Below are 67,151 nucleotides of genomic sequence, written 5' to 3'. Positions count from 1 at the left end.
TTTCCTCGTAATGAGTCCTTTGCATCAAGTGAGGAAGGGGAACTACAGGGGATTAGGACAGACATGAAAATTAAAGAGTCAGAAGTAATTAAAAGAGCCTGAATCGCTGCTTAGCCCCAGAGGAACCCCTGATAACCGTGTGGGTGCTCATTAAAGAGATATAATTAGGACTCTGAAGCCACTGATGAGCCTCTCTGCATCCCAGCCCCGCAGTCTCCGTGCAGGCGGCTCCAGCTCCCCCCTCTCCTCTCTCAGGACCCTTCGCTCCGCGGAGCTGGGGCACATGGAAAATCCATCCTCACCTCGAATCCTGCAAGAGCTGGTAGGAAACGAGGAGCAAACCCGCAGCACCAGCACGGCAAGCCATGCCCCTGCCCGCCCTGCCTGCACGGCTGCAGGCAGCCAGCACTGAGGGCTCGCTGCCTCCGGCTGCATTTTGCTTTTTGCAACGAGATGCCAACGCCCGTGCGATGGGTTTTTTGCCTGGGGCAGGCCCCGTGAGCAGGAGCAGGGGTTGGCGAGCTGTTCCTCGGGGTGTTTGCTGCCCAACTGCACTCAGCAGCAGCAGAGCAGGGCCCAGCTCATCTCCCTGGGCAGGATGTGACCCCAGCTTGCATGGGGTAGGGGTCCACTGGAGCCAGCCTCGATGACGCCAACAGGGCACTGTGTGGGTCATAAATGCCAAAAAGATGAAATATGGAGAAGTTGCGCCCGTGGGGGTATTTTGGTACCTGCCAAGAGGTTCGGGTGAGGCTGCGCGGCCTCTGGGAGCTGCTGTGCTGTGGGTTCAGCCCATGTGCCTTTGAGATGCCCTTTGCTAAGGCTCTAAGGATGGAGCGTTAAGCCCGAGGGCAGCCCGAGCCCTGGCAGGAGCAGGCGACACGTGGCAGAAATAATTGAACGGGCCCCACTCACACCCCAGCTGGACGTGACCCTTGGGCTGCCGAAAACTGGCGATGCAAAGACGGGGCGAATTGTTTGAACACATGATGAAAACCCTTGAGTGAGCTTGAACTCAACAGGGCGTTGTGAGGCTTAATTAATTCCTGTCCAAAAGCACTTTGAGGGCATCAGATGAAAGAGGTTATTATAGGAGAGCAAAGAGATCCTTTATCCCGCAAGATGGAAGCAGGAACAGCCCCAGCCATGCTCCCTCTTTAAAGAGCACGGGCTATTAGCACAAAGGCCGGTGATGAATAGGAGCTATTTTATTTTTTTATCTTATGGAAATAATCCTGCAGCTTCTCGTGATGACACATCATCCTGGCACAAGAGGGCATGGAGGGGGAGAAGCGGCTGGTGAAAAACACAGAGCTAATTATTTCTTCCTGAAAGCCTGCGATGAGCAAATGTTGGAGTCTGGACCAAAATCCCCCTTCTCTGCAGTGCCCCGGGGAGCACTCGCCTCTGCTCCCGCACCCCGCCAAGCTGAGTTAGGGTGTCCTGCGGGTCCCCCACCGCCACCAGCTCTTTGAGGCGGGGAGAAAAGGATCATTGGAAAGGTGAGGGGGAGATTGGTGGGGCTCTGCCTCACCAGCACCGGGCAGCCCAAGGGAGCCAGGCTCACATCTCGCCCCGCGGCATCCCAGGGTCCTCCAAGCTCCCGCAGCCCCTCGCTGCCACATGCTCCACTGACACCCCCATCCCCATCTCCTCCTTTGTGGTTTTGAGGCAGAGAGCTGTTTTGGGTACCCTGGGCTGGGGACAGTGGGTGCCACCACTTGGGAGGTGCTGGCAGATGTTTGCTGGGAGGCAGCAAATGGTCAGAAATTGGGGTTTTCCTGCTGGGATGGGCAAAATGGATTAGAAATCAGCCCTGGTCCCACGAGAAGTGTTGTATTTCCTCTGTCTCCTTCCCCAAGCCGGGGGCTCTCTGGCTGTCAGGGCAGGATCAGGCCCTTTAACATCCTACTTTTGTGGCTGTAGACCTAGGGAATTGCAGCCTGCAGGACAGGTTCCTTCCCAATCACCCTCAGAAAACCCCCTGGGGAATTAAACCCCTCCCCCCACGCAGCAGCCCAAAGCATGCACAGCCCCCCCCATGCAAGCCCTTGCCCAGCTCGGAGGGGTCAGCGGCACCCATCCTGCCCCGGGCAAGGAGGACTGGGGAGCCTGGGGCACGGGAACAAGGACGGGGACAGGAGGCACCGTGGGGTGGGAGCTGCACGGGTTTCTCATTATGGGAGGCATGTTTAACTGCAGCTCCATGGCAGAGATAATTTGTAGGTATGAATGTCGTCCTCGTGGGCGTTAATTTTCATCTGCTGTTTATGTCAACGGGGCGAGTTTCCGCTCTCAGGTGGATGATTCCCGGCTGCCCAGACGCCACTGCAAAGGCACCCGTCCAGCTGGGAACACGTCGCCTTCGCCGCAGAGCCCACCGAGGCACAGCACAGGGCATCTCGGGGTGAATCCTCCTGCTTCTGCTGCATCGGTGGGAAAAGTCCCCCCAAGGGCACGTCTGTCTGATGCCCCGACAGCCGCGTTTGTAGGGCAGGGGCTTTGGCAGGGAGTGGGTGCTGCTGGGAGCCGAGCTGGGCACAGCGTGGCCCGCCAGCACCCCTGCGCAGCGTGGGTCTGTGGGTGGGGAGGTCTCAAGGATGCAGTTGCCATGGAAAAATAAAACCCCTCGTCAAGATTCACAGGAAGCTAATGAAATAATTAACAAGTAACACAAATGAAAGAGGGAGGGTCGTTGTGGTGCTTCTGCTCCGTTGCCCAGGGGAGGGGAGGGGAATTGACCCTGAAAGCAAAGGATGGAAAAGCGGGGAAACAAATCCCACCTAAATCTGCCCTGGACCATCTTCTCGCTGGGGCCAGGATTTTCTGAATTTTGTTTTGCTTTCTGCCCCCAAAGCAGAAATGATAACTCCAGGAGAAACTGTGTCCACACAGTAGAGAAAGCAACAGCACAGCCCTTTTCTGAGCCAGGCTTGCAGTGCAGGTGGCGAGGGACGCTGGCCTGGGACTGGCAGCCCTTGCTCCGCCAGGATGGGCCCATGGGATGGAGGATCCACGTGGGTCTGTGAGACCTTCAGCCGTGGCTGGGACAGGGCATCTGCGAGGGTCCGTGCAGCTGAAAGCTGGGGGGACACTGGGAGGACCCTCCAGTTGCCTTTGTCTGAGGCAGCTGGGCACCGTCACAGGAGGACCAGTTTTTAGAAATTATGAACATCCTGATGGCAAAAGGCATCAACGGGAACACAAATGCTCTGCCTCTCCGAGGGCTCGGTGCCAGCCTCGAGCAGGGCACTGGCTGGACACACCACCTCCACCCTTAGCCGAAGGCTTCTTTCCTCCCTGCTATGAAATACAGCATCAGCTCCATCTCTGCACCAATTTATGCAGCATTGCAATGTGCTCCCTCCATCTCCTCTAGACACCATTTGGCAGATCTGTGCTGTGAATGTCACGGCAGTCTTTCATAATAACTTCTCCCACCAGCCCGTCAAGCGCGATGAGGCGGGGGTACCATCTGCCGGGAGCCGTGCCGCCATGCGCAGAGCCGCGTCCCTCCCGCGCCACAGAAACCCTCAAACCCTTTCCTGGGCCCGCTCAGCCTCTCGCGGGGTGTAACAGCTCTGCACTTGAGTAGTCCTTGCACTTCTCCTGGGGTGGGGAAGTGGTTCCTTTCTGTCCTCCGCTGTAGATGCCCCTCACGTCTGCAGCGATGGCCCCATGGGTGGGAAGGTGACCACGTCCGTGGCTTAAAGCACCTTCTCACGTGTGGCTTTAGCACTCAGCCCTAGCACCATCTTCCAGGGTAAAACGGCAATAGGAACATCTCCGTCTACAAGACTCCTTCCCTGAAACAAGTAAGCGGCAGCACTTCAAGCCATCATGGATAAAAGACACCGTGATGTGGTTTTCTCGGGCAGGAGTGTGTCATTCGCTGGAGGAGAAGGATTTGATCAACTTTGCCGAGACAGGCGCTCTGCACAGAGCGAGCAACCTCCTCAAAAGGGGAGAGCTACAGACCTGGCAGTGCCGGGGAGAGGGCAGCCCGCCTGGAGACGAGCTCAGCCCCCAGCTCATCACCACTCCGGGCTGCTCCTGCGGCCACCCACTGCGACCCCTGCCACCCGTGTCACCACGAAGGCTGGCATCGCCCAGGGACCAGCGGCGGGGAGGGGAAGGGCTTGAACCAGCAGTGGCTGAGGGTTTATCCCAGCTTTGAAAGGCAGACGGGGCAGCGAGAGGAAGCGGACATCCACATCCGCATCTCCTGGTACAAGGAAACCGGGTTTCCAAATGCTTTTCAAAAGCTGATTAAAAAGCGTTGCTCGAAGAAAGCACCTGAACAAGAGAGCGGCTCCTTGCAGGAGCTCTGGGCATCGCCAGGGCGGCCTCCTTTAGCTTGGGCTGTACAAAGCAACAGCAGCAAGGTGATTGATACCTGTGTTTGCACCGGGGGTGGGAAGAGGCCGGGCCAGAAAGGCAATTAGTGCAGGAGAGAAAAATCTCAGGGCAGTTTAATACAATTTTGTTGTTGATGTTGTTGTGCTCAGTGTGAGCTGGGAAAGGCCAGCGCAGTCCTTGCCCCTGAGGATCGCATGGTTTCAGCAGCTTGGATAATGAGAAAAAGTGTTTTCTGTGGCAAAAGAAGTTAAACGCTTTTTTTCTTGTGAAGCGCTCGCTTTCTTTCAGCTGCTTGCAACATTTTTCCTAATTAAAATACATCTATAACATCACCCAGTGCTTTTTGATACTTGCTCTCTCTAAAAGTATGATTTGGATCAATGAAAATGTCCTAGGAGCTTATGGCAACAACCTTGCTCAGCATTTTTTCACTTGAAAGAAACCCAAGGGGAAGAAAGGTTCGTGGTTGTGCAAGAAGGAGGATTTTCCAGAAGGGCTATTCTCCACGCTGGAAAAAGGAGTGATAATAACCTCACTCCGGAGTTTCCCATCAAGGCTGATTTGCATAATTAACACTAAAATTAGTCTTTGTTCTGTCCTAACGATTAGGACATCTTGCAAAGGGAGCCTAGCGAGAGCAGAGCTTCACCCAAGGCAAACCAGGTGCCCACGGGGGACGTCCCCAGGTCCCCAACACGCACCCACCAGTCCCTGGCAGAGCCGGGACTGACTTCATGCCTTGTGATCGCCAGCCCCGAGCGCCGCCAAAGCCTGGCATGCCCAGGCACTGCACAGCGCCGAGAGCCACGATAATAGCGGTTAGATTGGATTTTGCCTTGAAAATACACTTTAATCAAACCTTATTGGATTAGCATTGAAATCTGAGCATTGCTGGAACGAAGAGCTGCTGCCTCTCCACCACAAAGTCCTCCTGGCTTTTCAGCTGGGTTCTGTTTTAAACATGCCTCCCACCCACCACAAGTGTGCTCGGAGCTGAAGAATTATGAAAAGGGGCTTTGGTGCCAAAGAAAAACCAAACCCAGCCCCCAAACCTGCGAAGACTGAGCCCCACTCGCGCTCCAGCGCGCTCGGCATCACGAGGATTTTATTTTTTTTTCCCCCCCTCTCAACCAAATGTCAAAAATGTACTTAATGAGAAGTTCTCCTCTTACGAATGAAGCGGTAATCTGTCAGAAGGGAAAATCTGCTGTAAACTCGGAGCTCATCCCCTGACGCCTTGCCAGCACGCGTTACAGCTCGGCGGGCGGGCGGCGGGCCCCGAGTGCCATCTACAGCGGTCGGGGGGAACTAAGGGATCCGAAACGCTGCTGCGGCTCCCGGCCCTTCCTTCCCCCTGCTCACCCTTCCCGCTGGCAGCACGCTCCCTGGCCTCGCTGCAGGCAGAAGAGCCCTGGATGGATTTTGAGCTGTTTTGCAAAAAAAACACCAGGGCGACGTTGCGGTTGGCAGAGCCACAGGGATCATGGCAGGGATGCGGGGCAGGTCCCCGGCAATTTAACCAGCTCTCCAATAAAAACACCCTGCCCTTTAATAAGAATTTATTTTGCAACCCATGCTCATAGCAGAGGCTTCAAGAAACACACTGGTGCCCCCGGCGTGGGGCACGGGGAGTCCCGCACGTGGCTTCCCCACCGGTGTGAGGAGGAGCCGGGGCGCGGGGCTCTGCTCCGTGGGTGGCACGGCAAAACACATCCCGGCAAGCTGATGGCACGGGGAGGAGGAGATCCAGTCGGGAGCCACGCTATAGCAGCTACCAGAAAGATCCGCAGGAGAACATATGGTATGTTTTTAAATGCACCCATAACATTTATTTAAAATACAGGCTCTAAAGCTTGATAGGAGGAAACCTTTCTTTAGGCTGGAATCTCTCCTATAATCTCTCCACGGTCCTAAGACCTCCTTCCATGGTCTAGTTGACATGGTGGTGTCAGGGCAATGGTTGGACTTGATGATCCCAGAGGGCTCTTCCAACCTGATTGATTCTGTGATTTTGTGATTCTGTTTCACCCAAATCATTAAGCTTGTATTTATTTGGTTTTAGCCCAAACAAATGGGCAGTATCGCAGGGAGAACTGTGCCTAGGATTCCCCTCGTGTCCGCAGGGTCCCAGATGGCATCGCGGCTCCTCCGGCCGGCCCGCTCCGCACCCAGCGTGAACGGAAACTGCCGCCAGGCACGGGGTCACCCCCACGATCTGTCCCCTCTCCTCCGCCTTCCGCTGCGCTCTGCCAGCATCTCCCCCGGGCACTGCCGGGACGTGCTCTGCCAAGGACAGAGATGCCAGGAATAGCAGGAGACGGATTTCTCATCCCCTCGGTTCCACGTAGCCCCGTGTGTGCGGCTGGCGAAGTGATGATGCTCCACAGGTATCTGGTACAGACCCTCGGGTGGGTGACATGTGCCCCCCAACACCCGTCCTGCCAGCAGGAGAGACCTGGAAAGGGTCGTGGGGAGTTGGGGGCAGACCCCAGGGCTGGCTGTACCCCACACTCTGCTGCATCTCGGTGCTTTTTCGGTGTGCAATGGCAGTTGCACCATCTAGAGGAAAAGTGTCTGCGGGTCCCTGGGCTGAGGCCAAACCCAGGCAGGCAGAGCGGGTGTAGAAAAGGATGAGGAGAACAGCCCGGGCATGAGTGAGAGATGCAAATCCTTCAGAGAGGCACAGCGTGAGCGATCTGAGGGTCTCATGAATGAGCCCAGGTGGCCCATCTTTCCCAGAGAATGGGAACACGGGGAAGAGGATTCAAAGGTTCTGGCACTGCCTGCTTTACCTGTGACTGATCTCTGCTGGCTGCAAGGAGCAGGGCAAGGGAGAGGGGAAACAATAAATTAAAAATCCTCAGCCTGCAGCCAAGCTGACCGCACACCCCCGAGCCGGGAATCAACAGCCCTGAAAGCAATTTCACCACTCAGCTGGACCTGTATTACTTCTCTCTCTCTGAACAGATGCGCTGGTGACACTCCTATGAATTACCACGGTGGAGATGTGAGGGGGTGATGGTAAGAGCCACCCGCCTGCCCTTGCACCAGCGCTGCTCCTCTCTGCGCTCCCGCTGCCCAGAGCTCCAACCCAGCAGCAGGTTTCTGCTGATGGCAGCTCTTCCCTCCTGCTGGAGAAGTCCCCGGAGAGAGATTTGGGGACCAAACCATCCGGGCCATCCCCGCAGGTGTCCAGAGGAAAAGGAGGCTGCACACCACGGGTTGGCTGTGGCAGCAGCACCCACCAGCCGTGCACACACCAGCTCCCAGGCCTGGGGGGCTGCCCACTGCCACCCAACAGCTCGTCCACCTCCTGCCCCACTGCAGCCAGATGAGCCCATGCTCTGACTTGCATTGCCTTGCTCAGGGTGTGAGGGCTTCACCCTCCTTTGCAGCCTCCTATAGCATAAGGGGATGGAGGAGCTCTATTTCCACTGATTTTTATTTTTTTTTGTACCACTCAGGGCCCTGCAGATTGTGCAAGTCACAAGGAAACGTTGATCATATCCCAAATACAACCACTAACACATCTCAGCTCTCAATCTGCCTCGCTTGCTGACACCCAGATTTCTCCTCCTCCTCCCACGAGCTCCTCGCAGCCGGTTCCTTCCTCCTGGTCTGCAGCACGTACGGCTGCAAGCTGCTCTGGCTTCCCCATCCCACGCCTGGCTGCGTGCACAGCTCGCCCAAGGTGGTGCCGGGAGCCCAGGGTGCTGCCCCCGCTCCTTCCCTTCCATGCTCGAGGGTTTGCTGAGCCTCGGCCAAGCTGGGTGGTGGGCAGGGAAGCCTGGATGAGGGTCAAATCCAGCCCTCACCCTGCACTGTGTAGGGTTCAGTAAGGAGCAAGAAAAACATAATGCACATCAGGTAATTGCATTTTTTTCTTCTCTGATTCTCCCAGGCCAGTCAGGGCAGCGCCAGGTACTGGTGCATCGTTGGACCTTCTCCGTGAGCCACGCTTTGGGTGAAGGTTTGTAGCCCCACATTGTCATCTCAACTCAGCAGCTCCCAGCCTCCTGGTGCCATGGAGCCAGCTGCCCTGGGGGTGCTGGATGGATCGGAGAGGGTTCAGGTTGTTTTCCAAGGGGCTCAGACCAGTGCCAGAGGGTTCAACGCCAAGATGAGAAAACACTTCAAAAGGGCTGTCCATTAACGCCAGCAGCACATGACACATCCAGGAGAAAGTGCCTCTCTAAATGCCATGTTTTTCTTACTGCTTACCAGAAGGATGGGATTTGATTCCAAAGCTGTTATGGATCTGTTGCACTGAAGGCATTTGCGGTGCCCGGTCAATACTCCTCCATCCCCGACAGCTCTGCAGAATGGGAGAGTGAATCTGACACTGCACTTAGTCCCCAATTACCATCACTGGACATGTGCCATGGCCCTAAAAGCCCCGTGTAAAAGCAGGAGGAGTGCACATGGGTGTGAATGCGGAGTGTGTGCAGCCAGCACAAAGCAAGGGTGGTCAGGGCTCCTGCCCTTGCCTCTCTTGGCTGGAGCACCAGGAGGTGACTTTGGCCCACAGGGAGAGCAGAATGAGGACTGGGGGAAATAAATACTTAAAATAACTATTAGCATGTTTGCCAAATGCTGCTTCAACCAGCCTGAAACTGCTCCTGGGAGGTTGCTTCACCCTGCAGAGCTGCTCTGCTGGGGGCGATTTGCTCTGTGCTGGTTTGCTGGAGAAGAACCCAAGCCAAAGGATTGCACGGACTCTGGCCCAGCACGTTTTTTCACTTTGATGAAAATTCAGAACAGTGGTGATCTTTGGGTTGATCCAAAACTCATTTAAGGAAGCATTTTGACCCCTGAACCAAACAGCAGTTGTTTGCAAATCCTTAATCAAAGCCCGCTTGCACAAAGTGCATTTTGCAATTGCAAAGGCGTTGGTGAATGAGACTCGCTGGGCACCGCAGCCCTGGCCCTGCCTTCCCTGCTGCCCACCCCAGCGTGACCAGGCAGGCAGCATCCCGTGGTGACAGCGTGGACACAACCCATTCCACGGGGACCTCGGGGACAAGTCGCTTCCTTTGTGCCGTGCTTCAGTCGGAGACTTTGAACACGTGCCAGCTGCCCTGTTGTGAATTCACCGCAGAGGTTTCGCTTGTTTGCAGCCAAGAGAGTCCACGGATGCTTAAAAATAAAGTACTCCTTCAAGATGATGTGAAAAGCTTTCCTACATGTGAAGATGCCTTTTAAAAACACCAGCTTAGAGCTACTGGGGGCTGGGATGGTGCTCGGGACGGCTCTGCCGGGCATCAGGAGTTGCTCCACAGAAGTTGTCTAGCGGTCCTCTGCCTCACGAGTGGCTGCAGGAATGCTCCTGATCAAGCAGCCAGTCAGGAAAAGTGCTCTGTAAATGCAAGAGATGATAACTGCAGACGGACAAGTCCACGGCTGCGCTGGGACTGCTCAGTGGAAGAGTCAGAGGAGCAGTAATGAGGGGAGTGGAGTGCAATGCGTTTTCTTTTCCTCCCCCAGCCCCCTTAAAGCTCTCAGCAATTGCAGCCAGAACAGTTTCTTTTTGAAATATATAGCGAGCGCAGCATCTCAGCTTCATTATGGCTTTTCTTTGTGTAGCGGGGAAGGTATTTATCCCACTGTGCATCTTTGATCTTGCCCTTTAAATAGGCCATTTTGAAGCTCACAGACCCCTTTTCATCACCTTCCACCTCGGCTCATGGCACCTAATGCCTGTGTTTATATCCCGGCTTGTGGCTGAAATCAAAGTGTTGCTGTGGGAAACTCTGCACGTGGTTCATTAAAAAGAAAAAAAAAGACTGACTTTCTGTCTCTGAATGAATCCCCGTGTGTTCGTCAGTGCTCCCCAGCCCCGAGAGGCAGGAAACGTCTGGGCTGTCCCGGCACCTTGCGCTCATGCTGCTGGCGAGGCTTGGCACCAACCTTCAACACCCAACTCGAACTGCTCATCCCCAAGAGGATGATGGACGAGGTGGAAAGAGGTCCAGCACTGCTCTGGCAGTGCCTCAGTGACCCTGCAGATCTGAGAGCAGAAGGAAGGAGCTATTGCAACTTGAAGAGCTGACCTGAGGAATGCAATTACTCATGACCTAAAATATAAATGCACTGCAAAACCCTGCAGGATTGGGGCAGGAGTGGCTGCCTGTGAATGCTCAGCCTTTGGCCCCGGGATGAGCTGGCAGCAGCTCTGGAGGAATTGCAGCTGGTAAAGCCTGGGCCAAGGCCAGCAGAAAGTCCCTGTTTGGTGGCCCAGTGAGCACCACACCACCCAGTCTGCCCTTTCTGGGTAGGACCTGTAGGCGAGCGTGCAGCCAGCACCCTAGACAAGGCACACCAGCTCCCGGCTTCTCAAACTCCCTCTCTTCTCTGTGAAGTCCTAGAAGCTGGAGGAGATGGTGCCGATAACACTCTGACACCTAATGGGCACAAGCAGAATTGTGAGAAGAACAAGATCAGGCTGGAAGAGTCCTCATGGGAATGCAGACAGCATCGCCAGAGAGCAAAGCCCACGGAGCTGGACGGAAAGGGAAGGCTTGTGTAAAGAAAACTCTGAAGAGCCCATACAGCACATTTCCGTGTTTGTAAACATGAAAAATTTATAATTTAACCTAGATAGGAATGAGTTGTAGGAAAAGTATTAAAAGGTTCTAGGTACAGAATATGAGAGGTGCCATCGTTTCCTTTGAAATTTTAGAGGTCTCTGCCATATGATAACAAGGAAAGGTCAGAGTTGCAGTCAAACCTCTTGGCAATAAACTGTATTTCTCAGGTTGTGTTCTTATGCCAGATACACTGGGAGTTACTGCTGAAAAAGGACATCTTCCAAACCAATCAGTTGTGCCCCACAGAGACCTCCAGCTACGTTTTGTACCATGGTCAGTAATGAAGGGGAAGTTCACCAGATTTGACTCAACACATTAAAAGTATCCTGTAACCGTGCCTCTGTGCTGTACTTGCCACTGGATGTGTTTCATGGGGGCAGTGGGTCTCTTTTCTTTAAAAAATCTGACATCCAAAGGTGATTTACAGCAATGGTGTTTTCTAAGGCAAGACACAGCAGAGCTTTCCAGGACCCAACTCCACCGAGAACTGCCCTTGGACCTCCTCCTGCCCCAGATGCTGCTTCCCCAGGCAGCATCCAGCCCTGCTGCGAGGAAGCTCACACCATCTCTGCTCCATTCAGAGGGTAAATAGAAATGTTCAATATCCAGCACCGTTTGCTGGCAGCTTTCACAGGCATCTCTGTTCCTTTTTTTCTAAATTAGATCTTTCTATTATAACTTCAAGGCCCCATGAGTCTCCCTGGCATTTATTAAATAACAACTAAACTCTTCAATTTACCATGTTACTACATGATCCAGTTGTACTCCATCTAATACACCGCCTGCGATCAGACTGAGGGAGCTGAACGGGGCAGGAGGACGTAGGAGCAGGGTCACCACTGTGACCTTCTGCTCCAAGAGACCCGCTGCCGCCTGGGACGTGCCTGTGCTCACTGCAGCTTGTAGCATGAGCACATTTGTGCAAGAGGGAAACAAGTGCTCAGGCCACAGAGCCCTGTCTTGGACCAGAGGCAAGCAGCCCGCTTGATTTCTTTTAAAGCCAACGCTTGTACTGCTTTTTCCAGAAAGGTTTTGAGCCTCCTGAAACTCGGTGGAGCCACATGATATATGGACCTCAAATACTGACTGAGCTCCAGGTTCAGACTGGACTCCATCCGCCTCCTTTCCCCACCGCTGCTGCTACCAAAAACTCGATGGTCACAGCAGGATTTCACTTTTGTGGATTGGCTTTGCCCCAAAACCCAAAGACGTGCTTGGGGAAGGCAAAACTGCCACCAGCAGAGGAAAAGGTTTGCAGAACCTGAGGCTATCGACTTCCCTCGTGTCCTAGACATGGCTGTGCCCTAGGCTGGCATCGGGTATGATTCACATTCCCAACCAAACAGCAGCGCGGCAGGAATGCCTGGTGTTTTAACACGGCTCCGTGTGAGAACTGTAATTGGCCACGAAGCCACAGGACAACAGGAAGATCTGTGAGGTGAGTCCTTTTATTCTTACTACTTTGGTTTTAATCTTGTCCTTTTTCTTGCTGGAAAAAAAAAAATAGCCATCACCTGAGCTCTGGTTTCAGCCTCTGATAACCCTCAGCAGCTTTTGCCTCTAATGTACCCAGAGCCACCTATAATGAGCGCCTGTTCCTACCCCCTGCAATAAGCTGCAAATGGGATGAGCAGATCCTGAGGTCGGGGAAGATGTTTCATTTCTGAAAACATGAATGTTCCCCTGCCATTCCGGCCATCCTAACAAGGGGTCCAATTAGCGCTCGTGACTTTGTCATCCATCCAGCGGGGACACGGGGACGGGGACCACTGCTCTCATTTCCGTAAAGATCATGGATCAGCAAGACAAATCATCCCTAATGGGACCTCAGGGAGAGACTCTGCTCTCCTTTCAAGTCAAAAGGCTGCACATGGAGGCAACTTGCTCTTCAGAGCCCTTAAATGCCACCTCCGCTGGTAACCTCCGCTGGTAACCTCTGCTCTCCAGCAGCAGCAAGCCTCCTCCCTTCCAAGCAACTGCATGTGCACAAAAACATTTATCAGGCCATAGCTTTGACTTTAATTTTATTTTTAAAGTGCATTCACATGTAAATTGACTTGGCCCGAGAGGATACATGAATACAAGAGCCCTTTCTTTCCTCTGGCATGGCATTAGGAGGAATATGGCGAAAGGAGCAAAGTTTCCTCACCTCCAGGCTGCAATTCTGCAGCTGAGGAAAAGCAAGTTCGTTGTTTCCTTCTGCACACAGATGCTGGCTGTGCTGTTTTGTTCAAGTGAGCCATTTCAGAATATAAAGACATATTACATATCCCAGGGACAAGAACACACAGGCGAATGTCTTATCGGCTCTGTTTTATCTATTGTAAGAGCAGGAGATAAATTAATATGAGTCTATAACTGTGTCTGACGGTTTGAAACGTGGTCCTGTCCCACTTCCCCAGGGTCAGACCTGGTTTGGCAGGTAGTGGACTCCTGGGGAAAAAAAATTAGAACATGAGGTTGGAGCCCAGGAAAGCGCACAACTCCTCAGAGAAGGAAACTACGTGTGGTCCCCAAAACAAGCATTCCTGGGGTGAAAGCAGGTGGGAATCTGTACCACAGCACTCGGCATACGCCAGCCCCGCTGTCAAAGCTGCAGCAGAAATGGCATCATCAGTCAAGCAAAGTGTCTGGAACTTTGAATGAAAAGTGACACAGAAAATTAATAACTGTATGTGATAACACCTATTAAGGATAATGGGCCTGATTCTGACATCCACGGCGTTCTTGTGCAATGGGAATAATTCTCCTAACAGCAGAGAAGCCCAGTGGGGTGTGAGCATGGTGCCTCATCTGCACTGCCATGAGTTGTCACCCCATTTTCAGCCTGGGACCCTTTGTGCCTGCTCGTCTCCGCTGCTGTTCACTCGATGTTTCCTGGCCTGAGCATTTTCCCTGTGATTGTGGCAACACCTAGCCAAAATATGCCGGGTTCCTCTGTAGCATCACAAGTGTTCAAGCACCATGGGGAAAAAAAAAATGCACTGGTAAAGTGAAAATAGGCAGCATTTTAGCGTAAGGCACCAGGTTTTCGTTTGCCAGAAATGAAGAATGGAAATGCTTGTGAAGATTTACAAACCGAGAGTTATGACTCACTCTGTGCTTTCTAGTGAATGAGCATGTTGAAATGGGTGTCCTAAAAGGAAGGATTCTGCAGCTTGGCTCTGCTCTGGAAGCACAGGCACAACAGGACCCCGCTAGCAGTGCATCCCTGGGGAAAGCCTGCCTACCAGCGAAGCAGAGAAGAAAGAGAGCACTAAAACTTTGCTGTTTCTCTACGTGAAAGCTCCGCCACCCTGGTAACTGCAGGAGGCAACGCACCAACCGCTTCAGCTTCTGAAAAAAATGGGCTTCAGCTCTCTTTACCCCAGTTCTAGTTTTGCACCCCCAGACTTTGGGTTTAGGGCAGCCAGTGGTGCGTTTTGCCAATGTTTTGAGCTTTCCCCACCTTTGGCAGCCCCCATCGCACCCCGAAGGGAGCGTGACAAATTATTCTCCTTCTGTGCGCTGTACTTGACTGTAGTCTCAAAAGTAAACGCTGTGAACACCCAGTACGTGTGTTTTCAAAGTCCCCGCCGGGACAGGGCTCCTCAGCGTCTGCAGGATCAGCGTTTGGGGCCCAAATCTTGCCCTGGGTCGGCACAAGGCCCCAAGGCCACGGCGTGCCCCTTCACCCCGCTGGACCTGCCGCCATCCATCGTTAAACAGGCTGCCGCCTCCCTCCCCTCCGCCCCGGCTCCCGGGCTCCGGCGGAGCGGCCGCGCCTGCCTTTGTGCCCCGGTGGAGGGGCCGCCCGGCCCGGCTCGGCCCGGCCCCTCCCCGCCCCGCCGCTCCCGCGGGCAGAGCCGGCGGCCGCGGAGGGCCGGGCGGTCGCTCCCGCCTCCCCGGCGGAGCCCTGCGGCGCATGCCTCCCGCTCCCCGGGGGCAGGGAAGGAAGCGCCGCCCGCCCCTGCACCAGCGCGGCGGGCAGCGGCGGAGCGGAGCCCGGCGGAGCGGCGCGGAGCGGAGCGGCGAACCGCGGCCGGGCGCCGCCGCCACCACCACCCCCATCTCGGCCTCCCCCCGCGGCGGCGGCAGGTGAGCGGCGGGCGGAGCGGCGCGGCGGGGCCCCGCCGGGGCTGAGGCCGAGGCCCAGGTCCGGGCCCGGCGCGGCCGGCCGAGGGCGGCGGAAGGCGGGAAGGGGGAGCCATGGCGGCGCGGGCAGGGCCCGGCTGGCCGCGGGCAGCGGGTGGGGCGCCCCGCGGCGGTGGCGCCGCGTACGCCGCCTCCAGGCGTCCCCCCCGATGGGTGTCCCCTCACGGCCCCTCTGTGGGTGCCCCCCGAGGTGGCTGTCCCCTCGTGTCCCCTCACAGACCCTCTGTGGGTGCCCCCCGAGGTGGCTGTCCCCTCACAGCCCCTCTGTGGGTCCCCCCCGGGATGGTGTCCCCTCACAGCCCCTCTGTGGGTGCCCCCCAAAGTGGCTGTCCCCTTGTGTCCCCTCACGGCCCCTCTGTGGGTGCCCCCCGAGGTGGCTGTCCCCTCACAGCCCCTCTGTGGGTGCCCCCCGGGATGGTGTCCCCTCACAGACCCTCTGTGGGTGCCCCCCAAAGTGGCTGTCCCCTTGTGTCCCCTCATGGCTCCTCTGTGGGTGCCCCCCAGGTGGCTGTCCCCTCGTGTCCCCTCACAGCCCCTCTGTGGGTGCCCCCCAGATGGATGTCCCCTCGTGTCCCCTCACAGCCCCTCTCTGGGTGCCCCCCGAGGTGGATGTCCCCTCGTGTCCCCTCACAGCCCCTCTGTGTGTCTTCCCTGGGTGGCTGTCCCCTCACAGCCCCTCTGTGGGTGCCCCCCTGGCAAGACTCCCTTCATGTCCCCTTATACCCTCTGTGGGTGCCCTCGGGTGGGTGCCCCCTCAGAACCCGCACCCCTGGGTGGGCGCCCTGGCCTGAAGCAGTGCTGGGGCTGGGAAGTTCATCCCAGTCCTGTGTAGTTCTTGCAGGGTGACCGCAGTCCTGGTGTATTGCACCAAAGGCACCTGCCTCTTTCCTGGAAACTGTGAAAATAGGTTAATAGGAAATAAGTTGGGGTTTTTTTAATGAAGCTGGGAGCTTAAGAGTGTTAATTGCATTTCCTCAAGATAATTAAGTATTCTAATTTCTGTCTTTTTGATCCTTAGCTGCTTATTACAAGGAAAAATGTTTTTAATTTCCATTTGCCCTGGTGAATGTGTTGGAGGCTACTTTAGAAATTGTGCATGTGTTCATGTTGTTTCTGAAAGTTGGGGTTCTGGCCTGTGTCGTGTCAAGACACCTGCCCAGTTAGTTCATGGCCACACACACAAATGGTTGGGAGCACTTTATTGGCACGTTTAGAGCAGAAGTTAGTCTAAACCATCTTCGGTTGACTAAAAGGTGGAGGTTGTAACAGTGTGTTGTGTTGCTTCAGGTTCTGGCCAGCAAGGAGGGATGTTCTTGATCACTGTACTTAAAATTCTGTTGGAACGATTGTTTTCAGATGAATTATCACTGAGGAAAAGAAAATCAGAAATGGGTGTCCAGTGCTTGGGTTAAAATGTATTCTGGTAAGACGTTCTGTGGCAGAGAACTAGCAAAAGAAGCAGCAAAAGCGTTATTAGTGGTGTGTTCAGAGCTAACGGACATCACGTAAGGCATGTTCCAGGTGACTCTGCCTTGGTCAGTAAGGTTTCAAGAATATTTTAGTCTACTGACACCATGGCAATAAAACTGCTCCCTGAGCACAGGTCCCAGAACAATTTTGACAGAAGCATTTGTCACGTTAAATATAACATTCTTCGTTGGAGCACTGTGCTCTTTTTAAAGTGATAAAGAGTTGTCTTCCCTGGTTGTCTTTTATTCTCAGTAGCAACTAAATATACTTCCAAGTTTTAAAGAGTTCAGACTCATTAATTCTTTAAAATATTTATTGCCACTGATTAATTTGAAACCAGAACTAGAGAATAATTGACAAGGGCAAGGTCAGAGACGAGTCAGAGGCAGAAACACTTCTCCGTAGGTTGGTAGAGTCCAGTGCCACGCTGCCGTCGGGGCTCGCTGGGTTTGAGTGGGAGACTGTGAACTGGGCTTGAAGAACAGCTCTTCTGCTGTAGCTGTTTGTTGGGGTTGCTGTACGCCCTGTGTCAGCCAGGTGCTGTTTTGATCCCACCAAATGATGCTGTGGGTAAAACCTTCAGCCTTCATGGGACTGCGTGGAAGTTGTGAACAAACTCATCTGTTTGGGGTGTCTGCTATAATACAAAGAATAGTTAATAATCTTCATCCTGCTTTTGCAAACTCCTAAAGATTGGTGTTTACCGAGAGCTTTTGCCCTGCAGCAAGGCCAGAATGATTGATGTCTCAGGGTTATCGCTGCATAGTATGTTTCAGGAAGAAATAAGCTCCCTTTCCTTCTCTTTGAGCTGCCCCAGGCCCCTCACTTGTGTGTGTTTAATGCCAAGCCAGAGCTAGTAAAAGCTGTCTCAGGCTAGTGTGTGAGTTCAGGCATCATGCTAACACAGTTACGCTGCTCTTTGAGTAAGAGTTGGTTTGTGTTCCACTATCTCAGATCGTGGGCAAGCTTGCTTCACATCCGCCCATTATATACCATGTGGACAGAGCCAACATTGTTTTCCTCGTAAAACTGAAAAGCTGAGCTATGCGGGGTGGGAGTGCTTCAAAAAGGGCAATTATGCCAAAGGAAACACAGGGAGCAGAATCTTTCGCAGGGTTCTCCACTCCCACCAATTCCACTTTATTAGGAAAGTTTCCCTTAAAATTGTTCTTTCTCTCTTGCCACAAAGTTCATTGCAAAAATATTCAGACGATGTTAGTGCAGAAGGCGATGGCACACGCCTGTGCGCTGAGCTATCGTTGGAGTGATTCTTTGTGGGTCTTGACAATCCGTGGCTATTTAGGAGCGTGCACAAAAGAGAGCGCGACCTTCGTGAAAAGGGCAGGAAGACTTTCAGAAGTGAAGATAATTACCTGAATTTGATTGTGATTGTGCCAGAAAATGCTGAAAACCACAAATGATGAGTGCTCGGTCTTAGCCGTAATGGTAGTAGTGAGTGATTTACCCCTTAAAGTTGTGTTGAGGAGTAACTCTTGTGATTAACTGGCACAGTAAATCTGAGTGTTAATAATTTACAATTTACGTTACTAGTATTATTACATGGAACTTCTAGAGGGTAGATGTGTAATAAAAAATATTTTCTTTTTTTTTTTTTTTTTGTTGTTGTAGGATGGAAGAGAGACCATTCTGAAAAACTCTCCCGTTGTGGACTTTGCTGTTGTCTGCTAGAATGTTCCTTATGAATGCTTCTCCTCTGGTAGCTCTTCAGACAAAATGGGAATCCTTTGGACCAGCAAGGAATTGTAGATATCCCGTTTGCTTCTCTGACTCTGAAGGGGACATCACTGGAACCTCTGTAAGCGCAAAAGTTCAGATGATCATAAACAACCTGCGAAGTCCCGAGTCTCCCCTGGGTATGAACAATGAGTATGATTGTATTATGCAGAAGAAACAAAAGGGAGAAAAGGGCACTGGTAACAGAGTCACATCTAGCACCCCATTGCTGCGGAAGCATCCTCAGTATGCCAAGTGTGCTTGCCCTGCTGATTCAGATGACACCGAAGTGGAAGAGAACGTGGGGTTTGGGACTCTCTTGCTTGATTCTGATAGCGACGATTCTGTTGACCGAGGTATAGAGGAAGCCATTCAAGAGTACTTGAAAGCAAAAAGCAAAAGTGACGAGTCCTTGCAAAGGAATGCAGAGTGTTCTGAAAATGTAGGCAGAGACAAAAGGTTTAAGAGAGAATTCTCCCAGAACAAAATGACTAGTAACCTTCTCCCTGTGAAATTTAAAGCTGAGATGCTCTCTGAAGAGTACCTGTCTGACCACCTGGGGATCGGTAAAAGGCTACAGCCCGCTTCCCCTCAGAGCATCAGTAGCGACGACTCCTTTGAACAGAGCATACAAGCTGAAATAGTGCAGTTCTTGAATGAGAAGAAGCAGCAAGAAATTAGTAAATGTGTAATCAGGGAGGATAAAAAAGATTCCCACGTGAGAGCTGTCCTAAAATGCAATAAAGAAACAACAAACAAGACAAACTGTGGTGCTATAAAGCAAGGTTGTAATGCGCTCCTCTTGAGACACTGTCCCAAGCTGCAGAAAGCCAGCACACAGTCCAAGTGTTTGCAGCCTAAAATCCAAGAGCAGCCTAGTGATTTCGGGCAAGTGAACCAAGCGTATCTAGAAATGGCCACTGCCAGCCAGCCCTGGTTAGTGGAGCAAAATGAAGGAAGTGGAGCTAATTACTGGGAGACGAGGGGAGCACTCATGAACGATAGCATGCACACGTCTGACTCAAGTAGCGATGATGGCATTGAAGAAGCCATTCAGCTTTATCAGCTGGAGAAAATCAGGAAAGAGGCAGGTCGTGCAACAGACTGTGTCCCTTTGCAGAGGGAACAATTTGATACAAAGGGTATGGCGGACATTTCTGCAAGCCTGACAATGAGCTCAACAAAAAGTGCCTCACCAGAAATCCATAAAAGCCCTATAAGCAACAAGAGGAAAGAAGTTAATTCAAAGTCAACAGAATTAGAAAGCACCAGCAATGAATTTAACAAGCTGTTCAAACCACTGAAAAAAGCCAGACATTTTGTACCTCCGGAAAACAAGATTGCTGCTTGTGAGCTCACGTTGCAGGCCTCTTGCAGGGCAGACACATCTGCAGAACTCATGTGTGCGGAAGCTATCCTTGATATTTCCAAAACAATCATGCCATCCCAAATGGGAAGTGACAACAAATCGTTTGCTGCAGACTCCTTCTTTTCTCCCCAGCTTCTCTCGTCCTCCCGTTGTGAAAGTGACAGCAGCCTTGTGGACAGCGATGATAGCATAGAGCAAGAAATCAGGGCTTTTTTGGCTCTGAAAGCACAGTCAGAAAGCCTTGGAACAAAGCCTCCCAGCCTGTCACGCTCGATCCAGATGCCTTTGCCTTCTGATCAAAACAGCCTCACCGGTACCCTTGAGCCTTCACTCCCCAAATCACTGAAGCTATCACTGAGTCGTAAAAGGAGACTTAAAAGGGAAGGCAGAATAGCGAAACAAGGTGCATCAAAACCACCTGAACAGCTGGAGACAGGACTTTTCCAGCCAGGTAACTATTCCAAATTTCCTGTGCTCCAAGAGGAGCGTGCCCTGAGCAGCCCCGCAGAACTCTCTGATGCTCAAAGACTCAGTAGCAAAGAGACTAGACAGCAGCAGCAGCAGCAGCTGATGTCTTCTGAATTAGCTGGATCTGTTGGCAGATATGTGGCCTTGGACTCTGTAAAACCTTTTATGCAGGTTCAGAGTAGCACGAGAAAGCTTATGAAAAATACCATCCAACCTCAAGAGAGGGATGGTTCGGATGATGAGAGTAGTTCTCTGGATAGTGATGAGGACCTTGATAGTGCTATCAAGGACCTTTTACGGTCTAAAAGAAAATTAAAGAAGAAGTCCAGGGACCAGAAATCTCAGTGCAAGAAGAGAGTCAGATTTAGCGAGACAGAAAGTCAGCTGCTAGATGAATTTAGTAGTCTCCAACAAAACGAGTGGAAATGTAAAAATCCCGTGCTACTGAAAAGCTGCCTCTCAAAACCTGGAAAGGCTGTGAAAGAGAACGCAATCAGAAATCCTCCAGACAACATAAATGTCAAACTTACCAATGAAAAACCAGAAACCATGAAGAACTTGGAGTTTAACTTACAGCTTAAAAAAGGATATAAACCCAAACCAATTTCAAACCAGAATAACCCGCGGGTAGCTAAAAATAAAAAATGTACTTTCACAGCTGCGTCAGACGCCGATGACAGCAGTTCAGTGGACAGCGATGACAGCATCGAACAAGAAATTAGGAAGTTTTTGGCAGAAAAGGCTAAAGACTCTGCAAGCAATTCAGAGATGCAAAAAGATGATGCAACTCTGGACCTATTGAGAGTGACCAAACAAACTGCTAATAAAGGAAATGGAAAGCAACAGCTGGTTGAAAATGAGATTGACCTCATGCTGGGTCAGAGTAAGAAGCCTGAGGTATCTCAGCAAACTGAGGAGCTGAAGAACTCTCAGAGAACGGAAGGGAAAAGTGCAATGTTACATGGCAGTGGGAAATCTGCTTCCTCTGCAGAGAATGTTAATATTCATACTACTGGTCAGTCAAAAGCTAAGCAAGGAGCGGTGGAGGTTAAAGGTGTTGCTGGTGGTGAGTTATCTGGAAACGCAACAGGGAAAAAGGATGTGCCTAATCCAGAGCCTGTGCAGAAAATGTTTCCACCTAAAACCAGCAAAAATGAAGGTTGTAAAGTACAAAAAGTAATGAATGCAAAGTCTAGATCTAAAAGAAAGAATACCTTTCACCTAAAAATTTCGAGTAAATTTATTGCAGGTCTAAAATATGCTCGGGACAGGAAGAAATCCATGCTTTTGAACAAACAGCAGAAAGCAGAGCGTTTGCTCGCCCAGAGCAGTGTGTTAGGAATGGAGGTGGCTTCCCAGGCTATGGACGTACTTAACCAGGGAAGAGGAGCCCCCTTGCCAAAAGGCGAATTTAGTGGGGAGAGTACGACAGCAATAAAAGAATCCAGTTCTTCCCAGAAGCTGGCTGTGGAAGTGTCAAGTCCCCATGTAGCAGAAACCTGTGAAAGACTGGAGACTGCTCCTCTGTACCTCACAGAGGAAGCAGAGGGTTGCAGAAAGGCTAATGCTTCAGGAGACCAGTCGGATTCACACTCGGGTCTCCCCTTGCAGGAGCGGAGTGTGGCAGCAGTAAAAGTAGATAAGGTTTGCAGAGGAGCATCCAAAGCTGAGAACACACAGATGTGGGTTGAGGAAGGAGATGATACCCACAAAGACAGCTGGGCCGGTTCAAATATAGATCCCCCACGCCCTGAACCCAGTATGGCAGTGGTAAAAGCAGATGAAGTTAGCACAGACACATCTCAGCAGAGTATACATGCATGCAGTGAGGGAGAGAATAACCAACAGGACAAGAGGGCAGATCCAAGTTTAGTTCCACTGCAGGAACTAAGTGTGACAGCAGTAGCAGTGGATAAAACTAGTAGGGGAGCATGTACAAATAACAGTATGCAGATGTGCATTAAGAAGGAAAAAGTTACCTGCCAGGACAGTGACAGGCAGGAAGGAATTCAGATATCCAGCTTCAGTTTGGAAGGAAAAATACCTGTCCTGCAGAGCAGGGAAACTGCTTGTGAAGTGGACCAAGGGCAGGAAGTTTTAGACAAAACCTGTGCACAATTTACTGATGTACCTGCAGGGGTCTGCCCAGATTCCCTCTTGAAAAGAAAGGTTACAGATATGTAAGTACACTTTTTTTTTACAGTAACAGTCTTTTTAGAAAATAACTATTGTTGTGATTACCTTGATAAAACTTGAGACGTGAAAGGAGGGACAGTGGGAGATGCTGATACCTGTATATCATATACACACTAATGTGAAAAGTGCTTCTATTTAACAGGGATATCATGGGTAAACATACATAGTTTTTGTAGAATTTTGTAAATTATTTAAAGTGCTCTAATGAAATATTTTTTATAATGGTTTTTAGGGCTTGCATTACTACAGGATGCTGTAGTTACTGTAGATAAGATACTGGCTAATCACAATTTAAATTATGAGGCCTCTAATCATATATCAAAAGGAAACCAGTTTGTGTGCAGAATATGTTTGGCAGCTGTTAAGAGATCCTAGGAAAACACAGCATTGATAGCAGTGCTCTGCTTTTGAAGGAGATTATCTGACATCTGTTCGTATTCGAGCTGCCTTTGGACAATCCTATGCAGTGGTTTGATGCTGGGGTCTCAGTTCTCCCACCTCGAGGACTGTTGGGTGAGTTCAGTACGCAGAACTCCAGTGGAGTCAGCGCAGCTGTAGGTGTGGAGATCCATCCTTGAAGAGACAAATGCAAATTCAGGTAAATAAAGTGGATCCGTCTGTCTGCACATCCTGTGTAAAGCGACCTCGGCAGCTGCTCAAAGTACCTTTTGAATACCAGAAACCTCCCGCTCGCAGATGATGCAAAGCACAGTTGCAGTTTGAGAACAGTGAAGGAGCGTGTCTGTGCAGGCAAGAAGATTTCTGTGGATCTCGCTAGATTTACGTACTGTTGGGCCTGCAAGGCTGAAACAATTCCTCGTTATTCTCAAGTCTAATTTCGATGCCCTGCAGTTACCCAGCGATGGCTTTTGGTTTTCTAAAGGAACTTTCTTGAATTGAGTGCCCTTACTTTCCTTTTTCTGAAGTGGTTTCTGCAGCGTTACATTTCTGTGAACGTTTGTTTTCATTTACAATTTCTGTGCAATAGAACAAAGCTCGATTTGCAGTAGGAAGTTCCTAATGTAAACGCCAAGGATATTTTCAGCACTGTTCTTTCATACCGGTAGCGCTTTCTCTGCCTCCGTTTCCAGAAGCCAGAATAAAGCGATTTTTCACTATCTTTTTATTTGTACTAACTTTAAATGGGACTGAAGTAGCATGTGCATATCACAAAAAAAAGTGCCCCCATGCTAGTTTCACTGAAAAATCCGAAAAGTGTGAATTTAAGCTGTTGGGTGGTTCTTTCCTTTTCATTTGTGTGTAGTGAAGTCCTTTGAGTAGTTTGTTCTTACATCTTGTCCCTGTGAATTGATCCAATATCTTTAGTCTTCTACAGAACTTCTCTCAGCCGAATTACCACTCAGTATCACTTTGTTTCTCAGTCACTTCAGCAGCCTTCCCGGAGGCTGGCCTTAATGTTGGGAAATGGAGCAAAAACAGCCAAGAATGGACCCGGTATCACATAGTAGCCCCTGGTGTGATCCCATTTGCAGAATATTGGCAAACTACAGCGTAGCATAGAGTAGAACAAGTAACTGTGGCATGTAGAGAAATAAACAACATCCTTTGTGTGTTTAGACTGTTGTGCAGTTACATTTTAAACATGTTTATAGTGGTCACTTGACATTTCTTACTGTCCGGCCACTTTTTTTATAGTCCTTGGGTTGATTTATTTAAGAGATTGGTATGGTAGATCATCTCATTTTTGTGGTAGGATACCTTGGAAAAGTGTTTTTTACTTAGCTGACATGCCTGCAGTCCGTCTACACAGGCATAGATTTTTGTCTGCCTTGATTCAGTTGCAGGATTTGGGTTTGGAATAGGTAAATAGGCTGGTATTTTAAAATAGAAGTTTTCAGAGTACCTTGCTTTAAAAGGATTAACCTGTATACTTAATTTTAATAGAGCTGATGGAAGCGCTATGTACTGTTTGTATAAAATAAGCTGAATGTTTCTCCTCAGAATTTTCAGTAAATCAACATTGAGACTTAAAAGGTGTCTTGTGCCCCTGTCGTTGTGTCTTGTGTTCTCAATACTACTCGTGAGCTGATTCAGTTAAGATGAAATTCCGATTACCTTTGTGCTTTAAATAAAACCTAATTTCAAACAGCACTTTTTAAAATTGATAAACTTGATTTGTATATAGGAAATGGTGTACATTGATAAGTTTATAATGTTTAATAAATGGGGTTCTGACCATGGACCGTGAAACTAGAGTGCTGCTATGGTTTGTGTCATCATCTTTAGTGAGTAGTATTTTTGTGTTATCTTTTTTTCCCTCCTGACTGTAGTCCAAAGATGTAATTAACTTGTGCTGAGGTTCTGTAAGGCAAGGAGACTCTGAGCTAGTCTTCAGGGTGGGAGGGAGGAAGGAAAGGAAGGAAGAGTGGGGGTTTTTAATATGCAAACCAGCCTGTCACCCTTGGTGTGTACCAAGACTATGGGTATTCCCCCTCATCTCCAAGTTCTTCCAGTCTTCCGTGGTCTCAGCAAGTGAAATCACTCTTATACATTACAGATTAAAGGTTGAACAGCTGAGGACTAGAAAGATTAAATTGAGTGAGAAGAAATTCATGGGCCAGAGTCTCACGTGTGCGGTACCAAGCTGGGAACTGCAGTACAAATCTCTGAAGGTTTAATCTTGATAGATGCAGTACCAAAATGGATAAGCTTTTTTCTTCCTGTTGATACTGATCATCCAAGCAGCCAACCGTAGAGTAGGCACAGAGTACACGCCCCTCCTGACCCTTTTCAGCCCAGTGATAGCTGAAAAGACACTGGTGAGTGCCCACAACAAGCTCCTTTTTCCATTATTTCAACCCTCCTGAGGCATTAATTTGATCCTTTATCTACTGCAGCAGATACATGCATGGAAGCATGAACTCAGGTCTACTCAAGCATGTAAAGAGTGACCTTTTTATTTGGAATGAGGGCTGGTTTATATTTTTTAAAAATACACAATTTTTTTTTTTAGTCAGAGCACAAAACCTACTAATTTGGATGTTAAGTTATTAAACTACTCAGTATATTTTATTACGGCTACTGGAAAATTACAGCATCCTGACTGCAATACCAGAGTCCTCAGATAAATCTGTGGTCACTCAGGACTTTGAAAATAGGTATATTGTTTTATTTTTCACAGTGACTTATTTTTCTGTGCTTCAGGAAGGGCAATCTTCAAGAATCCTCAGGGGACCACAAGGACTACCTGAATTTTTATACACAGTTCTTTGCTGCTATTTTAGGAACACGTATTTTGACGTGTAGCTGCTTTTTATACAAGGAAGGACCACACCATCTCTGCCACCGTTTCTTTCATTAATGTATATGCTTTTTAATTTTTCAAATCTTTAAGAACTGCTGTTTGTCTTGGTTTGATAGTACAGCCTCACACGGTTTCATCTGCAAAGGTGAATATCTTGCTTTCAAAATACAGAGTAGAAAGAGACTGTTTCAGGAAGATTCTCTGCAGGAAAATGTGCCATCTTTCGGGGGGTATTTTGAATTTGTACAGGTATTTCTTTAAAAAAGTGTATTGGGTCTCTAAGACCTGAACAAACAGGTCACTATTTCTTAAGCCCACTAAAACAGGGAAATGTAGGAAAGTAAACACGAGGAAAATACATCTTTGATCTAAGTACGGTGGGTAGAGTCTTGAGCAAATGTGTGTGTAGAGAAATGTCTCTTGGGGCCGGCTGCAGCTGAAGCGTGTGAGTTGCTCTCTTCAGCAGACCTCAGTGGAAGGGAATTCATAACCTTACCCTGACGTATCTCAGGATACAGTCCATGTGAGGGCGACGTAAGGTACACTGCATGCAAACCTTGAAAGGAACTGTTTTCAGTTGAAGAATAAAAGAAAAAAGGGAAGAAATTAAGGCAAGGAAGAAAAGAGGTGGGTGTTTTTAGATGAAGTATGAAAACAGGTGGAAAATATGTGACAAAAGCCACCACGTTTCTATTTCTAAGAGGCAGCCTTATCCGTAAATTATTCCACCTACAGAAAAATCTGTGGATAAAAATATACGTTAACTTGTCACAACTGTTTGTATTAATTCTGCGCTTTATTTTTCATTTCAGGGGAAGAAAGGGAAGTTATGAGAAGCTCAAGGTATTGTCTAGAGTCTAATAGAAGAAGAGCAGCGAATGATAGAGCGTTGCTCATTTATTGTCATGTGTTAAATATTTAAAAAGTTAACTTTTCAGGCTGATTTCTGCTAGTGTATTTACTTGTTCCAGGGTATTGGTGTGTTTTCAGCAAAGGTGAATTTAGCTGGCTGTTCTTCTGTTTGAGACCAAATGCACTGGAGTGAAAACTGGAATTGTTTGGGAGGCGTGATTGAAATCTTGCTGGTGGGGCCAGGAACGTGGAGCTACGCTGGGGTTCAGATGTTTAAAAAAACAGAAGTACAGGCCTGCTCAGTTTGCGACTTCAGATTTTTGCTTAGTGACATTTTTAACTAAACAGAATACCTCTACCTCACAAGTATTTTTCAATGTATCGTCTTGTCGTGCTTCCTGTGCAGTTTATAAGACTATTTAAAAATTACACAAATAGGGAATATTTCTAACATGTGAAGAATATAATTTGCAGTGGTACTTGGACATACTATTACACTCATTTTTTTTTATTTTTATTTTTTTAGTAAACAGCTAGAATAGTATTATGCTCATTTTTAATATATACTATGACTATGTTATACCAGTAAGGTAGGACTGTTTCTCTCCCATAAACAGGAATACTAGTTTCTCTTCGAGACTACTTTTTAAGCAAAATACGCTAAGGTTCTAATACAGTTACTGTCTAAATGATGCAGTTTCACTGGCTGTGTAACTACAGTTGTTACAATAAAACTTAAGAAAATATTTTCTTTTTGATTAGTTGTCTTTATTTGAATAATTTTTTAAAACATTGTAGTTTTGAGAGGGAAGATGAAAGTGCCTTCTACAAGAAATCCAAAGTCTTAATGAGTACCTGTGGAAAATAGGTAGTTCGGTTATTCATTAAATAATACAGAAACAGTTTAAAAATCTTAATTTCTAATGATGTGTGGTACATGAGCCAAGAGTTTAAAGGATCATTAGCGACAGAGAAAAAGTTAAGGGAATATATATATATGTAATGTATGTTTTTCTAGTATTTATAACTATATGCTGCCTATTAAAATGGTTCATATGAGCTATTTAAATGACATTGAATCACATGAAATCTTTATGAATTAAGATATTATTCCTAATAACATTCATTCTCTAAATTAGTTATTTTCATCTAGTACCGAAGCAGCTGTGTGTGTTTTTCCCAACAAATTACTGAACTCAGTTTTGCTAACACAGATTTAAACTGCTTTTCCCCCAAAGCTAAATTTGTGGCCTTAACTAGGTAGGAGTCCTGTTACAAAAAACATACATACAAGTTTGGAGTTGGGGGGCTATTTTTAGAAATGCACTGCTACCTTTAACCTGCTGATTTCGTAGCTGTTTATCACATTGTAAGAGCAAGTCTCACATTACGAAGCTGAAAGTTGTTGTTTTTTTTTTTCCCCTGTGTTCAAGAGAAAAATTCTCCTTAAATCCTAGCTTACGTGGTTAATAGTGTGAAGCACGTGTGTTAATCTGCTGCTGATTAGGGTGCCACATGAATTATTTTCCTGACGGTCTATACAGTTTTCCTCTTCTCAAGTGGTAACAACTGTGACATCCCAGGTCTGCGTTCGGGAGAGGTAACCTGACGCCAGGGGCTCTGTCCTCGTCCCAGCCTGATGGCACCAGGCTTGAGTGTAACAGAAACCTGCCTTATTCTCCATGAAATCACCTGGAACCTCGTTTAGCAGCTACAGTGCAACGGTGTAGTGCCTCCTGTCATGCTTTCAGATGAGGCTTAGCAACAGATTTAGGATAAGGCGAGTGCTGTTGTTTGCTTCCTCATGGTTTTTACTGGTTTGGGGATTTTTTTTTTATCTAGGCAGCCAGCAGTAAACTGAAGTGGCTTCGTATTGTCGTCGTTACTGCTGCAGACCTAGCAGTGCGACGGGCCGCTCGGGTTGTAGCTGGGATGGAAGTTGAGGTGGTCGTAGGCGGTGATGAAGTTGTCCGGGCCGGTGACGTGGCTCTTGTCCAGGGCGGTGTTGAGCCCGTTGTCTCTGTACATGCCACACTGCCCCAGAGTATTGGAAAACGCATGCGAGGTGACGTGGAAGCAGGTCTGGGGGAGCAGCAAAAGGGGAGGAAGGTGTTTTAAATGCCAACATCAGCAGCAACTGCCACGTGCAAAAGTTTGGATGCAATAAGGGCACTTTATCTGCATCTGCTTCGGGGAGCTCCTCGCCAGGGGATGTGGCAGAGGCCAAAATGGGGAGATGCTGTGTCCGAGGCCCGGGGGGTGCCTCCACCCCCCCCGCACCCCTACCTACCGGCACTTCGTGCACCGTGGGGGCTTTGCTGCCGTAGGCCTGGTTGGTGGTCCGGTACAGGGGGTGCGGCTCCGGCTTCCTGCAGGGGGAGAGCACAGGTGGGAGCGGGGGGTGCCGGGGGGCTCGGCGGGGCGGGGGCCGGGGGCCGCGCTCACCCGTAGCCGCGGAAGCAGGCGGGATGCTGGAAGCGGCCGGGCAGGCCGGGGCTGGTGCGGTACCAGTAGCTGGTGCGGGGGCCGGGGCCGCCCGCGGCCTCCGGGCGCGACATGGCGGACGGGACGGGGCCGCGGGGCCGCGCGTTGCCCGGCGACGGGACACTGCGGGCGGGCAACAATCGCTCCGCGCACCGAGCCCCGCCCCGGGGAGGGCGCAGGGGCCGGGCCCGGCCCCGCAGGAAGCGGAAGGCGCCGCCTGACCTTCCTCCTCCTCCTCCTCCTCCTCCTCCTCTGAGCGCCCCGCGGCCACCGGGCACGGAGCATGGCGGTGCCGCGGCTCCTGCGGGCAGGTGAGCGGGTCGTGCCCAGCCCAGCCCAGCCCAGCCGTGCCCGGCCCGGCCCGTCCGTGTGACCCCCGTGTTTCTCTCCCCGCAGCAGCCCCGCGGCTCTACAGCAGCGTACCGGTACCGGCCCCGGCGGCGGCCCGGCCCCGCGGTGAGTGCTGCCGCGCACCGGCCACTTCCCCAGGGAAAGGGGGGGTCCCCTGCACCCCGGCACTGCCGGCACCCGGGGCCCGGCGGTGGGCAGTGCCCTTGCTGCTGTCGCCAGGCCCTTGCTGCAGGCAAGTGGCCATGGGCGCACCAGGGCCCCTTTGTCCCGTCCCGGCTCATCCCCCCCAAACACAGCAAGAGGGAGCAGTGATGGGTTTTTATTCCTTCTCCCAGCCGAGGGTGACAAGCTGCTGTCCGAGCCGCTCAGCCACCCCGACTTCTTCAACGTGAAGGAGCTCTTCTCCCTGAAAGATCTCTTTGATGCTCGGGTGCACCTGGGGCACAAAAAGGGATGTCGGCATAGGTGAGTGACCCCGTTTCATGATCCAGTGCTTGTTGACATCGGGAGTGTTTCCCTGGACTACGTCAGCCTCGGGGGCTGCGCGGGATCGGTCTGGGGCCAGAGCTGCCCACACGGACCCACATCTCTGCCTGGGCATGGTTACTGCCCTGTGAAAGTGCAGGGACCCCCTCAGCGCGGGCACTGAGTGGGGTGTCAGGCCTGCAGCCCCCTGAGCCCAGCTGGGACAGATGCTGTGCACGAGGGCTCTCTGCAGAGGGCACCTCTGGTACCAGCTGGGAGTTGGGGTGTGAGAAGTGGGGCCATGCCGCGTTCGGAAACGCTGTTCAACACCTGCAGCACCCTGTCCCCGCGTCCCCTTGTGTCGCCCTCCCTCTGTCCCCGCAGGTTCATGGAGCCCTACATCTTCGGCTGCCGCCTGGATCAGGACATCATCGACTTGGATCAGACGATGCAGCACCTCCAGCTGGCCCTCAACTTCACCGCCCACATCGCCTACCGCAAGGGCATCATCCTCTTCATCAGCCGCAAACGCCAGTTCTGCCACCTGGTCGAGAGCACGGCGCGGGAGTGTGGGGAGTACGCCCACACCCGCTACTGGCAGGGCGGCCTGCTCACCAACGCCCACATCCAGTTCGGGTCCGGCGTCCGCCTGCCCGACCTCCTCATCTTCCTCAGCAGCCTGAACAACGTCTTTGAGCCCCATGTGGCCATCCGGGATGCTGCCAAGATGAACATCCCCACAGTGGGGGTGGTGGACACGAACTGCAACCCCTGCTTGATCACCTACCCCATCCCTGGGAACGACGACAGCCCCACCGCCATGGAGCTCTACTGCAAGCTCTTCAGGATGACCATCATCCGTGCCAAGGACAAGAGGAGGCAGGACGAGGTTTTCAGTGAGCTGCGGAGCAAAGAGAAGGGCAATTAGAGCCCTAGAGACAGGCTCGGCCATGCCCAGCAGCTTGGTGATGGGCGTCCTGCTCCACTCCCATGGCCGCTGCAGGACTGACCCTGCACCCAGAGCACCGGCTTTCGTCGGAGGTGGGCTGGTTGTGGAGGGGACCCCCCAGCTCTGCTGCTCCACAGAGATCCCGCGGTGGTGGATCTCTAGCTCAAAATAAAATTGTCCAGAGCAATACAAGGAGAGACGGAGCCAGGCCAGACCCAGCTCCTGTCCTTGTGCTTGTCCCTGTTGCAAGCAGGTGCCTCTGGCCTGTGGCCTTCCTATTCCTGAGCTTGTGATCTCACCTGAAACCACTTGTATCTCTTGTATGACAAATAAAGGGCCCTGTGATCCTTTTTCTTTCTTCCCGTGTGAAATGGGAACCTACGGCCGAGTCTGGCAAATGTTTGTGGTCATAGGATGGGGGGGTGAAGGGTGTTCCCAGCCTAGAGACCTGCAGGTGCATCACAGGATTGGAGGGTCCCCTCTTTGTCCCAGGGTCCAACCTCTGTCACCACCACGGGGCGTGGGGGACTGCAGGGAGCCGCCGAGCAAAGGGAAACCCAGCTCCTAACGCGCCTCGTGTCTCTGGGGGAGGGCTTAGGGCAGCCCTGCAGCGCTGGGGGTCCGGCCCAGCGGGGGGAAGAGCTCTGGGCCGGGGGTCCCCGTCACTGTCCCGTGTCCTGGGCCCGTGTCCCCGGTCCTGGCCGGTCCCTGCTCGGCGTCCTCCCGCCCGGCAGGGGGAGCTCGCGGGAGCGAACGCGCTGCGCGGATTGTCCCCGCGCCGCTTCCGGCCGCCCGCCCCATATAAGCGGAAGGCGGGAGCGCGGCTGCCCTTTCGGCGGGGTGAGCGGAGGTGGCGGCCGCGTCCGTCTGCGGGAGCAGGGCTGGCCTCTCCCCCGGTCCCGCTCCCTACCGACGGGGTGAAGGGAGGGTCTCTGCTCCCCTCGGCCGCGGGAAGCCGGTGCCGGCCGAGGAGGGCCCTCCTGTGCGGCCCCGTGCCGCCCTGACCGCCCGCTGCTCTCCCCAGGCGCCCCTTCCGCGACATGTCGCAGCGAAGCATCTTCAGGGCGGGCCCTGACGGCGGCTGTTGGGCGGCGGCGGCGGCTCCGGCGTCTGCTCTGTTCCCCCGGCGCTGAACGAGGTCGGGCTGCGGCGTGAGGACATGGCAGCGGAGCGGCAGAGCCCCTGTGCAGGGGGAGGCGGAGGAAGGTGGAGTGGAGGCACGGGCGGCTGCTGTGTCCGGCCAGGTGGGCTCCGTGCTGTGAGGTGCTGCTCTGGGTGACCCCCAGGAAACCCGGGCTGTAGTCCCCAGCCTTGCCTGCTCCCCCTCCGCAGGTTTTTGGGCCTCAGACGGGACGAAACGTGTCAGCCACGTGGCCAGACACAGCCCGGAGGAAACCTGCAGGTCCCCTGGGTCCAGACCGGTGCTCTGGTTGCTCCAGGCAATCGTTTAGGTTGGAAAAGACTTTAAGATCATCGAGTCCAACCGCAGTGGATCGGGTAGAAGATCGGTTTAGTGTAGGTCAGGTATATTATAATCTAATGTATAGGAATGTACTAGGATTAAGGTAAATAAGGCAAAGGGATGTGCTTCTAGTGAAGGAGGGGAGAAAATGGAAGGCTGCCGCCTTTTCAGGTTTTCAGGGACGTGGTTTTAAAGATTTGAGTAACTGAAGCGAATCTATTCAACATTTTTATGTTTTAATCTAGTTTTCTGTTACGTGGTGCAGTTCACGAGGTTGTTATGTGGTCAGCTAAATACTTGCTTGTTATTAACTGCATTCTTCTTCCTTTCTTTTTATTTGTCTTTCCTCAGCCTGGCAGAAGACAAAGTGTGAAGTGAAAAAGATTTTGCATCTTGAAAAATCTTGAAGGTGAGCTTCAGCCGTCTTGTTAACTAAGTGGTGTGTTACGTTTAGGATCTACATGTGCACCAGATACCTTTGTAATGCTACTTTCTGAGTAGGTGATATAATCTTGTTCTTATAAGTACCTGTAAATATCACCTTTTTCAGTCTTTGTGGTTGTGTGGTTTTTTTTTCCAACCTGCCACAGGCGTTGCAAAGGTGGCTGCTGTGGCACCTTTGTGTCATTAGGTGGCAGAGAGAGACAGGCTATGTTCTACGCTCGTTTGTTCTGAAACCCGTGAGCACTCAGAGTGATTGATAGCCTGACATTATTTATAAATATGCTGGTTAATAGGAGCCTCTTGAGAAACTAAGCCTTTCCTATTTGTTTTTTAATTGTCTTAAATGTGAGTAGAATAGAAAGGTGCTCTGTAGTGGATGCGCAGCAGAAAGGCTGTGCGTGGCTGCTGATTATTTAGCCTTGAAAACGGTAGGATCCTGTTGGTGCATAGACTCGTACTACAGACGAAGGAGTTGAAGTGATCTGGCTAAAGCCACATGGCAAGTTGGTGAGATGACTGGGAGCTCATGCTGGCAGCCCCGACCCTTTTCCTGTCTGAAAGTAAAAATACGCCTGCACTATGTGTTTATTTCTTTAGCTTCCCTCTCTTATTGGGCCTTCCAAATTTCTTTCATCAGTGAAACCATAACCATAGAACAAGGCTTTGAAGCGTGTTTAAATATATGAAATAAATGCTGTATATATTTTCTGCTTCTTTTTCAGAGAGCGCCGTGTGACCTGGCAGACCCAGGAGGTCTTCTCAAAGACCTGAGGTGGGCAGCAGTGGATGCAAGTTCCCCTCTTGAGTAGCTCCATGCCCCAGCTCGTGTTGCAGATGTGGCTGTAGTGCCATGTTTGTGTCATTAGGTGGCAGAGAGGAAGAGGCTGTGTCTTCTCTAGTGCTCTGAACCCATGAGCTCAGGGATGATGACCAACCTGACAATTATTTCTTGCTTTTTCTGTTTTGTTTTGTTTGTTTTTTTTTTAATGTTAATCTTAAATGGTGATGGATGGGCAGGGTACAGAAGCTAGCCTTGTCCTTCAGTGTGGCAGACAGTCATTCTCATAATGAATACCTTGTTTATGTGACAGATACGAGATGGGGCTGATTTTTCTGCTGTCATGGTCTATGTTTTAGAAGTGAAACTTCTGTGTTTTACTAACTTGCTAACTATGTTAAAAGCTAATTCCGGTTTCTTGCATATCACATCTTGTATTGTTCTGGAGGAATGGCACAAACTCCAGTATTTTTTATTCTAATAGTCCCAAGTCCTTGGAGATTTGTTCTCCTGACATGTTAATATCATTAGGGGTCAGAGATTAAGGGTCTTCCTGTGCCTGAAACTTGTAACTGCTCAGAGATCAGTAGCTTGACATTGTTTCCATGTGTACCTTTTTGTCTAGAGAATCAGGGGAAGATGGAGCAAAATTCCTTTGAAAAGCAGTTAAAATGATGCCAATTTTAACTGCATCAGAGGAAGGTCCTTTTTTTTTTTTTTTTGCAAGGACAAATAGAAGTGACAGCTCTATCCTTGAATTCTATTTTTGCCTTCAGCAATCCTTTCTGGCCTGCAAGACATCCTTGCTTGCTGCCTGTTCTTGAGCTTTGCAGGGTTTAGCATTGTGTAGATATCAGGAATCACACTGGGGAGTGGAGGAGGAGGAGGGGGAAATAGGCACTGAAGTTTGTTGTTTCCAAAGTACTGGCATGATCTAGAAACAGTTGGGTGTGGATTTAGCATATGGAGAAAATTGCACCCTGTTCCCAGCGTTAATTAAACACTCGGCCAACAACATCTTGACTTCTAAGGGTGCTGAGTAAGTTTGGCCAGAAGGTGCAATCAGCAATCTTCTGAAATACAGCTTTATAATCGTACTTGCTTTTGGGAGGGGGGGACAAAACAAAAAAAACCCAACCCAATACTCCTTCCCCCAAAAAACTCAAACTGAAGATCTTTTTCGTTCTTCCAGCTACTTTTGAGAACAGGACTGAGTTCTGGAACTTGCTTCAGATGTTGAAGGTAGGTATTACTGTCGTTTCTTGGAAACATATTAAACCTCAATGTGTTATTTGAACAGTCAGTGTCTGGGTAGAGGTCCTTGGGCTGCTACATCTTGTCCTTCTGACTTGTTGTGGGATGCACACAAAAAAAATGCTACTACTGCATACTTGCAAAACTTAAAATTCAGTATTTTTTCATCTTTTTTGCTGACAGACCTCTACTTCAGGTGGAGCACTTTCAGGTTCCTCTGTTCTGCTAGCGCAGTAATTTTTGTGAGCCATCTTAAACAATCTGCTGATTAACTTTTTTATTTTACATCCTCAAACTGCCTTTCTCAGCTCCCAAAGCACAAGACACTTTTATTGAGCGCTTACACTTCTACCTGTATTGGAGTGCCTGAGATTATCAAAAGGATGGCAAAGGAACTTGACCTCCAAGGCTGCTAGGGGAGTGCAGGTATCCATATGTCCTGGTAGCTCTGTGTGGTGTGGTGCACATGAGCCTCTGCTGTGCCAGTGTTACTGAGAAGGTTACTACATGTAGGTAGTATTGTGAAACTCTTGAGAGGCTTTGCAGTGACTAATAGCTTGACAAAACCTGGCAGTGCTAAATGGTGGAAAATGTCCTCATTAAATGGGCATTATGAGGGCCAAAGGTGCTGTTAGCCAAGCGGGTAGCTGCTGGCTGCAGAATGAGCCATTTAATTGGGAAAAGTCGTTGCCTATCAGCAGTGGCTTTGGAAAAGAATGCTAATAAGGTTGTTGGGGATATGGTTATGCAGAGAGGCATGCCTTAATGTGTGACTCTATTTAAATTTCCTGACTTCTTTTAACCCTGAAGTACATATTTGAGTTTTTTCATCAGACTTTACTCATGTCAAGGGTCCTGGAGGGGTAGTGAGTGCCTAACGAGTCTCTCTTTAGAACTTGACTGTGTGAGGCATAGGATAGTTATTAAAATTTTCCTGATAGCATTTGCTGCTAACTGTCTTCCCAAGACTGAGCAGCAATCCCAAGCTATGACTACTGCTTTACTGAAAGAATTGTCTGGCTTTCAGCTGTGGAAAAGCTGAATATTTTGTATTAAACTGGTTCTGAGAGAAATAAAAATTCTTTCTGCACATTAAACTTAGCCCTTCACCATTTAGAACTGGTTTATGTGATGGCTTTGAGCGCTGGAATAAGCCCAGCTTTTCTTTCTTTGCACTATTAATAGCTTGCCTCTGCATTGAGGTTGGCAAACTCACCTTTGATTTTTAGGGAGCCCAAGAGTGAAAGACTAACCAAGAGCAGGCTCCAGCTATTGTGCTGTTAAATTATCCTTTCCCAGACTTGCCAGAGTGCACTGTGCCTGGCCAGGTTGGGTTTTTTTTTTTTCAAAACCTTTCTGATCTAGTGGCAAAGAACCTCTCCTAAATTAGTCTAATTTATTAGTGCCATTTGCCTTCTGTCACTGTTTTAGGTCCTGATCCACACAAGTCTGCAGGCACTCGGCTTCCACTGACTGCCGTGAGTGCAGCCAGTGCGAGTTAAGGAGTTCCTGTGGTTCTGGACTGAAGTAAATTGCTTTCTGAAGCTGCCCTGTGAATCCTGATACCTGAGTCCAGCTAATAACTCCCCTAAAAATTGGTTTCATTTTATGAAGCTTTTTTATTTCCTCTGGCATATGAAAAAATCTTTTGGACAGTCCCAAGACAAACCTGGTGTAATTCATCAATTAGCTGAAAATGTTGCCTCAGATATGAAAAGCAATCCCCTGTCCTGACCAGCTGCAGTGCCTTAGCTCGGGTGCTGTGCCATAGTGAACAGAGGAGCCTGGATGGTGTGAATTGATTAGCTGCTTAGTGCTGACACTTACTGCTGACTGTACTTGAAGCTGTCTGACATCCTGGGCCTTTTTTTATTTGCAGCTCATGCCTCGAGTTTCAGAATTTCTGGCAAACCTGGCTCCAGCAAAGGAAATGGTGAGCAGTGTCTGCGTTTGAAGATTCCTAAAAATTCATGTCTCATACAAGGCTTCGGGCACATGCAGCCAGTGAAGGTGCATGCGCTGCTGCTTGGGGTTCTGAACATTTGCTGCAACCCATGTACTCAAATGGCAATTTAAAAAAAATTATAGTTGTTCTGCTCCCAGTGTCTTTTCTGGTTTTGCTGTTCTCCCGTTGAATAGCCTTAAGAGCTGTAATCCTGCCCTTCTCCCACTCTCAGCTCATACGCTGTTTTCACAGCCGTATTCTAAAGCACTGTTGTTTCAATCTGTGTTTTCTCTACGTGGTTAAGAAGGACTTAAAAAAAAAAAAACCAAACCTAAATAAAGATGCCACCTACAATGAGTCTGAAGTGATTGTGCTTGTGTATTTGTAGCACCCCAAGTAGTATTAATTTTTAACCATTCTAGGATTTAAGACTTTTATTTGTGGATATGAGAACTGGGATGGTTTTTTACTTGAAACAATGAAAGGTAGAAGCCTTGCTGCTTACCTCCCCTCCCTTGTAGCACAAATCTAATGCTGCTAAAGCACCAGCATCTGGTGAGATCAGATTGTCAGCCTTAAGTGTTCTGGCTCTTCCTCTTTTTTCCAGCTAATGTGTGAAATCTGGAGAAGGCAGGAGTGTGAAATAGCTTTGCCTTTAGTCATTTTTCTCCCATATTGCAGCGTAGCTCGTAAACCAGAAGCACGTGTGTGAAAACACGTGTGCTTTTTATTAGTGATGAACAAAACTCTGCTTTTGGGGTGTGTGAGTCAAGTGATTCCTGGGAGCATCCACTGCTGCTGGGTGTGCAGGTCAGTAACATGGTAATCTAGTTTAATTTATTATCTAATACTGCTTTTGGAGCAGGGAGCAGTGGGGATTCAGTGTAGCGGGAATGCCACTTTCTGGAGATGATTTACTAGTAGGTTTCAACCACAGAGAGGAGGGTGAAAAATGACCTTCCTGCAAATCTGAGGAGAGGATTCGGCACAGTTGTTGTTAAGTTCCTTTTTCCAATAGCAGAAGAAAATTAATTTGTGAGTGGAGCTGGTTGTCATGGGGATGCAGGACAATAGGCGAGGAGCTGGGGTGGCTGCACAGAGCCTCGTTACCCGATTCCAGTCCTCGCCTTCGCCCTCCACCATGTGGGTGAACCTGCACCTGCACACCCCAGGGCTGTGCCTGGAGGTGGGACCTCGACCAGCTTTGCAGTATTTGTACTGAATTCAGGGTTGACTCCAAGGCGCTGAGGAACTTCCCACCCTTCAAACACAGAAACCTTACAAATGCTCAACCTTACCACGGATGAATTATGCTGGGAAGCCAACTCCTCTGCGGGGAAGCAAGCTACGCCGGCTCCCTGCTTGATTTAGAGCACTGTTGACACTGAAACATTAACTCCATAAATAATAGTGAGAGGTAATGATGATCCTATAGAACTAATAGAAGGAAATACTGGTATCTCTCCTCCAAAGGGCTCATAAATTTGCAGCCATGACACTACTGATTCCTTTCACAGGCTATATATACTGTCAGATGTATTTTTTCTCGGTGATTGTGCTTCAGATATACGCTCCACTTCACTAAGCAATCGTTGGCAAGAGCGCTGGCATACGGTCCGTCAGCGGGAATACGATTGAACTGGGAGCAGAGCGTGCTCGGGGTAGATAACATAAACTCTTCCCCTCTACCCATCAGCTTAAAAGGTTGCTATAACTGAGCATTTAAAGGAAACATTGTAGTTAGAGACCTGGTAGTATTTACAGAGCCAAACAAACGTCTTGAACCCTGCTGAAAGCTTGCCTGGAAATTCATTTTAATGACGGCAGAAGCACTGGATTATTCTGGTATTAATCTTTAACCTCTGCAGTGCAAGCCCAGCTTAGTTCTAGGGGAATTAAACCAAGAGGTTGGCTTACCCCTGCACTGAGTGTTGTGGGAAGTTAACCCGTGGAGCACATAGGGTAACCGGTCAGGATTGTTCATGTTTAGCCCTTCTCCTTTACGCTAATCTCAGCCTTAGATGCTTCCAAAGCCAACACGTGCGAGGGAAGGGCCTGTGCTGCCCATTTCGACTGTGGGCAGGAGCCTCACACAAGCCGTTGCTTCACTGTCTGGGGTCAGGCACTTTAAAAAAGGAATGAAAGAATTGCCAGGGTTCTCCGCTGTGGAAAAGACAGCTTATCTGCTTCCTCCCATACAGCTGGATCTGGTGGCGGGTGACTCAGACACTTACGGAGAGACTTTTGAATAGGAAAATCTACCTTTTTCCTCCTTTTTAGCTCACAAGAAAGCTGGTGCTTAAAAGGCTGCTGTTCCGCTATTGATGTACGGGTGTGATTCACGTAAAAGCTATTTATTTACATCAGAGACGTTCATCAAAAGGTGTGACAAGTACAGCATGAATGATTCATTCTCATCTCGCGGCGCTGCTTTCCTGTTAATCAAGGAGCAGTTAGATGTGCCCAGCTGGGCTCCACTTCCCTACCCCTTTCCGTGTCATCTTCTTCCCCACCCCAGCCTGCTCAGCCCGGCTCCTGGTGTCCCGTCTCCGCAGCACGCTCTTGCCGACCATGTCGATGATCCTGCTGGGCGGTGGAAGTCACGATGTTGGTTTTCCATGAAGGAGAAGGGGCTGCAGCTATGCTGAACTCCCTGTGTAGGGTGTATTTTTCCTGTGGGGGAGACGATGGAGAAACAGGCCTTCAGCCCTTGCCTGGACTTCACTCCAAGATTGCAGCTATTCTGTGCTTCCCCCTTTAGGAATATTTGGTGTTTGAAATCTTCTTCCAGAGCAAGGTCTTGAGGTTGTTCAGCACGAGGGAGTGGTGCACTTCCATCTGGCTGGCCAGGCCACTGAGGGTCATGCAAGTTCGGAGCTGCTTCTGCAGCTCTTCTTTCAGCTCCAGCGGTGCTCCGTACAGCAGGTAGTCCTGCAGCAACCCGCAGACCTTCGCCAGGTTGGGCTGCACCACGTCGCTTTTGCACTGCTTCATGAGTTTGTCGCACGTCGCCATACAGTCCTTCCCGTAGGTGCAGTCCACGTTCTGCTCACAGTGACGTCCCTTGAGGAAACCTCTGATTGTCATCTCCGTTGCCACCTTCCTCAGGTTGACCATTTTGAAGTCGTATTTGTCGTTGTAGCCCACGTTCTTAAAGCTGGTCTCGCAGATGTAGAAGTTCCCGTAGGTCCCGTGGAATATCTCCTCCACGAACTCCAGAAGGCCGATGGCGATCTTTGCCCGCCGGGGCCACGCTGGTGCGAACCACTGGTGGATGATTTGGTGGACAACTGAAGGCAGCAGCGACTGGAGGAAGGGGGGGACATCCACTCCGTAGAGGGAGGTGTGGGGGATCTTCTCAGTGACGTAGAGGTCCCCGCAGTACCCCAGCAGTTTGGAAGTGTGCTCTTTCTCATGCAAGGAGAGCATGAGCAGAAACTCGTTGAGCTGGAGTAGTGCCCAGATGGATTTGGCCTCTGCTAAAGACACTTTCCCATCCCGGTTCACATCTGCCATGGTGATGATCCGGCTCACCAAGGCTGCGAGAGAAGGCTGATCTCCCAGGTTGGACTGCGAACAGAACAAGAAGTGGCATCAGACCCTTGCGGGTCTCTGTGTTCAGGCTTCATGTCACAAAACTGAACTGGGGAAGCAAAGAACTGAGCTTGGGGGAGGAGCAAACAGCCTCCTCAAGCAAATTCGGTGCCATGCCAGAGCGTACGGTTGGATGGATTCAGCTCCAGCAGAATTTTACCAGCCTCAGGGCTGCTCTAGACCCAGCTGAGCCCAAGCTCAGAGTGACCCTCTGCACTGACCTTTAGGAAGTTCAGGAGCATTTCTTTGAACTCATCCATTGATGTCCCTCGTGTTGGTTTGTCAAAGAGGACCACGTCCCTCCTGGGCACAGAATCTGGGTGGCTGTCTGCCTTCAAGGCTTCTTCGATGCCGCATTTGATGATCACCTCCGTCTCCCTCCAGAGCCCACTGTAAACCTACAGCAAAGGAGAGGGGAGACAGCGGAGACAGGAGGAAAACACCAGCAAGTGCAGAGAACTGGTTTCTTGTTCGGTTCAGGACGGGTACCAGGGATGGGGTGAGGAGGACATTTCCCAAGGGTGATGCTTGTGGTGTGGTGGTTTCCCCGGAGGGCAGAGACCTACCTGCTGGGTGGGAGAGGAGGAGAGGCAGCGCTGGAAGAGGAGGCTGCGCTCCTCACACAGGTCTTTGCACGTGGAGCCAGAAATGATTCCTTTCTTGTACTGGTCACACTGGGGAGGGGAGGGAAGAGAGAGGAGCTCAGCGGGGGCAGCTCCTCGTCTGCCCGAAGAAGTCTGACGGATCCGGGCTCGGTCCCACAGCCTGTGATCTGGGGCACCCCAAGCACATGAGCTGGGGACATGTGAGCACCTCCCACCACCCGTGCTGCTGGAAGGACCGAGGGGGTTTGCCCCTGGGTGCTCCTGTTGCAAACCCAGGGGGTTAGGGGTGGGCTGGAGCCGGGTGGGAGGAGAGGGCAGCGTGGAGCTGGGCGAGGATGAGGATGCCGGGCTCAGGGTGCTCAGCAGAGCAGGGCTGGCCCTGGTGCAGGCGGTGGCAGGGACAGGGACAGACAGGGGCTCTGATCCCCAAGCAGGGCGGCTGGGACAGGAGCTGGAGGGATCCCCGGGCAGCAGAGGCAGCAGCTCTGCAGCTTCACAGCGAGGGCACAACAGCCTCAGGGCTGGAAATAGGAGCTGCAGAATTTCACTACAGCTTTCCCCTCTTTTTTTTTGCCCCGATGTGGACAGGAATTAACCCTTAGACCTGCTCACAGGGAACACGGCATCTTAAACCCCGAGCTCCGAGCAGGAATTAGCGCCTGAGACCCCGTGGTCAGAGCCATGCAGAAAATCAAATTAAACGATCGTCGCTGTTGTTATGGCAATTCCTGCCTCCTCCTCTGCTGAAGGATTGATGAACGAGGCGTTTGCAGCCAGAGCCTGCCATCCCCCTCCTTGCCCGGGCTGGGCAGGCGACCTGCCCCCCTGCCACGGGGCACACACGGCAGCGCTGGGGGGGCCCTGCTTGGCTGCCAGCCCCGGGGAGGCTGTGGGGAGCGGGCTGTACCCCCCTGCAAACCCCAGGCAGGGGCAAAACAACGTGGGACCTTGGCATCTGCTCTTTGTGCAAGCTGGTGCTTTCTCTAGGGCATACCAGTAGTTACAGGGAGGTACCCACCGACTCGCTGCCCCCCTTTTTTCCCTGCCTCTGCGGAGCTCGGGGGGGCTGGCACAACGCCCTCCCTGCCCGCAGGTCCCGCTCGCTGCCCTGACGTTGCAACTTCATCTCCACAGACATTAATCTGCCCGTGTCTGCCCTGGCCTGCTTCCCTCTGACATCTCATTAAATTGCTTCCCCGTCGCCCTGGCAGGATAAGGTCACCTCTCCCGCTCCGAGCTCCGCGTGATGCCGGGGATGGTGCTGGGGGAGCAGCTGCCAGCAGGGCTCCTCGGCCCAGCTTTGTGCAGGATGCTGCCCCGGCGCTGCCCGCAAAGCACCGCACACGGGCTGGACACGGGGCTCCCGCAGCCCCGCTCAGCCCCAAACCGGGACCAGCGTGGCCACGGGGGCTGCTGGCCACCACTCACGATTATCATCCGGCAGACGTGGCCGCGGCAGAGCTCGGAGTAGGACGAGTAATGCATGTATGCCACCCAGCTGCCCACGAAGATGCCCAGCCACACCACCAGCAGGTATTTCACCTTGATGCCCGGGAGGCGGCTCTGGAAGGAAAAGAAAATGCTGGTGAAGGCCGGGGCTCTGCACAGGTCAGCGGTGGCTGGACAAGGACGACTTCTTCTATCCAAACCAACCTGAGCGTTGGTGAAACCTTCAGCCTTTTTTATATATATTCACCAGCCTATTATGCAACTCTTGCTGCAAGTAGGTCACTTAAAATTCCCTAAAAGCAGGGAGATTACAGCGCTGGGCTGCCAGGAGGCGGCTGCCGAGCATCCCCGTCGCCGGGAGCTGTCGCTGCGTACTCCCGCTCTCCTGCCAAGGGCAGAGCCTGCTGCCCGATGCCACCCCGGGGCTCACCGTCGGGGCTGCGAGAGGCTCTGCTCCTGCTCGGGGGGACCATTTGCAGAAGACCCCCCCTTGCAAAGCCCCACGGGCACGGGAGGCCGCTGCTGTCAGCTCCCGCGTGGGAGCGGGCGAGTAACAAACCTGGAAGCGCGTGGATAATAGTCCGTGCAAGGGGCTCGGAGGCTCGCAGCGTGATTTTCTTTTCCTGGCTTCATTTCTTCCCCTCTGACCCTGCACCAGCAGCGCTGCTGCCATCCGGCCTCCCCGCAGGACAGGTTGTTTACCTGACCCAAATGACACAGCGCAGATCCCCAGCGGCTCCCAAGGGCAGGGCATTAATCCTCGCACCAAACACCCCATTCCCTCCGGTTCCTATAGGTAATTCCTGCATCACGCCAGGCCAAGATAGCCCCTGGCCAATGGCCACCTCCAAACCCTCCTCTCTCCTCGCACCACAGCAGCCAGTGAGACCACGACCTGCTGCCGGGACAGGGCTGGATCTGAGCGGACGCAGCAACATTAGAGCCTGCCAGGGATCCTCGCTGGGGTCTTGTACCCCAAAACCACTCCCACCGCCCAGATACCTCCTCCCTGGCCCCTTGCCGAGCGCTGTGAGGCTCTGCCCCGCGGCAGTAACCGGAGGCGAGGGTGAAAGCAGGCAGGTCTGCCTCGAGATTGTGACATCTCGCATGGTAATTGGAAATGCCAGCGTGTGGAGCGGGCCGCGATGGCCAGTTTGCCTGGTGAGCAACGGCACCGCTCGGTAACGCCCGTTAAAGAGACCCCGACCACCAGACACCCACCGCTGCGGCCAGCGAGAGCCTCCCCAGCGCAGCAGCCCCCCAAAAACCTCCCAGCCGTGGCAACGTGGCCCATCAGGCCACCTGCCCTCAGCACAGGGGCCCTTTCCATGGTCTGCCCACTAGAGACACGTCTTGGGACAGCAAAGCCCTGGAATGGCCAAAATGACCCTTTTTGCTTATTCAGACCTAGAATCCATCACGCTCCCAGGGCAGAAGGGGGGTCGGGACTGCGACCCGAGCACAGCATGGGGACGTGGCTGCATCGTCCCCTAAACAGTGGAAAGAACCGTGGAGGTGGGGGATGCATTGCAATGAGAGTTCCACTGGTGGTATTTTGGGCCTGGAATTGACTTTGGGCCGGAGCTGTTCAAAGGCAAAATGGATGAATGCAGCATCACAAAATCCTGCTCCATTCCAGTTGTTCCCCTGTAGCACCCTGGGAACACGGGGGGTTGTTTCACGGTGGGTTCCGGCAGTGGGGACCGTGCCAGGGCTGGCGTGGTCCCCGGGGCAGCTTGGCGTGGCTGTCACCCCTTCCCACGGGCAATCCCAGTGCAAGGGCTCCCCCAGCTCCCACCCACCCTCGCTCTGCACCCAGCTTCCCCCTCCCCGCCAGCCCCAGTCCCCAGCCCCTGCCCACTGCCGCGGCAGTGGGAGCCGAGCCACAGCACCCACCCAGCTCTCGGCTGTCCTGGGGACCCACAGACCCACCCCTCTAAACGCTCCCCTGGGCCGTGCAGCCCTTCCTGCACCCGGTGAGCCCGGGGCTTTGCCCCAGCTCTGCATCCACCTCCTCTGCCCACCAGATACCCCCTCCCGTATCCCTTCTTCTCCCCTCCAGCGCGATAACCTCCCCGGTCCAGGACCTTCACCGGAGTCAGGGTTTCTCATCGCATGGCTGCAGAGAAAACACCCAGGCCAGCATCCCCGGCCCCACCACCGCCGGGTCCCCGGCCGCCCCCGGCAGCTCAGGGATGGGAAGGGCTGGGGGGGGGAATAAAAGAAAGAAAGAGAAGGAAGGAGCCGTCCCTGCCCTGCGCTGCTGCATCGCCGCCTCCAGCCACCGGCGCGGGCTGACGGATGCGCTGCCCCGGTGCTTCCCGGTGCGGCTCCCCTGGCACGGCGCAGCGCAGCACGGTCGGACCGGGTCCCCCCGGTGCCGGTCCAGCTCCCGCCGGTACCGGTCCCCGGCTCCCCAGCCCTCTGCACCGGCAGCACGGGGACGGCGGCGGAGCGTCCCTTTGTGCACGACCGGTGCCGGGATGCGGAGATGGGCATCACCGAGCCCCCCTCGCTCGGCCCGGTGCATCCCCCCCCTGCCCCGGCGCGTCCCCCCCGGTACCTGCAGGCCCTTGGAGAGGGGGCAGAACAGCACCAGATGCACCAGCCGCCGGATCCTCCGCATGCTGCGGGCGCCCCGCGGCCGCGGGCCTCAGGCTCCGGGGGGCATGGCCAGGGCGGCCGCGGCCCCCGGGGGTCGGGGGGGGGGGGGGGGCCGGGCTTGGGGGGTCCCGCGCCGCGCCGCCCGCCTGCACCGCCGCAACGCTCGGCCCGGCCCGGCCCGGCGGGGCTCAGCGCGGCTCCGCCCGGCTCGGCTCGGCGCGGGGAGGGGAGGGGCGGTGCACGCAGCTCCGCCGCAGCCCGGGGAGGGGGGGGGCTGCCGCCCGGCACGGCTCGGCCCGGCTTGGCACGGCACGGCTCGGCACAGCACAGCTCGGCTCGGCCCCGCGGGGGTCGCACCGACCTCCGGTCAACTCAACCCCAAGGCTGGGGAACGCGGGGGGCTGCGGTGCACCCAGGCAAGCTGGAGCGAGGGGGAGAGACACCCAAAAATATGATGGGAAATGGTCTGGGAGAGTCGGTCACGAGGCCATCGTTGAAATAATTCCTTGCTCGCTCTTAGTAACTCCTCAGATTATCCATTTGTCCCCTTTTCGTGGTTCAAATTGCTTCCATTTGAATCTGGCTCAAAATGACCTTTGAAAACAAGCTGGTGGCTTCGTACCCAGTGGTTCCTCCTCGGTGTCAAGCCTCGGGTGCTCGGGCATAACTAGGCAGAACCCTGCACTGGCCTGATCTGATCAGCGGTGATCAATAACGAGCATTACAACAAAACCAAACCAAACCACCCCAAATCTTCCAGCTTGCCTGCTGCCTTCTTTTAACGTCGAGGAGATCCCTGCTGCTCTCATGCCGTGCCAAGCCAGCGCTGTGACACTGCCCACGGCGCTGCTTCGGTGACAGGGCCGGGTTCCTGTCACCTCGTCTGCCGCAAGCTCTCGTTCATCCAGGTTTTTACATCCTGCTGGAGCCAGGATGGGTCTCTTGAGCTTACACAGCTTATTTTTAGTTTTAATTAGCCCAGTAAAAGAAAGAGCCTCTGTGATTTTTTTTTTTTATGGTGGGATTGGTAATATGGAAACAGTGGGGACAGGAAGATGCGTTGCTGGGTGCCTGGTAGCTGAGCCTGTGAGGATGAAGAGGGTCCCGGTGCAGCGACACGCTGCTTTCCGTCGCAGCTACAGGGAAACAGCTCTTCTACTCCAGCACCAATAAATTCCTTACTTCCCTCCCAGCCTGAAGATGGTTATTTTCACGCTCGCCTGACCCTTCCTCAGCAGGATTTGCCTCTCACCACCCTCGGTACCGTCTCAGGAGGCTGAACAGTGGCAGGCAGCTTTCCTGCCCTGCCCGCCCCGGGGCCCGCGCCTCCGCCCCGACTCCTGCCTGCTCAGCCTCAACAGGATTAAGCACAGAGATGCCTTTTGGTGTTTGTCCTGCCAGGGCAGCTGCCTGCAGTGCAGTCCCCTCTGTGCCCGTGGCACGATGTCAGTCCTGCTGCCTGGGCTCAGCAGCATCCCGCAAGTGCTGCCCACAAGTGTTGAGCCGCAGCTCCCTGCGCCTTGAGCCCTGATTTCGGGGGCCGAGCGCGGTGCACGCAGGCAGAATGAAACCCTCGTCAGAGACGGGAAACGCCACGCCTGGGCCAAAGCTGAGAGAGGCTTGAAATGCCACGGCTCTCTGCTGCGGGGCTCTGCAACCTTCAGGGTGGATTGTCCAGAGAATCTAATTAGCAATGAGCAGACCTTCCCGAGCTGTAATACACCAAGTAATTAAGTGATTAGTATTGATCGTTGGAATGCCTAATGAGCAGTTATCACTGAATTATTAATTAATCCAATCAAAAGAGTAATAAAAATTCTGCAGGTGTGATTATATCTTACATTCAATGCACAAGGGCAGCGGGATCTCTCCCTGTGGTGCCTGTCTCTCCTTTATATCCCAGGCACGTGGAGAACCTGGCACCGGAGATGCTCACATTGCTGCCCCGCTCCCACAGCCCGGGCTGCCCCTGGGCAGGGGTCTCTCCCCTCCCCAAACCCCCCCGACAGCACCAGGCCGGGCTCCCGGCAGCAGGCAGGCATCCAGAGCCGCTCCGTGTGGCACGGAGGTGGGGAAGGTGGTCCCCCGAGAGCTGTCAGCATCCAGAAGATGCCGAAAGCAGTCGATGCTCATCTCCTCCCCGGGAATCATTCACTTGCTCCCTTGATTAAGTCGCTTCAGTTTCTCCCGGCTCGCTCAGCCCCCGAAAGCCCTGCTAATCTGTGCTAAAACCGCACGCTCACCTCTGATCACTTCCCAGCCACGCCACGGCTCTGCGGGCACGTCCCCAAGAGCGCTGCGCCCTCGGGACACGGGGGCTCTCAGGGCACTCCCAGCCCTGTCAGGGTCATTCGCTGGCCCGTAATATTTACTTTATTACATGATAATGTTATCTGATACTGAATACATTATCTGGCCAGCTAACAGCAAAGTGCAGCCCTGACTTGTGAGCAAGGACCTCCACCCTCCCGTCCATTCGTCCCCTCCAGAGCACCCCCTGCCACCCGCCTTCCTCTTGGTGGGATGTCAGCAGCAGGTGACAACAGGGGACAGCACAGCCCGATGCCATCGCCCACAGTGCCCAGAGCCACTGCGTGGCAGGGGGTTGCAGGACCCAGAACCCAAAGAGGGGCACACGCTGCCCCCTGCCCGTGCTCTCCCCTCCCCGAGCAGCACCGGCAGGATCAGCCCCGTGGCCACGATCCAGAGAGATTCCTGCCCCGGGAGCTGTGATGGCACCCGCCGTTCCCCGGCACTGCCGCAGCCCAGGAGATGACGGATCCAGGCTCTAATGCTCTTTTCTGTGCATCCTTTAAGGATTTGAGGCTGATCGCCCGCGCTTCCTGCGTGGCATCCACAGCTGGCCCCGCGTCAGCTGCCTCTGCCTGCCTGACGGGCCCTGATGGGGCTGAGCGCAGCAGTTATAATTAGAAATGCTAATCAGCTCTTGTGTTTCTGGCTTGACAGCCCCGCCACCTCCAGCACAATCTTCCCTCCAATCTGTCCTGTGCTCGCCCCCTCCGCTTCCTCTCCAATCCCTGCTACTTGTAATTAAGCCCTACAGAATTAGCGGGGGGAGAAAGCTGGGGCGGCTGGGGCTCCTTGTGTGCTTTGGGCAGGCGTGCAGCCCCCGCAGAGCTCCTGGCTTGCTGGGGATGGTTTGGGGGTCTCACCCTCCACTCACCACCAGCCCCCTGGGCTGGAGATACCCCAGGGACACCTCTGCCCTTCACCAAGAGCCCCACTGAGCTGTGAGGCAGCAGAGGGGCAGCCCAAGGGCTCTGCTGCAGGCAGTGCTGGGGTTAAAGGCAAAGGGTGGTGGCTGTGGCCAGGAGCCCTGCGGCTCTGCCAGCCCAGCAGCTCTGGAAGGGGAGCAGCTCTCATTAGGATTTCTGTCATGTGCCAACCGCCGGCTCTTCCCAGCAGAGGAGGAAAAGGAGCTTGCAAAGGAGCACAGACAAGAAGGCTGAGCAAGCAGATCCCTGCACAGGCTTAGCTGGTTACGGAGTTATTCATCATCATGGCTTGTGCCACGAGACACAACCCAGGGGATTCCTCTCTTTCCGTGCCCGCAGACAGCCCCTGCCAGCCCCCAGCCCCTCCTCACGGCTGCCCACCCTGACCCACAGCCCTCCTGCTGCTGCGAGAGCCAGGACACAGCTTTCTCCACGGGCATTTGGCTCCCCAAGTCGGGCTTGGCCGGGGGCTGTTCCTCAGAAGCAGGCACAGGGCTCAGCTGGCCACGGAGGAGACAGAGGTGTGCAGGCGGGATGAGCAGCCCCGCGGTGTGCGGACACACACAGCCCAGCGTGCTCAGACAGGGATGGTGCTGGCTCGCAGCTCCTCTGCCCAGCAAACAAGAGCTGGTGGCAGCACAGCGTGGCACAGGCCAGGCAGGGGCTGGTGGTCTCTTGCCCTGTGAGTGCTGGGCACTCACAGACATCCCTGCAGCCTCCTGGGGTCATGCCCAGCGTGCTGGTGTGTTAACAAGGGGCTGGGGTCTCCCAGACGATTTCAGAGCCGCATCGAGTAACCCATGGCATTGGTACAGCGGCATTGGTACAATTGGTGCAGCCTCTCACAGCACGGGCTGGTGGTGGGCACAAGGGAAGGAGCAAAGAGCTTCCCCCTCCTCCCCACACACCGAGCACCGCGATTGCTGGAGAAAGGGAAATAGGAGAAACAAGGAGGTATCACAAAAAGGGAGCCAGGAGGGACGAGGCATGGTGGCTCTGATGGTGATGGACTCATGGAAAGGCCCCGGCAGCACAGGCAGCTGAATGGGAAAGCTCCAGGGACAAGTTGGACTGGATTTGTCATGACAAATTGACTCCCTCCAGTGCTGCGGTCCAGGTTTCACGCATCGCGTGAGCGGGGTCTCGAGCATCCAGGAATTAATGAGGGGCTGACCCTGTCTGCGCAGCCACTTGAGTTTTTCCAGCGCAGACAGCTGGCTTAAGAGGCCCCTTTATCCTTTACATATCAGATCAATCGGGGTAGTTATAATCTAGTCCTTGTGAAAGCTCGGAGCAGCCTTTGCTGCCCAGCTAGCTCAAGGGGAAAAAAAGCAAGCAAGAGGGAGAGGTCATGATGAACTATTGATTGAGCAGCCAGCGGTGCTGCTCCCAGAGATGGCTTTTGCAGGGAGCTCACCCGGGACAGTTTGCCTTGGTATCTCTTGCTAACACTGCTCCATTGATCTTCCATGACAGGCAGCAACGACAAGATTTTTTTAGCTGGAGTCATTAAGAGGCATTAATCAATAACAGGGGAAACAGAGAGAGAGAAACTGTTTGTTTCATGGAGACATATTCCCTGTGTGGATTTTAGCCTGCTGTTTTATTTCCAGCAGCCAGGGAGGCCTGCCAGGAAAAGAATTCACCTTGTGCTGGACTCTGGCACTTGGAGGAGATCCTGAGCTGGTTGCAACACGCTGGCAGCTCCAGCCAGGCTGTGCGATGAGAGGGGACCAGCTGGGGAAGTCATGGCATCCGATTCCAGGTACCCCAGCATCTTACCCCCCACCCCAAATCACCCAGACCCTCTGTTCCCATGCAAATACCCCAGGAAGAGCTGGGTACTGATTTCATACGCTTGAAGTACTGGGTACCAATTTCACACGTCCAAAGTGCTGGGTACTGGTCTCACGTTGTGCTCCTGCTAAATCCAGGCACCACCTGGCAGCAGTGCGATGGGTCCCGGCAGCTTGCTCAGCGATCCAGCCCTGCCTTTGAGCTCAGCCCCTGCCCGGTGGCTCGGCCCGTGGGGCTGTTGCTGTAGGCAAGACTTGTAGGCAAGTTCATTCCTGTGGCAAGACTGGAGTTGTCTGCAAGAGAAACGGTCTTTGTTCTCAAAGCACCCCAGGCGGCACCGCTCCCTCCTTCCCTGCCCCAACGGTGCCAGTACATTTCCATCGCTCTGTGGTGGCAACACCCATTTGTCTGCTCCGAGCAGCTCCTGTGCTCAGCCCCAGCAAGTGTCAGCACAGATGCTGGAGCCCATTTGCCCTTGGAGAGCCGGAGGAGAGGGCTGGAGATGTGCTCAGGAGCGGGAGGACGGGATCGCCTTCACAGGTGACTGCAAAGGGAGGCGGTGGTACCGGCCACACCGAGCAGTGGGTGCTGCTGCAGGCAGAGCAACCCATGGCCCTGGGGCAAGCTCGGGCTGTGGAGGTGCCGGTGGCTCCCATGTAGGCGGAGAGGAATAGCCTGTGACGCAGAAGCTGAGCTGATGTTTAATTGCACTTGTGAACTCAGCCCAAGGGCCCTTCAGTACCACTCAGTCCCAGGGCGCTGGCACACCCTGTGGCACGGTGCCGGCGGGTCTGGCAACCAGTGACACCACGCTCAGCAAGCTGTGGGAGCACGAGGAGAGAGCACGGCTCCTGCTAACAGGGCCTGCACTGAGCAGGTACCGAGTGATGCTCCAGAGTAAGGGATATGCCCTTTTGGAGGCAGGGATGGAGATCCCGACGGAGATCAGCTCCCCTTTCCTCTCTGGTGTACATCTTGCCTCAGCTCCCAAAGCCCCAGTCTCCTGCTGCTCCAGCTCTCACGAGCCACTGCGCAGTGGTAATTACTGCAGCTCCCTGGGGAAACGGGATCTTCGTCTTTGCTGTAATTACAGCTACACGTCCACAGCAAAGGGATCAAAAGGAGGAGGAGGGGAGGGGAAGAGGAGCTTGCTGTGTCCGAAGAGGGTTGCACCGCTGGTGCACGCAGCAGGCACACGCTGGCCGTAAGCACCCGACAGAGTCACAGCCCTGAAAGAACACACACACACAGAGCTCAGCACCATCACTTGACTCCAGCCCAGATGGGGCAAGTTATACTGCTGCTGGCTGGGAGTTGCCTGAGATGAGAGACTCTGACGTGGGAGATAGAGCAAACCCCTCTTCAGCCCCAGGTTGCCCATCAGAAGAAGGTCTTGGCTAATGGCTTTGCCTGCCCTGTTCAGTCCATCAGCCTCCAAGTCAACCACCCAGCACCTTCCACCAGCACAAAATCCATTACAAACAATTTGATTTCCTTTATTTACACCTGGCATTTGGGAAAAAGCCTAATCCTATTGCAAGTGGGGGGGGAAAGAAGTAATTCCAGTTTTACAGCCTTGGGCCCGGAGGAGCTCGAGCGCTGCAGCCAGACGAGATGGTGTTTCCAAGGCTGTCTCCTCTGCTTGGTAGCTCTCCTTTTACTCAGAGCCTCACCTGGGGCGGAAGGTGTGATGTCTTGCAGAGAACATCAGCTGCAGGAGGATTTCCAGCCTGGATATACAAATGCAAGTGCAATAGTAAGACCTTGCAGCCTCATATTTTTGCTGTCTCCTGTTTCTGGCACAGTCTGCCAGGAGAAAAAAAAAACAAAACAGTGTTGGGGGGCATGGTGGGGTGTAAGCCCCAGCAGTAATCCTTGGCTGGTGTGCACTGACCCTGCGAACACGGATGTCCAGCCTCCCTCCAGCCAGAAGAGCAGCGCCCTGGCACTCAGTGGGGCTGTGCTCCTCATGCGGATACGCATCATGCCAAACCAGCCTTGTATCTTACGTGGGTTTAAATAATTGGTTGAGTTTTTCAAGGCGGAGGTAAGACAAGCTCAGAGAAATCAGGTCTTTAAAAAGTACAGCTGCGAAATGGGTTTAGGTGTGTGAGGAGCAGCAGGGCTGGGTGTCCTGAGGCACCTGTGGAGCTCGGGGATGTTTCCTGCGGGGCTGGCAGGGGCTGTGCAGGACCTGAAACCTGCCACGTGCTCAGTCCCTGAAGAGTGGGACCATAAAACCACAGTTGGCTGGAGTGAACATCCGAGCAGATAACACAGTTACTTTCTCAATAGAGTTATTTGTAGGTGAGTAAAGATTACAGGAAGGAAGGCTCTGATTATCTAGTACACTTCTGCAATATGTTTCTCTCTTAATTGCGTGTTCCCAGAGTCAAGCTCCCTCAGGCTCTTTCTCTTTCCAGTGACCAGTGGAGGCTGTGCAGGCAGAACCCCGGCACCACAGCGATTTAGCAATGTCATGCTTCTGGTTTTTGTGCCACCCTGTCGCTACGTGGTCCTGCAGGTAACTGCAGCGCTCCCATTCACACCGTGCTAAGTCAACAGCCCGGTTCCTCCCCAAGTGTTTACGTTGTTGTCACGAGAGTGCTGACGTGTTACTACCTACAAGCACAGCGACTAAAGGGACTGTGACCATGGGGCAGCAGGAGCCAATGCAGCAGCTGGGGGTCAGTCTGAAGCTCTGCCCGTGCAAGCGTGGGCTCTGCCATTGGCTTCCACGCCACCCACACGAGGAGCAGCAGGAGGGCTTCACCTCCCGTGCACTCCTGCTCTTTTAGGCTGAAACAAGTGAGATGGAAACGGGATTCACCCACATCCTTTGCACAATCTGCTCTTAGCCACCGTCCTTGCCTTGCCGGCCCTCCTGTGCACAGCAGCAGATACAGCACAGCCCAGGCTTGTTTTAGGTGCCCTGAGCTGCACAGAGGTGAGAGGTGAGACTCAGTGTCTCCAGGCTCCAAGACATCTCCCAAAGCCAGCTGCTAGTTGAGACAGGTCAAGAGGGAAGAGGATGGATCAGCAGGTGGATGGATGGATGGATGGGTGGGTGGGTGGATGGATGTACTGACAGAGGTCTGGAAGCAGTTAGATCAGATGCATGGATCACCTTACCATCCCCAAGTCCCTGACAATCGAGGCTGATTGCAGCACCTAGCAGCAGCGGTTGCTGTCTAGGAGCTTGTGCAACCCGGGGCTTCGTGCTGCCCACGCTACCAGCCCTTCCTGGGAGGGCTCACAAGCCACTCACATGCATGCCTTGACATGGCCAAGAACAAAGCTGGGCTGGTCGCTTCCTCCTCCCCCTGCTTTTAATGTCACCAAACCCAGCTGCTGCTTTCAGCACACGTCCCTCGGCAGGAGCGAAGAGAAGCAGGCTGCCAGGCAGAGCTGCCAAAGACACCACGGGAAGTCAAGGGCAGACGCGCGGTGAGGCAGCGGGGAGCAAGACACCGCTCTGCAGACAGACCCAGCCCTGCTTCGGCACAGCCTGCGCCCACCTGCCTGGCCTCCAGCCTCCCGCTGCTCTACAACCAGCTCAGCACTGCACGGTGATGCCAGGCGATGGACACGTCTCTCCTGCCTTCCTTCCTACCCCGCTGAGCGCTTCCCCTCTCTTCCCTTCTCCGCTCACCTTCTCCCCACACGCGTGGGAGACCTTCTCCCTGGCTCCATTTCTTTTCCACTCAGAAGCTATTCATCAAAAGTGAGGTCACATGTTGTTACCAAGGGAAGCAATAAAATAAGGCAAATAAAAGATAAAAACCACAGCCAGGTTATTATAAGACATCGGAAAACTAAGGCCAAGGGTAACGCTCTCAGCTTTATGACTTTTCACGGACGCAGCCACGGAAATCCTACCATCAGCGATGCTGCGTGGACCCCTCTGCTCACCATGCTTTGCTGTTAGCACTCTTTTACCTTTTCAGGGTAGTTTTTCAAGGCAGCTTTTCAAGGTCCCCGCTGAGGGTGCTGGAAGGTACTGGGTGCCACACGCACCCTCAACAGGCAGCGCCTGCTGCTGAGGGTTTACTGCGTGCTGGGCGCTGGCCGGGTTCTTGCTCCTGCCAGCGTTCCTGGACCCCGCTCAGCTAGACTACCTGCAGGGTACGCTTGCAACATGTCTGAATAATTCAGTCAGTAGTTTAAATATGTAAAACATGCAGCACAATCTAGTAAGCTGGGCTTTTTTAAAAAGAATTTGGAACTGCTTCGTTCTGGCTGCTGCAGCTTGAGAGGGCAGGGAGGGGGTTGCCTTTGCCTCTGCCCAAAAATGGCTGCGTTTCAGGGGTGATGACGCGATCCCTGTTGCATTACGCAGCACGCTGAGGCTCATGGAGCCTCCTCCATCAGGCTGTTTGTTACGATAATGTTAATGTACAGGCTGGCGTCATCTGGCAGCATAACCACTTGCCTTATGAAATAACTCAGCGTGACAGCTCTGCTTGCTAGCAGGCAGGCCCACGTCTGGCTTCTGATCTGGCATCAGAAATCACTCCCCTTCCTTGAGCTACAGACTAATATGAAACGTTTCATTTGCGTTGGTCCAGATCATCTGTTGGAGAGCATGGGGAGAAGGGAATTACAGCCGAGCTTCTTTAGGAGCCCACAAACATGAAGGAAACGTGTGACTCCCATCCCCTCTGCGCCGTATCTGCTGATGGTATTTGCCATCGGCGCCGTGGCCATGCTGGAATTCACATTTCAGTTTCCTAACGTCAGCCGGCGTTGGCGAGTTGAGCGGATCGGCTCACACGATGCCCCAGTGACAGATCGCCAGTGACTTTCTTCCCGTGTCAACAAAAGCGAAAGTCACGAGGATAACGCAGAATTGCTCCGGGCCAGCATATGTTCAGCTGAAAAGGTCTCGCTGACTTCCCAGACATATGCTGGCTGGCGTGGCGCTGGAGCAAGGCTCTCTGAACAGCCTGTGCGACACGGGCTGCGGGGATTAATCTAATGCTGCGCCGAGATGCTAATACAATAAAGGTTCTTTGTGGCATTAGCAGGAATCATGAGACCAGCTCTGAGATGTCATTGCCTGGCAGCTGTAGGGAGTGCTGGCCTTCAGCTCTCCAGCAGAGAGAAGGAGCTTGTCTCATGCTTCAGGCATTAAAGCTGCTGAGAGGCAGCGAAAGTGCAGTAAGCCCCCCTTCGCTTTGGTGACAGCTCATTTGGGAACAGCCGCTACCCCTGTTGTTGAGTCCAGGGAGAGCCGAGGGAACAAGGGATATTTGGAAAGGGACCATCACTTTTCCTTGTGTTTTCCAGGAGCTGCAAAGCTGTGGATGCCAAGAGGGTGCTTGGGACCACAACACCAGGGCTGCATCGCCAGGGTCACACCTTACCCTGGTGAAGTCACCACCGCCTGCGGGACTGGGGTTTTGCTATAAAAAGTGTTGCAAAACCTGCTGAGGCCAGTGAAACAGTTTGCGTCAGTTCCAGCAGACGCTGGAACTCCCTTGCCAGCTTCTCGCTCACAAAGCTGTTGGGCCTGACCCCGACCTAACCCCAGTGCCAGCGAGGAAAGCTCCATCCTGCTCAGCACGTTTGTGCTGGTGGAAAACCAGCATCAAGCACCAGCAGGGAACATGGGTGAGACGAGGGGCAGGGAGATGTGGCGAGCAGGAACCCATCATGAAAACTCGCAACTGACGCATGCTGACCTCGGTCAGTTGCGAATTTTTGTGACAGACCCGAAGACCCCACCCCATGCCAGGAGGGACCCAAAGACCCCACCCCATGCCAGGAGGGACCCAAAGACCCCACACCATGCCAGGAGGGACCCAAAGACCCCACGCCATGCCAGGAAGGACCCAAAGACCCCACGCCATGCCAGGAGGGACCCAAAGACCCCACACCATGCCAGGAAGGACCCAAAGACCCCACAATATGCCAGGTGGGACACAAAGACCCCATGTGGCACCATAAGGGGACCTGAAACCCCCACATAATGCCAAGAGGGCATCCTAAACCCCCATACTATGCCATGAGGGGACCCAAAGCCCCCACATGGCCCCATGAGGGACCCCCAAAGCCCCCACATGGCCCCATGAGGGACCAAAAGCCCCCACAAGGCACCATGAGGGGCCCAAAACCCCTCCTCATCACACCGTGAGGGCACCCAGGCCCACACAGCACCATGAGGGGCCGCCAAGCCCTCGGGATCCCCCCCTGAGGGGCCGCCAAGCCCTCGGGATCCCCCCCTGAGAGACCCCAGGGCCCTCCCGCCGCGCCCTGAGGGGCCGGTCCCGGCCCGGCTGCGGGGAGCGGCGGGGCGGGCCGGGCCGGGCCGTGCGCTCCGCCCACATAAGGCGGGGGCAGCGCCCGCTGCTCGGCGCGGCGGCGGTTACTGCTCGGCGGGGCTGCGCGGCGAGCGGCGGCCATGGAGCTGGGGTGGCTGCTGTGGGGGGCGGCGGTGCTGCTGCTCCTGCTGCTCCCCGTCCTCATGGAGCTCAGCCCCGCCGTCAACTTCGTGCTGCGCATCGGCTTCTACTACCTGCTGTGCGTGGTGTGCTCGGCGCTCACGGCGCCCGTCTGCCTCCTCGTTAACGGCGGCCGCACCGTTAAGAACATGAGGTGAGCGGTTGGGGGGGTGCCCGGGGTGTAACGGCGGGGCCGGGTGCGGGAGGGTGAAACACACACCGGGGAGATCGGTTTCGGGCCCAGCCGCTGCGTGCGGGCCTGGGCGGGGGGGGGGGGGGAGTAGGTGATGGCGGCCTCCTTGGCCTCAGGTGTGTGACAGCGGCCCCTCGGTGGTGGGTCTGACTGTTGGCTCGTGGATGGTGCTGGGGGCTGCGGTGAGGGGCGGCTCCGGCCCCTGTCTGTGCCCTCACCTCTGGGAAGCCACATGTGGGGATGAGGGCACTTCAGAGGGGCTGGAGGGTGGTGGCAAGCGGCCACGCTCCAGGGGCCACGGAGGGGCCACACTCCAGGGGCCACGGAGGAGCCATGCTCCAGGGGCCACGCAGGTTGTGGGGAAAGCTCCGTGTTTGTTCGGGGTTTTCCCCCCCTCCAGAAGCAGAGGCCGTGCCGGGAGGGCAGCCTGCGGGCAGGCCGTGTTCAGTGTGCTGCCCTCGGCCTGGCGCAAGCAGCTGCGCGGGGCACGCTTGTCGCTGTCAGGCCTTGCTGTGTGTCCCCTGGCAGCGTGCGTGCGGAGGCACGTTCTAAGGGCAGAGCTGGTGCTTCTGCTGGCAGCGCAGGAGAAGTCGGACTCCTCGCTTTGTTCTCCCCTAAGCAGCTTTTTACCCGCTCTAACCATCCGTGTCCAGGCCGTTATATGGGTGGGGGGGAAAGGGGAACCCTGTTGCCTTAATACATCCTTTTGGATCAAAGGTTGGGCAGCGTCTCAGCTGGTGGAGCTGGACTTTGCTTTGTGGTGCGGCTCTTGCAGGCAGGGCTCAGGGCGGAGCGAGCAGGCGCTGGGCACCGACGTGCTGCCATGCGGGCTCTGCCCTGCGCCCAAACTGGTGGTCTACGATCCACTCGGGATCGTGGCCCCAGGCACTAGAAAGGGCTGCCCTGGGATCACCAGCCTGGCTCTGTCTCCAGCCTCGGTTGTCTTAGCTTGCTCGGGAGCAGCTTTCCAATGCACAAGCAGCTTTGCAGCTGGGAGAATTTATGATGTCAGTTACAGACATCATAACTGTCTTTTTTTTTTTCCCCACTTTGTAAACTTAAAGGAATTCTTTGGGAACAAGAACTCCTTGCACTGGACAACTCCTTGTGTTGAAACTCGGAGCTGAATTTTGGCCAGAACCGCCCTTTTCCTGTAACTTAAGCCCATCATTTCCATGTGCTGGCACTGCCTGATGATCCTGGTCATGTATCCCAGCCCCGGGAGGTCTGTCACTGAGGGGATCCAGTGAGCTTCTTATTTCTACGACATCCCACTCTGCTTACCCCAGCTCGGGGAAGGGGGTTGGAGCAGAGCACGTGCTGGTGGACAGACAGTGATAACGGCGTCACTGCTTGGCGCAGAACATCCCGTCCTTGCTGTGCTCCTGGCTCCAGTGCCAGGCTGGTGTGACTTGGAAGAGGTTGCCCTCCGTGTCTGATAGAGATAGAGCTGTTTATCTAGCGGCAAAACCTCTTGCAAGAGCTTCCAATCTGGTGAGCCCAATTCGTTAATGCTTGAAAATCAGAGGATCCTAAAAGGGCCTCTGTCGCAGGCTGTGGAGCAGGGTGTGTGAAGCCAGGGCTGCTGGATTTGAGACTCAGTCTGTTGCAGATGCACTGAAAAAGCACATTCCCTCTCATTTTTCTACTCTCTCCTTGTGTCTGGCAATAAGTTCTTCAGATTTACAGCTCTCTGCAGCTCTGACTGCACCAAGTCAGGATCGTTCACACTGGCAGAGAAGCTGCTTGTAGCGTTGGAGGGGAGTAGGACCCATCTGCTTCACCCCGTGGATGATGTGGCCAGTTCAGCAGGGCTGCTGGTTACCCAGTTCTTCTTCATGTGCTCTAAGCTCTGCCCCTTCGCCTCTTTTGGTGGCTCAGGCCACATCTTGTGCAAGGAAACGCTGGCTCCTTACTGGTAGGAGGAAGTTGGATGGTTGCTCTTGAGTAATGTGTAACCAGCCTCTCCCAACAGCTACCGAGCAGTGTGACTTGCAGAGCAGTGACCTCTTTTTTTATTTTTTTATTTTTTTTTTTTATTGTTTGCAGTCAGAAGGGAGAAGTGGGATTTAGGTCAGTCTGGTGGCATGGCATCCACCATGACCTCACCGATTCGTGTCACCCTGCCTCTCCCTGCTTGTCCCCTTGTCTCTTCACCTGGACTGCACTCTTGTAACCTCGGTGCAGTCCCGGGGTGCTCAGGAGCTCTTCAGCCTGTGCACTTCCCCGTGTCCTTTCCCTGGGCGCGTCTCTAACCTTTGCAGCGTGTTGGAATGGCGGGGGACTGAAAGCTGCAGCGTCACTCAGCTGTGTCACCTGCGGGCGTTGGCCTGGCCTGAACTCCAGGGTCAAAGCCAGGGCCTGGGCAGCCTGCGTGGTGGGGCACCCCATGGAGGTATGAACCCCACTGCGGGTAGGAGCAAACCAGGGAAAGTTGCCTTGACAGGGGCATGGGGTTGAAGAGTTGATGGCAGGGATGGGGAGACTTTGTGGAGAACAGATGTTGGGAGCTGCTGCCAAGCCAGGATGAGGCGCTGGCTGGGTACTCGCCTCCCTCCTCGGGTGACAAGGATGCTTCCCAGGCTGACAGTGCTGCACAGCCCTCCGGCTGGATCCTGTAGAGGGGAGGAGAAGCTGACACTGTCCCTCTGCTTCCTCCTGCAGGGAGGAGAGATCCATCCTCTGTCTGCCAGGGAGATGGTGGGCCCTGAGGCAGAGCATCCAGGTGCTTGTTGGAGGGGCAGGTCAGCTCCTGAATCTGCTCTAGGAGAGAGCAGAGCTGGTGGGTGCTCCTGGGGGCTTTGTTCTTGTGCAAGCTCCTCTGCCTCCTGTCCTGGCGAATGGCTGCTCCCCTGCCCAAAATAGCCCCTGTGTGCTGCCAGCTTCTGGCTGCGTCCTTTGGCCCAGTTGGAGGGTCCCCAGCTCCCACCTGTCTGGGGGTGGCACAGATGGGCCCTGCTCCCACGGGCTGGCAGGGTCTCGGCTGGCAAGCCTGGGCTGGGTGCGCTCGGCAAGGGCAAGGCAGCCCGCTCCATGCGTTGACAGGGCTGAGTGGAGCTGCTGGTGCCTCCTGCCAGGTGGGCCCCCAGCCCTCGGGCACTGGGGAAGAAAGTTGGAAGCTTTGCGGGCAGACCTGTAGATCCACTGTGGAGGTGAACTGGCAGGCAAAAGCTATTTGCTTGAAGATGGGTTTGCTGGGTGCACCGAGCCTCTGCCAGGCTGCGTGGGGAGCATCCCGTTTGCTGCTGGCATCGTTGCGTTGTCCAGGGAAGTGATTCTCATGCTCATGCTCCTCCTTTCTTGGACTCCCGTGGGGTAACAACACGCCATGTTTGTATTGTTAAGCATCGTCATCCAGTGCTGCAGGGAGGAGAACTGGCAGAGCCTTCCCTGGGTGATGGGTGTACAGGCTAATACCCGTGAGCTGGGGAGTGGCAGCTCCTAGGAGAACTGTTGGAACAACTTGTGGGGCTCTGCTGGTTGCAGAAGGAAAACGTTGGTAGCATTGGAGCAGACTACGGCCGTGGCATGGGGGAAACAAACAGCAGGAGGAGTGGTCCTTGATCCAGCGTTGAAACCAGTGTCTCTCCCTCCTGGACTTTGGAGGGATTCCAGTTTGCCCTCTGTTTGCAGGGCCCTTGCAGCTGTGCTAGGCTGGACTTGCCTTTCCCAAAGAGCCTGGTTGTGAGCTGATGCTGTCAGCTTGGAGGAAGCATGGACCGTCGAGTCTGGCTGTGCCGGCCTCAGTTACAATTGACTTCTCCAGGCTTCCAGTAAAATTCCCACACTGTGAGTGGATGGGGCTTAGCATGCAACTGAAGCACCTCAAGCACATGGGACCATGTAGGACAGACACCTGGGTGGACCACAGGGCAAATGAGACTGGAGGCTCTCTGTCACACAGCTGCTCCTGTCTCCTTCCACCCACCCTGGGTACAGCAGACCCTGTCATCTCCCTGCCCTGCTGCTGTCTGACTGCTCTTCTCTTTTGCAGAATCATCAAAACTGTGGTCAAGACCTTCAAGTATTTCTTTGGCCTGAGGTTTGAGGTGAAGGGACTGGAGAACTTTGAAGTGGAGGGCCCTGCTATCATTGTGTCCAACCACCAGAGCATCCTCGACATGATGGGTGAGGAGATGGTGGGAGGGAGATGCCTCTTGAGGGGTCTTGCTATGACCTGCAGCCACCCTGCCCCTGTAATTCTGCTGTGTGCCAAGTCCCCTTCTGCTCTGTTGATGGCAGCAGAAGCCAGCAGAGAAACAAGGCACTGACCTGTCCCTGGTACTCCCCTCCCCACCTCGATTGTCTCTTGTCCCATGGCAGTGCAGGCAGGGGGGGTGGTGGCTGCTGGGCCTCACCCTCTGCCATCACGTTAGGGCTGATGGAGGTCCTGCCCGACGACTGTGTCCAGGTGGGCAAGAAAGAGCTGATGTACGCCGGCACCGTGGGGCTCATCATCTACCTCGGCGGTGTCATCTTCATCAACAGGAAGAGCACCACCAGCGCCAAGATGGTGATGGCAGAAGTGGCCAAGACTATGGCAACTGACAACGTGAGTGTGACTGTGGTGCTTGGTGGGGTGGTATGTGTCTGGGCATCCTGGGGTGGCATGGGGGGGGATGTGGCACTCCTGGTGCTGGCACACCTGGAGTTACAGCCACCTGCAGCTCTTGGCAAGCCTGGCTGGTGGCTCGGCCAGCAGGAAGGGAGCCCTGCAATTGGATTGCTGCAGCAGAGCCTTATCGCCCCACGTGCAGGTGAAGGTGTGGGTGTACCCAGAGGGCACGAGGAACTGCACAGGGGACTTGCTGCCATTCAAGAAAGGAGCATTTCACCTTGCTGTCCAGGCACAGGTAACAGCGCTTTGCTTCTGCATGGGGACCTTGAGTGCTTTTGCAGTGGCACTACAGACCAGTCACGCAGTGGTATGGTTTATTTGCTCTCAAACGAGCTGTGTTCCCAGGCCACAGCTGAGCTCCTCAGCTAAACCAGCATCAGGTGTCATAAGTGCTGCTCAGCAGGAGCCGAGAGCCTCTTCTATTCCCTGTGGGAGTGACTTGACCCCTGAGGACAGGAGGCTGCAGACAGCAGAGAAGCTGCCTTGTCCTCTCTCCTGCCTGCCCCAGCACTGCAGTCCCAGTGTCCCACCTGGAGGGCAGAGTGTGGGGGACAGGCACAGCTGACCCCCTAGCTCTGAGCTTCACAGGCAGCTGCCTGGCAGCGTGGCAGTGCAGTGTCTGTGCCCTGGCTCCTGGGAGCACAGGGCTTCTGGCAGGGAGCCCAGCGGGTGCTGCTCTCTGTGAGCTTGCCTGGGGAATCCCAAAGCCCTTGGTGCATTTCTCAATCCCCCAGTTGCAATAGTGTAGTGTTGATTGAGGATTGTTAATGCGAGGGCTTTAGAGCAGCGTCTGGGCTTGCTCCGTGCAGAAATAGCTGCTCCCTCCCAGACAGCCATATGGCACTTCGTGGTACGTCTTAAATGCCTTCTCTCTCCAAAATGACAAGGTCCATGAGCAGGTAGTGGGGGAGCAGACAAACTGCTACTTGGTTTTGGACAGCTAGAGCTGTCGGTGCTCCTGAAGGGGCCTGGGCAGAGCTCTGGGGCAGTGTGTTGGAGACACTGGAGCCCTGGCTGTGCTGCCTGGGCCCAGGCGGCTGCTGGAAGCTGGGCTGCCTCGCTCGGCTCCCAGGTGCTGGGGACTAGGTGCCAGAGAGGTGGCTGGGAGAAGATGGGTGCCTTGCCTTCCCGTGCGTGCTCTGCTTCGACTCTCAGGACTGGGATGACTCGAGGCCTGAGGGGAAGCTGCTTTCCCTCAAAGAGGTGTTATAGCAGGGATCCTGGAGAAGGGAGTAGGTGCCAGATCTCTTGCTGTGTGGCCAGGGTGTAGCCTGCATTGTACCATCCCCATTCCTGTCAGGGTGATGCAACCAAGGCAGGGGCTGGCAGCTGCCAGAAGGAAAGGGTGACAGTGGAAATGGTACCCGCCTCTGCTGATACACTAGGCTGTGTCAGTGTTTTCAGCACTGAAATAATAGCTCTGTGCCTGCCCTCCTGGCTGTGTCTCTGCCTGTCTGAAGCTTCCCTGGGAGCAATTGATTGCAACTGGTGACTCTTTTTCTTAAACACTGAAGGCACACCAGCTGGCCTGCCCCAAGCATGTGCTTGTACAGGGCCTGTCAAAACAGGTGTCCTCCAAGGTTTGCAGGTCAGAAAATACCCGAGTTTTGAAGCCTGGCTTGGGATAAGAAGCTCTGAGAGCCAGTGCTGACCTGAGGCTGAAGCGTAACTCTGCCCTAGTGCCTTGAATGTCCCTCTGCCTTGAGTTGCTGGGGAGTGGTTTCGATCCCATTTGACTCCTGACTGTCCCAGCCTTTGGAAGCGGGTCTTGCTTGTGGGGCTGTGTGTTCCCTGTACAGCTGAGAGCTGGGCCAGGTCAGCTCTGCTCTATGGGACTTGCTGCTTATCTCTGGCCTGCCCTGAGTTGTGGCAGTGCAAGTAACTCCTCTTTTTCCTTTTTTCCCCAAGGTCCCAGTGATCCCTGTGGTGTATTCCTCCTTCACCACCTTCTATAACCCAAAGAAGAATCTATTTACATCAGGTACCAAAGAACCTGAGGGCCTTTACAGTCACTTGGAGACAGGGTTGATGCCATAACCATGTGGACATCTGGCTCACAAGGGTGTGAGAGGGAAGCGGAGCTGGGGTGAATGGGAGTTGTCCCTCTGGGAGATGTGTGGAGTCAGTTCAAAGCACTTGGCACCAGCCCCTGGGCTGGCTTAACTCGGGAAAGAATGTAATTAAATTCAGTGAGGGGTGTTTTCATTAAAAATAGGACAGTATGTCTCCCTCTCATGACTGGCACAGCCCAAGTCATTTGGTGAGGGCTTGGGGGAAGAAGCAAGCGTCCTCTGCCTCCTGACCTTCCAAAGCAGGGACACTCTGCAAGCAAGCCAAGGAAGCTGGTTGTATCAAAGCTCAGAAGTCTGTCAGTGCAACTGCTGGGCAGAAAGTTGGCTTTCAGTCAACTTGGAGCAGTACCTCTCATTTTTGGGAGGAAGCCATGCTTGCTGCGCTCCCTGCGTGGATGGCTGGAGCCAGCCAAAGGTAGGAGGGTTGGACAGAAGCAGATGGAGGGAGCAGCTGGTGCAGGCTGTGCCTGGCATGGCGCTGGAGCTGAGCGGGTCCATGGCTGTGAGCTCCCCCTGCTCTCTTGGCTGGTAGGTGAGGACAGAGCAGCAACATTGGCCTTGGAAAGGGGCAAGCTCTGGCTGGGGTGTCAGTTTGGGGCACAAAGGAAATACCCTGTTGCTTGGTGCAGCTGTTTGAGGGCAGGGTCTAATCCCCAGAGCAATCTCTTACCCCTGAGACCAGTGCAGCCTCTGCCTGTGCTCCGGGGATGGATGCCTGAAGCCTTGTGAGGGGACGAGGGCTGTGCTGGGGCTGCACAGGGTGAGGGGAGCAGGGGTCTGGGGAGGGTGGAGAACGGTGCTCCTGTGGTGTGTGGGTTTCTTATAGGCTCTTCTCTTGTTCCCAGGCAAAATCAAGGTTGAGGTTCTGCCTCCAATAGAGACCAAAGGCCTGACATCAGACGATGTCTCTGACCTCACTGACAGATGCTTCCACGCCATGAGGGAGACCCTCTTCAGGCTCTCGGGCCGCCCAAGTGAGGCGAAGGACTCGTCCTAGATGCTTCTCCAGTGGTGTCACCGTGTGGTGGTGGCTGAAGGGACCTGTCTGTTGCCAAATACCGAAGGAACTTCTCTTCCTCTGCAGTGACTTCTAACTCTGGGAACACCATGGACTGGCACACACAGGGTGTCGAGCCAGCACTGAGGTTCCCCATTGAGTGGATTTCTCTTATGGGTTCATTATCTCGCAATGAAAAGTCTCCTTTTTCTGAATTTCTCAGGCATCAAACTCGTGCTACCAAAGGGCTCAATGACCAGAGAGGTGAGTTCCCCCAGCTCAGGCAGCTGGCACGGGGTGATGACAAAAACCTGGCTGGGGGCTGGGCTCTGCCTCACGTGAGTGTCCCTGCACCCGTGTTCCTGCAGGCTCAGCTAGTGCTGGCCTGGCCCTGTGCCGTCCCAGATGGAAACCACCAGGCAGCAGTTTGTATCTGCACAACCCTGATGCTGCTCAAACAGGGCTGAGAATCGGGTGGAAATCCAGACTCTGGCTCGTCAGCAGCACTGCCAGTGCGGTGTCTGCCCTGGGCAGCCCGGAGCACTGCCGGCCGGCACGGTGGGGCTCACAGGCGGTCCCTGGGGCAGGGCCTGTCTCCTTGAGAGATGCCCTTGGGTCACAGCAGGGTCTTGTGCTGGGGCTTTGTGTTGCTCAGGCACCCCTGAGCCAAGTCTTTCCCTTCTGGAGAAAGCACCTAGGGCCAATAACCTCAGCTGGGCTGCAAAAGGGAATGTGTGGGGCTGGTCGGCCTTGTGGTGTCTCTTTGGGCTTGATGGCCTTGTCTGAGTGAATGCTTTTGCTCATTGAGGGGTGCAGCAGTGGAGAGGGAAGCTGCAGTCTGACCAAGCCAGTGCATATGGTCTGGGCAGAGTTTAGCTGAAAGCTGTCCAGCCTTGCCAGTTCAGTCATCTTCTGAACGAAACCCTATGCTTATTTCTACCATTCAGAGCCACCAGCTTGATTTAAAAAACTGCACAGGTCTGCTAGGGTCCTGGGCAAACCTGTCCTCAGGTGTGACTTGTTTGTGGCACACCTCTGGACACCATGTGTGACGTGCACCTGGGTTGGTTCAGAGCTTCCTTGGTGTTGGGAAACTGCTGCCTGCTGTGGTGGTTTGGCCTGGCTGCAGCAGGCGTCCTGGTGCTGCAGATGCAAAGGGCTCCGTCCTGCTCGTTTTGCCACTTGTCATGGTCAGCACTGGCCGAGAGATGGTGCCTGTCCCACGTGTTGCTGCCGGTCTCTCTGGAGCTGCTGCTCTGCAAGGCTTGTAAAACTGCAGAGCTGCAGGGCACGTGAGCTGCAACTGCAGGAGAGGCTTCAGCCCTCCCTTTAGGGGCTCCTTTCCCTGTTCAGATAAAGGGGTTTCCCCTGTGCTTTGGGGTGAGGGACCAGCAGGGCTCCGGGATCCCTCCCTGGGAGTTGCAGAAGTGTTGATGACCTCTGCGAAGAGCAAGGCTGGGTCAGGTCTGTGGTTCTGGGGGGTAACCTTCACCTCTAACTTGGGTTCAGGGAGGCTTTAGCTCTCCTGTTCATGGCCCAGGCTGTATAACTTTGAGATAAGCTGCCTGGGGCTACTCGGGTAACCAGCACAGCGTTGGTGGGATTGCAGTCATGGGGCATTTTGGGGTTAAAGCCTCAACTGGGAGAGGCAGGGGGTTCCTCTAGAGCCATCAGTCCCCAAGGGAGGGAGCCCTCAGGCTGAGCTGGTGCTCGGGGGCTTTATCAGAGGGGCCTTACAGTACAGACTCAGGGGTCAGACCCGCCGTGGGACGGGTCGGGGTGGGAGGATGGGAACCGAACCAGCACTTTCTAAGAGTGGCAGATAAAGGGCTGTCATGGAGGGTCCCGGCAGGGCTCCTGGTGGGGATAACCATGTCCACAGAGTCACTCCTGCAGCATCCTTCCTCGAGCGGATGGAGCGGTGCCTCTGTGTGCAGTTGTCTGCTGTTCACTTTTAATTGGGTTGAGAATAATGTTATGTGCTTTAAAAAAAACAAAAAAGTACACCTTTGGTTATTTAAATAAAGGTGACTCCTGGTCTTGTGTGGGAGCTGGGGGAGGAAGAAGGGTGCTCTTGCTGGGGGTGGGTTTGGTGATTGAGGGGCAACAGCACGTCCTTGTCCCCACGCTGTGTCCCAAAGGGCCGTGCTTCTGCGCCGCAGCCTGGCCTGAACGAGGGACCTGTCGCAGGGGAAGAGGAAGGTGGTGACTGGATGGGGGCCCGTGTCAAAGCGGGGCCCTGGAGCAAGCACCTTCCCAGGCAGTGACGGTCCCACAGCCTCTGTGCGTGGCAGGAGGCTTTATTTGGGTACAAGCCCTGCAGCATCCCCTTGCCCCTGTGGCATGCGGCTCCTGCAGCTCCGCTCTAGGCAAGTAGGACAGTGTTGTACCAGGTCATTCACGGCTGCTCTGCTGTACCCGTGTCCTTGGGCTTGAGCAAACAGCACTGGGGGCAGGTAGCACAGCACAGAGCTGACAGCACAGAGGCTGTTGGGTCTGGGAGAGACCGGCTACCCCAACAGCCGGTGCTGGTGCCAGTGTAAACACGGGGGTGTGCCAGGCCTTGGTCCCCAGTGCAGGTGTGCAGAGGATGGCCCCTCCCTCAGCCTCACCCTGTTGACACTATTGAGTGGCACAGGTCTGTCCCTGTCTGCTCTGTGCTGTTGATGGGAGTGTCACAGGGGAAGGTTTTCTATTAAAGCAAGGAAAACCAGACTCTGCACCTTCAGACCCACGTGAAAGCTTCATCCTTGTTCCTGCTCTGTAGGGCCCGGGGTCACACAGAGGACTGCACGCAGGAGCGGGTTATTTCAGAGCAAGCTGCTGCAGCTGCCGTGCTAAGCAGGGGTGAGGCACCAGCCAACCCCCAGCGCTCGTGGAGGGAGGCTGGTCCCGGAGAGCAGAACAGAAGCTGTGGGGATGGGATCCGGTACCCAGCCAGTGCTGTACCTTTGCAGGGACCAGCTGCACCCATCCC

The 67,151-nt window shown here is 53.6% G+C and overlaps 5 protein-coding genes, 1 long non-coding RNA gene and 2 other non-coding genes across 10 annotated transcripts; 6 read left to right on the top strand and 2 right to left on the bottom strand.

Moving 5' to 3' along the window:
- The first annotated feature begins 14,919 nt into the window (after positions 1–14,919).
- PPP1R26 (protein phosphatase 1 regulatory subunit 26) lies at positions 14,920–24,533 on the top strand. The gene is made up of 2 exons (XM_068414170.1): positions 14,920–15,023; positions 18,180–24,533. The coding sequence occupies exon 2, from the start codon at positions 18,241–18,243 to the stop codon at positions 22,303–22,305; it is 4,065 nt and encodes a 1,354-aa protein (XP_068270271.1). The 5' UTR covers positions 14,920–15,023; positions 18,180–18,240; the 3' UTR covers positions 22,306–24,533.
- A 2,647-nt stretch (positions 24,534–27,180) lies between these two features.
- On the bottom strand, positions 27,181–29,048 carry PIERCE1 (piercer of microtubule wall 1). 2 transcript variants are annotated; one of them, XM_068414015.1, is made up of 4 exons: positions 28,880–29,048; positions 28,725–28,803; positions 28,331–28,516; positions 27,181–27,289 (listed from the first exon to the last, which is right to left on the bottom strand). In XM_068414015.1, exons 1-3 carry the CDS (start codon positions 28,990–28,992, stop codon positions 28,331–28,333), a joined length of 378 nt encoding a protein of 125 aa, XP_068270116.1. In that variant the 5' UTR covers positions 28,993–29,048; the 3' UTR covers positions 27,181–27,289. The 2 variants fall into 2 exon arrangements, with proteins under 2 accessions (XP_068270116.1, XP_068270115.1); XM_068414014.1 differs by having other exon boundaries at positions 27,181–28,516.
- An 84-nt stretch (positions 29,049–29,132) lies between these two features.
- MRPS2 (mitochondrial ribosomal protein S2) lies at positions 29,133–31,033 on the top strand. Its single transcript, XM_068413999.1, has 4 exons — positions 29,133–29,229; positions 29,315–29,374; positions 29,605–29,734; positions 30,119–31,033. The coding sequence occupies exons 1-4, from the start codon at positions 29,202–29,204 to the stop codon at positions 30,660–30,662; spliced, it is 762 nt and encodes a 253-aa protein (XP_068270100.1). The 5' UTR covers positions 29,133–29,201; the 3' UTR covers positions 30,663–31,033.
- A 491-nt stretch (positions 31,034–31,524) lies between these two features.
- LOC137670939 (uncharacterized) lies at positions 31,525–36,930 on the top strand. 2 transcript variants are annotated; one of them, XR_011049371.1, is made up of 6 exons: positions 31,525–31,927; positions 32,497–32,554; positions 33,312–33,361; positions 34,560–34,609; positions 34,930–35,047; positions 36,501–36,930. It is a non-coding gene; the product is annotated as an uncharacterized lncRNA (long non-coding RNA). The 2 variants fall into 2 exon arrangements; XR_011049372.1 differs by lacking the exon at positions 34,930–35,047.
- On the top strand, positions 32,726–32,858 carry LOC137671033 (small nucleolar RNA SNORA17). Its single transcript, XR_011049384.1, has one exon. It is a non-coding gene; the product is annotated as a small nucleolar RNA SNORA17 (small nucleolar RNA).
- LOC137671034 (small nucleolar RNA SNORA17) lies at positions 33,402–33,532 on the top strand. Its single transcript, XR_011049385.1, has one exon. It is a non-coding gene; the product is annotated as a small nucleolar RNA SNORA17 (small nucleolar RNA).
- Positions 36,931–38,904: 1,974 nt separating the features above from the next.
- Positions 38,905–44,849, bottom strand: DIPK1B (divergent protein kinase domain 1B). Its single transcript, XM_068413971.1, has 5 exons — positions 44,778–44,849; positions 42,194–42,328; positions 40,727–40,834; positions 40,382–40,558; positions 38,905–40,136 (listed from the first exon to the last, which is right to left on the bottom strand). Exons 1-5 carry the CDS (start codon positions 44,838–44,840, stop codon positions 39,324–39,326), a joined length of 1,296 nt encoding a protein of 431 aa, XP_068270072.1. The 5' UTR covers positions 44,841–44,849; the 3' UTR covers positions 38,905–39,323.
- An 11,354-nt stretch (positions 44,850–56,203) lies between these two features.
- AGPAT2 (1-acylglycerol-3-phosphate O-acyltransferase 2) lies at positions 56,204–66,200 on the top strand. Its single transcript, XM_068414204.1, has 6 exons — positions 56,204–56,448; positions 60,482–60,615; positions 60,864–61,039; positions 61,245–61,340; positions 63,014–63,086; positions 64,023–66,200. The coding sequence occupies exons 1-6, from the start codon at positions 56,255–56,257 to the stop codon at positions 64,172–64,174; spliced, it is 825 nt and encodes a 274-aa protein (XP_068270305.1). The 5' UTR covers positions 56,204–56,254; the 3' UTR covers positions 64,175–66,200.
- The last annotated feature ends 951 nt before the right edge of the window (positions 66,201–67,151 follow it).

This window comes from Nyctibius grandis, chromosome 16 (assembly GCF_013368605.1).
Source record: "Nyctibius grandis isolate bNycGra1 chromosome 16, bNycGra1.pri, whole genome shotgun sequence".
In the NCBI taxonomy this organism is placed as follows: Eukaryota; Metazoa; Chordata; class Aves; order Nyctibiiformes; family Nyctibiidae; genus Nyctibius; species Nyctibius grandis.
The sequence above is the reverse complement of the archived record's forward strand: the minus strand, read 5'-3'. Positions and strand labels throughout refer to the sequence as shown.

Coding starts and splice junctions, on each gene's coding strand:
- PPP1R26 (XM_068414170.1), top strand. CDS start 18,241: ATGTTCCTTATGAATGCTTCTCCTCTGGTAGCTCTTCAGACAAAATGG.
- MRPS2 (XM_068413999.1), top strand. CDS start 29,202: ATGGCGGTGCCGCGGCTCCTGCGGGCAG. Junction 29,230..29,314: donor GCCGCGGCTCCTGCGGGCAG/GTGAGCGGGTCG, acceptor CTCTCCCCGCAG/CAGCCCCGCGGCTCTACAGC. Junction 29,375..29,604: donor GGCGGCGGCCCGGCCCCGCG/GTGAGTGCTGCC, acceptor TCCTTCTCCCAG/CCGAGGGTGACAAGCTGCTG.
- AGPAT2 (XM_068414204.1), top strand. CDS start 56,255: ATGGAGCTGGGGTGGCTGCTGTGGGGGGCGGCGGTGCTGCTGCTCCTG. Junction 61,341..63,013: donor ACCTTGCTGTCCAGGCACAG/GTAACAGCGCTT, acceptor TTTTTCCCCAAG/GTCCCAGTGATCCCTGTGGT. Junction 63,087..64,022: donor GAAGAATCTATTTACATCAG/GTACCAAAGAAC, acceptor TCTTGTTCCCAG/GCAAAATCAAGGTTGAGGTT.
- PIERCE1 (XM_068414014.1), bottom strand. CDS start 28,992: ATGTCGCGCCCGGAGGCCGCGGGCGGCCCCGGCCCCCGCACCAGCTAC. Junction 28,804..28,879: donor GCCTGCTTCCGCGGCTACGG/GTGAGCGCGGCC, acceptor CTCCCCCTGCAG/GAAGCCGGAGCCGCACCCCC. Junction 28,517..28,724: donor CCACGGTGCACGAAGTGCCG/GTAGGTAGGGGT, acceptor CTGCTCCCCCAG/ACCTGCTTCCACGTCACCTC.
- DIPK1B (XM_068413971.1), bottom strand. CDS start 44,840: ATGCGGAGGATCCGGCGGCTGGTGCATCTGGTGCTGTTCTGCCCCCTC. Junction 42,329..44,777: donor CCCTCTCCAAGGGCCTGCAG/GTACCGGGGGGG, acceptor TTTTCCTTCCAG/AGCCGCCTCCCGGGCATCAA. Junction 40,559..40,726: donor CCTCCTCTCCCACCCAGCAG/GTAGGTCTCTGC, acceptor CCTTTGCTGTAG/GTTTACAGTGGGCTCTGGAG.